The sequence below is a fragment of the Ambystoma mexicanum genome, chromosome 3p (assembly GCF_040938575.1).
Source record: "Ambystoma mexicanum isolate Mex_15411 chromosome 3p, UKY_AmexF1_1, whole genome shotgun sequence".
NCBI lineage: Eukaryota > Metazoa > Chordata > Amphibia > Caudata > Ambystomatidae > Ambystoma > Ambystoma mexicanum.
The window spans coordinates 979,578,851-979,650,939 of NC_090925.1; positions in this window are offsets into that span (position 1 = coordinate 979,578,851).

A 72,089-nucleotide genomic window follows, 5' to 3' on the forward strand; every position below is an offset into this window, starting at 1 on the left:
ATGCAGAAATACGTTTAATGTGATTTGTAATGAAGAGAAAATATGCTAAAAATGATTTTAATTCCCTATAGGATATTCAGGGTAGGTGACAGCTACTTCGAATTAGTTCAGGTCAACACTAGCAATGATTTATGAGGGATTATCAGGTTGAAAACGAATGTCAGCAATGGAAGCAAAAGACAGCTATTTTTGACAGGTGAAGAAGTTTGAGTCAAATTGCAATTCGCTGCACTTTTTCCGAGTGCGTCGAGCGTGATTACAGAAAAACTATAAGGAGTAGAGTTTAGGGCTTGTTGGAAAGCTGTGGATCTTAGCTTTAAAATGAAAGTTAAATCTTGTTCATAGTACGTATGGTTCAAAAGATACGAACGATTTAGTGAAGGTAGATTCTCAGAAATAAAGTAAGATTCAAATGACAAATGACACTTTCACAGGTTCGAAATCACAGAATGGACACCCGATTTCTATGCAGTTCTAAATAGGTGGAAATGGGTTGAATTAGATTATTTTAAACTAAGAGATTGGTTTTGCACAGCTCTGGCTGGATACTCACTCCTAATTTTGGAAGGAATGGGCCTTGTCACAGATCTGGTAAACAGGTTTAGCTGCGGTTCTCTCTGCTCTGCTGGTCTGGATCTCTGGTTCTGGCAAAAGTTCTTGGCACAGCAGAGCGGTCTGGTCTGGTCTGGTCTGGTCTGGTCGGTCGAGATACAGCTCTGCTTTCTGGGTCTGGCACAGGGTTCTAGGCCAGAATCAAACAGCTCGCCCGGCTATTGAATAGTTTGGTTAGGTTGCATGATTCTGATGCCTCTGAAGGATTCAGCTTGTGGACTGGGCCTCTCTGCTACAAGTTCTGAAGTCTGGATTCTAAGTTCTGGTTCTGGAGTCTTCTGGATTTGAAGTCTGGATTCTAAGTTCTGGTTCTGGAGTCTTCTGGCAAAGCACTTCGCAGGAAATCAGCTTGAAGTGGAAAGTGCATGTCTCCACCTGGGTCTCAGTGGCTCTTTTTATGTCTTTTGAAAGTGGGAGGGAAGGCTGACTTTCTATGCCCAACCCTCTGAGGATTCTGATAGGCTATAGGATTCTCTGTCACCTGACTGGGGAACAGAGTTGTGAGTCATCCAGTGCTACCAATTTACAATCTATTGAAGAAACGCCCCTTTGCTTTTACTTAGAAAATGGATTTTGCATAACTAACAGGCTTTCCCAGATACACACGTCATTGAAATTACATGTACACATCACAGATTGCTTAAGGTACCATTTGGTTCAAGGCACATGTTTCTACGAGCTTGGGTTTAGAAACAACAACATTTTGCACTTTTTAGTGACTTTCGCCATATTGGTTTTTCCTCAAAATTTACACAGACCTGCACCCTCTCCCTGAGCATATTAATATAAAGTATCATGTCTCTAGCATACACCCAGTGTCTGCAAGATTAATAAATCACAGGGTTCGGTCTCAGAACATCACACAGAGTTGAGCTTAGTCTCAAATTGTAGGTACATTTTTCATATAGAGAATCTCCAAATTGTACATTTCTGTATAGGAGATACAATATTTTATAAGCAAATTAATAAACATACATTTGCCCTTAATGGACTTCACATCTGAGTCTGGGTCCGCCCCCAGGAGCTTGGCTTGACTCAGAGATACAATGTCTTCCTTCCCCCAGAGCAACTGTTGACAATTACACCTCAAATCAGCATATCCTATTCAGCTGAAGAGTCTATTGTGTTGACTGAGGTCAGCAGAGCAGGGTGCCACTCTGCATCTGGTTAACAGAAACCTATGATCTCCTTGTGCTGTTGCTGGTAAGGGCAGGTGTGAATTCTTCCCATGGACAGAGGCCTCTTGAACTTTTAATTAGATCAGACTGCCTTCTGATGTGGGGCCTGGGAACCGTAGGTGTTAAGAATTCTCACTAACCAGCAAGGCTTTGAAGTTTCCAGCTAACTCAGGTTCCTTGTCAGATCCTGAAAGACAGGCCTCCTGTCAGAGTTTAGACCGCTAGCGCCAGTTAGTGTCGAGCGCCGGTACTGCACCCCTTTTTGGGAGCTGTCTTGAATTAATACATTTCAGATTTTGAAAAGCACCATATTTCTTTGCACTGGTTTTTGCTCTGTGTGTAGCCAAAGGATAGGTCCTGGCAATGATCTCTTGTATTAACATTAACAGAGGCAAAAATGGATGGCAACCTATTTTTCAATGTTTTCCCTGTGCATTTTCTGGGGAGTTCTGGCCATCATGATGTTTTCAATGCAGTAATGCACAGTTCTGTGGTAGGGCTTGGATGCATGGGTAAAAACATCCCACACAAACCACAAATACTTCTCAAATGTATACTTCTTTAAAGGAGAAATTATCTCAGGAAATTCATTCGCCCAATGTATAAGGCATGTTTGTTTGAGCATATATCGATAGATCAATTATTTTTCCAATGCATTTTATCTTTGATTTTCAGACATTTGCACATTCCAACCAGCATGGCTCGGAAACAGCCATCTGGCTAATAAACTAATACGTTGATCAAGCACCCTAAGTTTAACTGCTTTGGTGGCAATAAATCATAAGACATGCTGCTCTTGCTGACATCAGCAAATGCAAACTTCAATTGTATGCCCCTACTCACCACGCCAGCGCATGTCTCATACATATGTCCTCTATGCTCAACATATTGACCTGTCTCCATGGAAATCGTGCGATGGCTCCTTTTAACCTTATAAATATCAACAAACCTTTTCTGATCAGACAACATAGGAGTTTCTCATTCCTTCGTATCCGTCCATTTAATTCCGGTCCTCCAAGACTCCCTTTTGCTCTGTTCAATTACTAACTACATTGCATACAATACACAAAGGTGCGTACATTATTTCTAATGACTTTTCTCTCCAAGCCCTTTGCCTTTAAAAAATTATAACATAATTGACACACAACTTTGCTAAACCAGTTACAAATAGTAGAAGTAGATCAGTTGTTTGTTTTTATGTGCAAATTATTACTTTCCATCTTTGGGCCTATTGCTGTTGCCTTTGCACTATGTGTCTTTATAACATGTCTGTGTCTTCTCCTCTCACTTTTCTTATGAATACAATTTTAGAATGAGCCATTAACAAAGTTTATTTTAAAAATTAAATATTCATTTTTTTCTCCCACAGGTTTTTTTTTCAACTTCAATCCTCAAGCATTATGAGTGTTATTGAAGCGTTCCTGCATGAACTGGAGTACATTGATGAGGAAAAGCATCAGAGGGAAAGCCAGCAAAAACATGACATCCTTCCCAAGATCCTGATACTCGTCGCATTGAAGGCATTTCCACTTCATGTGCATGCCTTAGATGTGAAGTAATGCACATGTTGGCGGAGAACAATTGCTGCCAAGAAAAGTACATAGCCGAAGAAGAACCTTCACCATAATGCATTTTCCAGCAGCAAAACATCAGGGCAGCCTGCATTAAACGATCAGTGTAGAGAATGATGATGGTGATAATGCACAAACAGATAGCAACTATTCGCCCTTGTGTTCCTAGCAATAAGTATTGTGTCTATTCCTTTTATATGCGCCAACCTTGCCGTTTTACCTTATATGTTTGTTTCCAATTCTAATGAGATTTCATGGGTTCACACTCTACATAAACAATTTTACAAAATCTTAATTCCAATTGTGCTCGCCATGTGAGAGTCTTAGTAAAGACACAATAATTTGAGTTGATGCTTGAAGTATGTGTTATTGATTCATACCAGGCCTACACATGTTTCACTTGCAGCTTGTACCCATTTACAACTCTAAGGGGTCTTCCGTCTATAGACAATTGGCCACATGGTCACCCCAGACCTGGTATCCCTATACCCCCCTATGAACAACCTGTCCCACTGAAACAACCTGTACATGTGTCCTGCGACAAGGGGCTGGATCTATTCCACTCACTTCATCTTTATCCACCCCCCTTATCAAAGGCATTTCTCACTTGTGCCAAGCGCTCGCAATAGCGGGTTGGTGGACACGTACTGGGTGCCAAATACTATGAACAACTCAAATTAGTCTGCTGTCTAAGGACCAATGGCAAAATGTCCACCCCAGAGCCAGTGCCTCAATACTCCCCTTTAAAGACCACTCTCTGCAATCAACCTATGCATGTCACTGTTGTCAAGTGCCTGGATCTATTTCCTCTCACTTCAGGCTTTACCCCCGCCGACCCGCCACTCCCTTATCGAAGGAAGTTCCCACCTAGACCCTGCACTCACAATGGTCGTTGGTATGAACACGTTCTTTTGCAAAATGATACATCATCAATCCTACACCTACCGCAAAGTTTAAACATACTCAAATAGGGCTATGTTAAGATAGCATATCATGTGCCTACAAAAAAAAATAATAACACACAAGTTAAGGGCAGTCTTTTCACATGGCAAATTACCAAACACACCCACTTTTCAAAGTATTCATAAACAACTTCAAATCCTTAGCAAGAACATATCTCTGCAGTCTACTATTGATATTATCATGCACGGCTACTTATCTTCATTGCAGAATCTCCACTTACTTTTTCCAAATCATTGGTGATTTGACTCTTGTTTATTCAAATTGTTCATTATCAACTAAGTTCATTTATAGTGCTTTACTACAGACTGTAGACATATGAGCGGGTGGATGGATAGCTTGGTGGGTGAGAGATGTTTACGAGCATGTTGACAATGGCTAAAGGTTTTGTATTTGGGAGTTAATAATTGTTTTATAAATCATATGCATACTTTTTGATTATTATCTTTTTTTATTAGATCTTCAGGAACATAAGACAATGCCTTCCTGTATTGTTTTGGGTTGTCCTAGTTTCAGCCATGCTAAGTCTCCTAGTACAGTGGCACCCTTTTTCCAGAACGAATTTTTTTGTATACGATCATTGTTGCTCAACTGTGGCTTCCCAGTTTCCGAACTTGATAGCAGAGCCAAGGATGCCTTGGAGGACGTGAGTGGAGATCATTCTCCGTCTGCAGCATGGACTTCTCGGAAGATATGAAAACGTAATTGTGTTTTAATTTGTCAAAACTAGCACCTTTGACGGTCTGCTGGACAACAAATAGGCGTCCAGATATAGGAAATTACTACCTCTGCTAGTTGAAGGTGATTATATAGACAAACGTCGGTTTGCAATTCTTGTTTTCTTTATGATGTTTTTCCCACTATTTTTTCTGCTGATACATTATGATCATTTCAATGTATGTATGCCAAAATTGTCAGTCGGTATGGCTTTTGTGTGATATTTCATGATTTATGTGTTGCATTTTGTGAAATTAGTGTACCTATTGTTTTGTGTGTTTTACTTTATATGTGCAACATTCAAGATTTTAAACATATATGTGTTCACGACTCAATTATTTTCTATCAGATGAAAATATTTTGAGCATACATATTGATTATGGTTTTGATAGGTGTCATGGTCTAATACGTACAGTTAAAGAGTGGGCATATCTACCAAAATGACTAACAGAAATACTTAAATAGTGATTTATCCCATGTGATATATTTCTCACCATTAGTTTAGTCTTAATTTATTATGCAGTGAACTTTAATTTACCTTTATTTGTGCAATGTGATCATCAAATTAAAATAGTGTAATTGTAATGATTGTATTCATAATTGTTGGCACTGATGGTTTTAGTTCTTAGTTCTTAAAGTATCACTGATATGTTTTTTTCATTATCATGCACATGAGGAAACATTAGTGCAATATCTTTCCAGCATTCCCTAGGACACTGGTGGTAGGCAAAAGTTATGTATTTAAATGCTTTGGAATCTATTTGATAATCAAAGGTAAACATATTGAAAGATGTATCTGTAGTCCCTTTTCTAGTGAAAATAGTTCCCTAATCCTTACTTTGAGTACGTTTTTATAACACTATTGCTTTATAATATATTTATTTTGTAATGTATTACACTTTTGGTATTGTGATTTGTAATTATATTAAAAGGTTAAACAGTGAAATTGTGAGGTGTCAGTTTCCGTAGCTATAATAGATCAGTATGTTCCCAAAATTCATAACGTAACTATTCATCACAAGTTATATATTCAAGTTAAATGTATGAAATAACATTTTTTAAAACGTTCTTTATTGTTTTTCATAACAAATGCAAACATTGTCACCAACTTCATAACCCCACATAACTCCCCGCCCCCTACCCTCCCCTTCGGTTTGACACATTGGCCCTCATTACGACCCTGGCGGAAAGGGGTTTACGCCGGTGTAAACCATGGCGCCCCTTTCCGCCTGAGTACGAGTTCCCGTAGCGCCATGGTGATTTTTACGGCTGCTTTTTGCAGGCGGTAAAATCCATGGCGCTAAGGGACCTTGTTGTTAATTACGCCACCGTAATTTACGGTGGCGTAATTAACGCCTTCCCAACTCCCATTATGCCCTATGGGGCAAAAATGGGAATGGGGAAGGGTAAATGGGGATTGGGGACTTACCGCCCCGCCAAGGTCGGAATGGGGCGGTAAGTCCGCCAACCACCATGGCGGAGTTGGCAGCTTAGCGCAATGGACCATGGTGCAAATAGCACCATGGATCTCCGCCAAGGTCGTAATGAGGGCCATTGACATGTTATACATTATCCTTATACGACTGGCTCAGTATAGCTGTTCTGTCAAGTTCAGCAAGATCGTGGGCCATGCTAGCACAAATTTTCTTCCCTCGGATATGATTACCGCCCTTAGTTGTGAACTGAGGCTTTGTAGGTTCTCACTTCCGTCAGGCCTTTACCAAGCACCTCGCCCCTCTCTGTTTCCGTGAATTGTCCCCCTCTATTCAATCCTGGTCTTATTTATGGTTCCTACCCCGCCTGTGTGGTGTGTTCCCAATCTGAGTAGTACTGTCGAAAAGGTGGCCAGTAATCAATTGATCGGCTACTGCCTGGTAATGTTGGTGCGTATCAGGTTTCTTTTTGTTCACATGTGTGCATGTACTCCATCCATCTAGTGAACACTGGCACACTGCGTTTCCCCCACGTGTTGCCTATAAGATATCTTGCCATTACAGAGGCCATCTCCAGTAACTTCCGCTCCCCCACGACTGCCCCCCTTAAGCAGTGCTAGGAGCCACAATGCTGGTGTATAATCCCACTTTGTTACCAACATCTCTGATATTGCTTGCTCGATTCTCCTCCAGAAAGGCAGTATTCGTGGGCACACCCATGCTACATGGTAGAAATTGGCAGCTTCTACGTTGCATCTCTTACATGCTGAGGTTCTTTTGGGGTATATTCTATGCAGCTTGTCCGGGAATAGTACATTTGGTGAAGAAATGTATAATGGGTTAACCTGAATCGATTGTGCTTGGACAGGTTGCGTGTTTGCATGCAAATACGTTTCCAGTGCTTATTGCTTATTATCTTCCCAAGATTGTTCTCCCAATTGGTCCTATACCTCTGTTCCTGAGTTATACTCTTACCCCTAGCCAGCTTGTATATAGAGGATACCAGTTTCAGGGACAATAATGGTTTAATCACATATTGCAAAACAGGGTGAATGTCTGGCGCTTGGGGGAACTCAGGCCGCTTAGATCTGAGTGCTTCCATAATCCTCTAGTACATAAACAGGGTGTCTGCCGTCCATTCTCCCCCTTGTTCATAGGGTTTCCCTGGGTATGTAGTTCCCGTCCAGTACCAAGTTCCCTAGTGTTTGGATCCCCAGTCTTTGGAAGTGGATCTGAAAAGATCTCTCATGTGTGAGTGGTATCCTGTGTATATTGTGTAATGGGAGATCAGGGGAGAAAGCTGCCACTGCTCCGGTCACCTGTGCTATACGTTCCCATCCCTGCATGTCACGATTGTGGGCTGGACCTCCTTCCATGGTGCCTGCAAACGTGTGCCCCACAGCATCCCTACTATGTCATCTGGGGATGCTGTCTCCTTGGCCAGGAGGGACTGTGGGTAGTCGGGAGGGCAGGGGCCACATCCTGCTATATATTTTAACTGAGCCGTTCGGTAGTATAAGTATATATCTAGATATTCTAAGCTGCCCTGTTCGTATGCCTGTGTAAGTATTTTTTGCCTGTCCAAGCCAGTCTTATCATTAGGCTTTGACTTCGAGTCCAGAAGTTTTGGGGTGGCCAAATGGGTACAGTATTAAAAATATAGAGTCATTTGGGCAGTATGGCAATTTTTGTAAGTAGGGGGCACCATCGGAAATCCTGGCCGGAGTCGGCCGGGATTACCGCCGGGGTCAGTTGTAGTATCTCCGATTTATTCCAGTTGATTCTGAGCCCTGAGAGTTCCCCGAATTTGCCTATTTCTTGCATTAATGGTGGGAGGTTTAATCTTGGATGTTTTACCTATAACAAGATGTTGTCCGCATATAATAATATCATATTAAGCTGTTTCTGTAATCACACTCCTCAGTGAGCATGTAGTTCCCTGATGTGGCAGGCTAGCAGTTCCAACACTAAAGGGAACACTATCGATGAGACTGGGCAGCCCTTCCGTGTTCCCCTCAATGGGTGGATGCATTCCAATGCTATCCCATTCATATATACCGCCGCTCTTGGAGCGGTGTATAAAAGTCTGATCCACTGTATGAATTTCAACCCCAGCCCTGAGTGCCAGAGCACTTCAAAGAGAAAAGGCCATTCAACAGAGTCAAAGGCCTTTTCATCGTCTAATGTGGCTATCGCTATGAGGACATCTGGATCTACGTTATGGATGAGTTTGAATACTCTCCGGAGGTTATGTTGCGTGTATCGGCCAGGGATAAAACCGGCTTGATCCGGGAGGACCTGTTCCACCATGTGTTGTAGTAATCTCACCGCCACTATTTTCAAGAGGATTTTCTTATCAATATTAAGCAATGATAGTGGGCGGTATAATTTACATTTCTGGGCGTCTTTCTCGGTTATTAGTTCTGTTCTTGTGGGCTCTGGGAGGGATCCGGTTGCAAGTGCATTCTCATACATGTCCCGTAGGTTAGGGAGTAGGATATCGACATATGCTTTATAAAATTTGGCAGTTATGCCATCATTTCCCAGGCCTTGCCATTTGGAAGGGAAAGGATCGCCCTACAGGTCTCCTCATTCGTTATTGGTCTATTCAGATCCCCCTTGCTCCGGGTCCAGCCACCCCAACCCCACTTCATCTAGGTACTGCATCATCGTATCGTGCCCGTTAGTGGTATTGGATGCGTACAGTTGCTCATAATAACCCTGAAAAACCAAGTTGATCCATGCCAGATCCTTAAGGAGCTGCCCTGAGCTGTCCTCTACTGCTATGATGTGAGTTATTTGTATTTCTTGTTTTATGGCCCACGCTAGTGTCATACTAGGCTGGTCACCTTCTTCGGACCTTGCTGCTGCTATCGGGTCTCCTTTAAACCTGTCCTCCCTATTTGTTAGTTGGCATAGTTCTTCTCTTTGCTTCCTTAGGGATTCTCATATATACTCTGAGTCAAGATACCCTGTTGGTTCTCCAGGCCCTTAATTGTTTCTTCCAGTTTGTTCATGGATCCCCGTAGGGCTTTCAATACCCCCCTCTTTGGACATACAGCCTCTCACATACACTTTAAAGGCCTCCCAGACAATGCATGGGTTTGGACCCGAATCTACATTTACAGTGAAATTTGTCTGTATGTCTTGGCTAATTTCCTCACGGAATGCCCCATCCTCTAAGGCAGTGGCTTTAAACCTCCACCATAACTGTTTAGGGGGGCCCGTCGGACCGGTCAGGCATACCACGACGGGAGAGTGGTTAGAGAGGGTACGGGGCAGTATTTCTGCCTCTGTTACACTTCTCGCGAGAGTGGAGTTAGCCATTATGTTTTCTATTCTAGACGAGCTGCCATGGACGCCAGAGAAATAAGTATATTCTCTCTTATGTGTGTGCTTTTCCCTCCATACATCATGTAGGTCATGGTACTGTGCTATGACTGGCCATGTCTGTGCAGCCCGGTGTGAAGTAAGCTGTGCTGCTGAGGATCTATCGTGTTCCAGTGTGAGTGCCATGTTAAAGTCCCCTACCCAGATAGTACCCAGGGAATGTTTGTATATGTTTGGCGCATTTGTGGAAGAAGTTAGTGGAGTCACTATTCAGTGCGTATACATTAATTAGCAGGATTTTCAGCCCCCAAATTCCCCCAGCTAGTATTATACAACTCCCTTCTTTATCATCTATTTGCTCATGCAATCTGAACTCTAGGGAATTGTGTATGTAGATTGCGACCCATCTTGAATGTGTAGTATATGAGGAGCCATACCTGTGTATGCCCCATCTAGGCAGACAGGGGGTGGGTGCCCCACGAGCCAGATGTGTTTCTTGTATGCATAGGATAATAACTTTATGGTTTTTGCTATAATTTGCAATTAGACTGACCTTTTTATAATTAGTGAGACCTCTTACATTCCAGGACACTATTGATAGCGGGTTATCCTGTCTGCCGCTTATGATAGGCATGCCTTCTGTATGTATATTGGGTTATTTTCAGCTTTACAATGTTATCCATCAGATGAACCTTATATTGGATCCTTTGTGTCTGTGCCAATGAGTGAAACCCCCTGGGGCCCCTATCATCAGGCCCATGTGAACTACCCTTTGTCCCCACCCCCTTGCCCACCCACCTCCACCCGTGCCAGAAAAAACAAGCTATCAGCTTCCTACATCCCCCCGGCCCCGTAATGTCCCAACAAAAACATGGTCCAACAGTTCCGCTGTATGAGCGGGAATGGGGCACTGAGGGCTGCCCTTGCACTCCGTGTGCTGACGGCCATTGTCTGGTAAACCATGCCCCCTGTCAGTGTCCCAGGGGGCCCACACTGTTAGGCCCATTGGCTGTTTACTGAATTGCGGTTATTGTAAAGGATATAGTAGTGGCATTAGGGTGCGCATGTCAGTGTTCCTCCAGTATCTGGAATGTTCATGGTGAATCATTCGGCTGCTTCTGGAGAATTAAAGAACATCATTGTGCCGTTGTGCTATACTCAAAGTTTTGCCGGGTATTAAACATTCTTTTTCCTCAGTATATTCTTTACAGCTTGGAAGGTCTTACGTTGTTGTTGTACCAAGGAGCTGAATGCCGGGAAGAGCCTGAATGTGGATAAACCCCATTTCAGTTCTTTTTTTGTCCCTCACGGCTCGGTGTATGGTGTCCCTGTCTCTGTAGCAGAAGATTCTGGTGATAATGGGACGTTCAGGTGCTCCTGGTGGATGTCTCGCCGCCAGTGATCTCCATGTGCATTCTACTATATACATATTTGACGGAGGCGGTTCTTCAGTGTATCAACTAGTAGCTGTTAAACAAATGTTTCCATATTTTCTATCTGCGTTGTTTCTGGAACCCCCAGGACGCAGATGTTGTTCCATCTGGAATGTCCCTCTAAGTCATCGTTCTTTGTTATGACTTTCTTTACCATTTGTTGTAGGTCAGCTACCTCGCGTGTCAAAGTGGCTACTTTGTCCTCACCTGCCTCAATTCTCTGTTCAGCTTCCAACATACCCCTGCAAAGTTTGTCAGTTTGTATTGCCGAGATATCTACCTTACATGTGAGGGCATCAATCTTTGCCCCCCAGATTGTTGGTGCTACCTTTCAGTGTCAGCAATGTCTGGTTCAAAGTCGCCACATCTACCTGTGATGTCGCTTGGTTCTGTTAGGAGGGGGTGGTTGGCTGCGCTTGGTCGGCAGGTGCAAATTGTTCAAAACTCACTTGTTTTGTAGGGTTGACCATTTTAGTATTGAGTCTGAGTCTTCGCGAAGGATAATGCCCTGCCTCGATGGTGTGCCATTATCAGGGGCGTCACTGCTGTCGGCGGAGCCCGGGAGTTAATAAGGGGTGTTCCAGCAGGGTCGTTGAGAGCGTGATCCGTGAGTTTGTGGGTTTGCCCCTATGAAGTACAGTGGCGGGGTCAGGCGGACCCAGTGATGGTCTGAATTTGCCGGTCTGCATTTAGATCTTGTAGTCCAGCCCTTGTATATGGACATTTATCAAGATCTCCCTCCACCTCTTGTCCTGTCTGGCCCATGCGACCCCCAGTCACTCTTTCCCTCTTTTCTAGGCATGCAGCCATGTTCCGGTGCTTAAAACTTTGCAAATCTGTCTTTCGTGCTTGCGGCAGTCACCACCTCAACCCTGGCATGCTAGGATGGGGTTCTGCAGTCGGCATATGTGGGGATTACGCTACTTGGTGGCCTCCTAGTCCCCCATCCTCCGTGTTGCTGCTGCACACATGGCAAGAGCACTGATTCTTCTTACAGGCGGGGGGTGGGCTGCTGGTTGATCCCCTTCATCGGTTTGCTGGCCATTATTATATACAGCAGGGCAGGGGGCCGTACTGGTGTGTTGTTGTGGGGGTCCTCCACTGTCCCCAAGGTGAGGTGATCAGGGCTGTGCTATGACCCCTGCTTTTGTTGGTAGGGGGGAGCTCACCTCTTTATTCGAGTCTACAGTCTGGGACCCACTTTCTCTCCACTTCCCCGCCTGGCTGCCGACTGCTGATTTTCAGGCTGTTTAACTCCGCGGCTCAGCGAGGTTCGGCACACAGGCCTCTCGCCAACACCTTCTCTTGCCCTCATCTCTGCAACTCCCTCATGTGCCGGTGGTGGGGACGCATGTTGTCTCACCCCGCTGTGGCTTACTTGTGAAGTGAGTGTCTGTTTTCTCACTGGTCCTGGCACATCTGGACTTGGAGCGTGCCCTCCTCCACACACACCGCCTGCCCAATGTATGAAATAATATTACACTTGTAATTACTTTCACCTTAAATATTTTTCATGCATTGGGATGTACAAGGATTTAACCACTCATGCAGTTGACCATCATAAAACACAGGAGCAAGGGTAAAAAAGGTTAAATTAAAGGTTGTTTACAACTTATTGTAACTGTTCTGTTAGAGATGGTGGATGAACTTGGCACACAAAGATTGACTGGTTCAAAAGGCACTAGAAAAACTGGGGTAAATACGAATCAGTATACGAAAGGTTTTTCAAAGTGCTTATTTTGAAATGTGTTTGGTGTGATCAAATTGTAAGGTTGATATTCACAAGTTTTGTAAATGGGAAATAATGAATGCTTTTCTTACAATCTTTTAAAGGCCTTGGATGAAGAATAGGAACTCTCAGACCACACCACTAATAAATGTTTACAATTGTCAAACCGATGTCACTTGGGAGCAACAATTGAGGAGGTTGCAGATGATCACCCCAAGGTTCAGAATCAGATGTGCAGTTGCCAGAATTTTAAATGAATCTCACCAACGAGCCATGGAAAACAATAATGGGTCACTGTTACTGCAGAGAACATACAACAGAACTGACAAACAACACAGGAGATGTTTCTTCATTAGTTGCCAATCCCCTCACACAATCTATGCCATTGAAACTATTGCTGTCATACAAAGATATAATATTCCCTGTTTCCCAATAAAGTCTGAAAATCTACAAACATTACAGATTGAAATCACTGATGCATCTTGTGAATTCATTGATGACAATGTGCTTGACTCAGACTACACAATGGGTGGTGTGTAAGAAATAGCCACCACCATACAATCTGAATCCACTATATGGCAGGTGATTGGTATTGAGGAAACCTAAATACATTGTTTTTGACAGCTACCAGTTTCAGATTATAAAAATTATTGAATACAACTTTGGTAAAAGAGGAAGGATTTATGGGGAGCCATTGGTGAAGGCTTCTTGAGAAGTCAAAGGCGCCAAACTGAAGATCAAGGGGAGCTCTACGCATAACCATTCAACAATGTCCTGGTCTGCTCAACCCATTCTTGGCAAAATACGAGCAGGAAATGTAATTAGTTCTTGTACTCTGTTATTAAGTGGACCCATGTTTACAAAGATCTCAAGTTTTTGTACATTTTCAGAGTTTTTGCGTTCATTGCTAAGACTTCAAATGACAAATATCAGAGACAGTACTTGTTCCCAGCTGTATGTCAAGCCTGGAATCTCGAGTAGATAGCGATTGACTATTCTCTTTCTGGCAAAATGCTCAGACTTGCTGCTGATGGACAGTGTGACTGTCCTGGTTTTTCAGAGAAGTACTGTGCTTATCACTTCCAGGACATGGACACCCATAAAATAGTAAGCTTGGTCATGGTGCAAGTGTCAGAATGTTCAAACTTTGTTACCACTGAGAAATATGGTTTCATTAAATCCATTGAATTCTGCAATCAAGGGGATTGCAAATAAAATGTCTATGGACAGGTATGTGAGAGTAGCAAAGGTCATGCGAGAGCAGTTCCAGAACATAAGGCATCAATTTGATGTATGGCATGCCAGAAAATCAACAGCCAGAAACATTAATGCTGCTGGTAAAAAGGTTCAGAAGAAATTCCAAAATGGTCACAGTCCATCTGTAGTCATCTATGATGGTGTTAAAAAACCTGTGAAGTTCAAATCCTAGTTGGCAAGTGGAGTTTACTGGTCCTTCATTCTTCAAACAAACACTCAAAATAGTACAACGAGCATTATCATGTGTGTGAATGTAGACGAGCAGAAGCACAAGAAGAAATGTTGGTGCACGGCTCCCCTGCTCACACTGCCCATCACAAGATTGTGTGTGCGACAAAGTGTTTACCAAAGATTTGAAGGGCCTCATTGAATTTTGCCAAACAGGGGATTTGCAGGCGTTCCAAAATATTTGCTAAAGCCCAGGCCTAAATGGTTGCATTTCGGCATAGACAGTATGGAGGCCCGAACAATGCTTGATGTGCTTGCTCACAATGAGAGTACTGATGGGTAACAAGCAGGAACTGCTGGTGATTTTTGTATGCTTCGTTACACCATGCCAGAAAAAAACAATGGGGGGCTAAGTCAGTATTAGTGAAGCTGCAATTTGACTTTGTGAATGATCTAACTGTGACTGTGCTGACAATGCAAAAACATGGACTGACAACAGAACATCTCCTCATGGGACATTCTATCCTGAAGAACATTGCCAATGTGGTTCGACCACCAAAGTCTGAAATTGTGGCAACATTGACAACAATATTGAAATTAAGTTGTGTGGTCTTTAAAAGTTCTAAAACTGTTTATTTAAGAAACAAATCATTTTTGTATATCTTATTGCTAAGAATAATTATCAATTAATTTACATGCACATATTTTTTAAAGGATAAATGAATAAGAAAATCTGCATGTTTATGAATGATATGTCAATGCCCAATTGTTTAAAGAACTTCCAATTTGTGTCTGTTTTGCCACAATTTCAGACTTTGGTGGTTGAACCACATTGGCAATGTTCATGTCTCTTTGTCTCTCTTTGTATAATTGTATATAGATTTATTTAACTCATTTATATTTTATTAATGTTTATCACTGTTAAATTGTTGTAAATGTAAAAAAAAAACAGGTAACTTACCCCTGATAACAGTCTTTCGACTGGATGTTCATCCCATGTATTCATCATCTTTGACACTTGTCCAGCTTCAGCTGCTTCTGAAAACATTGTGGGCGAGGGCACTATGCATCGATGGCATCGAGTTGATGTCCCTCGAATGTCTCTGTCTAGGGTGATGTCATTGAAGGCATATTTAGCATGCGCAGTGCTCAGGTCTGTTTTTCCTCCTCTTGCAGCAGAGATACCCATAAATACAGGTGTGACCTTACTTAGCCTTGTTGGAATGGAAGATGTAATAGCATGGGAAATTCTACTGAGGGGTAGGTTGGGAGGGCGATGAGGAAAACGTGGGAGGAACAACCAGTCAAAAGAACGTTAACCAGGGTAAGTAACTTGCTCCTCGAATGGATTGTGTCCTCCCATGTATTCCTCATCTTTGACAGACTCCCAAAGCAGTATTATGTTTCAAGGAGGGAGTAGAATTACAATTTATACATTTTCATGGACAGAGTGAAGTATTGCCTTGCAAAAGGCACCGTCCTGATCATGGGAAGAATCCAGGCAATAATGTTTAGTAAATTTGTGGATGGAAGACCACGTTGCCACTTCACAAATATTTCTAATAGAAACGCCCCTTTGAAGGGCTGTAGATGTAGCCATGCACCTGGTGGAATGAGCTCTTAAACCTTCAGGAGGGTCTTTTCCAGCCAGCCTGTTGCATTCTGATATTGCTAGAATTATCCACCTAGATAATATCTGTTCGGTAACAGCCTGACCTAGTTTGTGCCCTGTATAGCCAATGAAAAGCTGATCATCAACTTGTAACTTGGACATTCTCGAAATATAAAAGCTTAGTGCTCTTCTAGGATCTAACTATGAAGTCTTTCATCCTCATTACCATGGTAAGGTGGGGGATAAAAGGAAGGTAGAACAATTCTCTGATCTAAATGAAAATCTGAACTGATTTTGGGCAAAAAAGAAGGTTTGACCTTCAAAACAACCCTATCTTTGTGGAAGATGGTAAAGGGTGGCTTGGATGACAGTGCCTTCAACTCGCTCACTCTACGGGCTGATGTAACTGATACCAATAGAATGGTTTTTAAGGTTAATAACCTTAGAGGTCATGTGTGTAGGGATTTAAAGGATGCACACATTAGGAATTTGAAAAGAAAATGTAGGTCCCAAACCAGAACCTGCAAAGGAGATAGAGGGAACACATTAGTGAGCCCTTTCAGAAATTAAGTCACCAGTGAGATTTTGAAATAGGAACATTCCTCTGACCAGCACTTATAAATGGACAACACCGCCAAGTAGCCTTTAATGGTACCAATCAGGAGCCCCAGATTAGCCAACAATAGAAGGAAGGATACACAGAAAATGATCTGCAACCCCAGAAGACAACATTTCTCAATGGGTAGACAGAAAAATAACTGGCTTTCAGTCAAGGACAGAATACCACTTAAAACAGCCTTCCTTACACACAATTGCCTTAACAACTCAGCGCCCCAATAAATTACGGATACATTTATCAAGAATAATTCCACACAACCTATGAGGACATCTAAGTCCTTCTGCCTAAGAGCCCTCAGATACAAATGAAAAAAGAAGGCAGCAGCAGCTTTCCCGTTCTGACTGCCCAATTCTGGAACTCTTCACCTACAACTTTAAGAGCAGACCAATCCTTTTACAATTTCAGGAAAAACACCAAACACGTTCTTATTATATAACTTGTTATTTAATGCAACCTGTAAATGTATGTATTGCAACCAAGAAACTGAAAATATCTTGTAATGCACCCAGATACCTCCGGGTTTGGAGCACTGTATAAATAGACATACAAACAAACAAACATTATTTTCCCTCCACCAGTTGCAGAACTTATTGCAACAGAAACGGTACAAAGATTTTGTTGCTGGCCTTCTGGTCAAAAGCAACACCTCCATAATGTCATTCGGGAGGTCCCAATCCTTGTATCTCAGCCTTTCAGAAACCAAGCGTGAAGGCTGAGAGTGCTGACCTCTGGATGTAGAACCTGACCCTCAACTCGCGAGAGAAGGTCCTCTCTATGTGGAAGATGCATCGGAGGACAGGTGGACATGTGGAGAAGGTTTGGGTACCACTTGCTCCTGGTCCAATCCGGGGCTATAAGGATCATGTGTTTCCCAAACCTTCTCAACCTTCTGATCACATGAGGAATGACAGGGACTGGAGGAAACACGTACAGGAGTGGAAACTCCCAGTCCACTTCCAATGCGTCTCCTAGAGCTCCTCTTTTGGGAAATTCACTGGAGTAATACCATTTGCCCTTCCGGTTGACCTCGGTCCAAAACAGATCTACCTCAGGGGTTCCCCAAAGGGTGAAGATCTCTTGAAGGACTTCCTGAGCTAGTTCCCATAAATGGGAGACTGTGCTCTGCCTGCTCAGAGCGTCCACCGCTGTGTTCTCCTCTCCATCTAGGTGAACTGCCGATAGAGAGATTAATTCTTGAATTGCCCAGTGCCAGAGCTGCATTGCCTCTCTGCACAGAGGTTGAGACCCTACAACTCCTCTATTATTGAGGTAGTACATGGCCACTGTGTTGTCCATGATTATCAGTATATTCTTTCCCCGCACAGAGGGCAGGAAGGCCTTCAGCGTACTCTGATTGCCCTCAGCTCCAAAAGATTGATATGTAGTTTGGACTCCAATGGAGACCAATGACCTCTGATTGTCAGATCATTGGCATGTGCTCTCCACCCCGTGAGTGAGGCATCCATCACTACTGTTATCTCCGGTCACGGTTTCCAAAAGGGTTCTCCCTTCAGAATATTTTCCTCACAGGTCCATCACAGAAGATCCTGTGACACCCTGGATGGAATATGAAGCCGGTCCGACATCTTTCCTGAAAATTGGGACCATTGTGTTCTTAGAGCCCATTGGAGGGATCTCATTCTCAGGCAGGCTTCTGGCACCAGAAAAATCCAGGATGCCATGAGGCCGAGCAACCTAAAAAAATCAAAGGCCGGAAGACTCTGGGCACTCTGAAATTTGGTAAACATCTGAAGAATGTCTTGAGCCCTCATATCGGATGGCGGGCTCCTTCCCAAGGATGTATTTAGCACTGCTCCGATGTACTGGAGCTTTTGTGAAGGTGTAATTTGTGACGTCTTGTAATTGAGAGAGAAGCCCAATCTGTGAAGACAGTGGCAGGTGCCTTTGAGATGATCTAGGATTTGTTCGGGAGAACGCGCCCTGATCAGCCAATCGTCCAGTAAGGGGTAGGCATGAATCCCCCTCTCCTGAGATTCGTTGTCACTACCGCCATCAGTTTGGTGAAAACCCTTCGGTGGAGGTCAGCCCAAATGACAGAACTCGAAATTGATAATGAGAACTGCCAACTGCGAACCTCAGGTATTTTCTGTGCTTGAGATGGCTTGGAAAATCAAAATAACCATCCTGAATATCCAATGACAACAACTAATCCTGGAGTTGGAGGGCTTGAAAGATGTGAGAAAGTATGACCATCTTGAACTTGTCCTTCCTGGGGAACCTGTTCAAGCATCTCAAGTCCAAGATGGGTCTCAGTCCTCCGTCCTATTTGGGTATAAAAAAAATAAGGGGTTTAACATCCCTTGCTCCTCTCCGCTACAGGCACTGGTTCTATACCACCTTTCTCTAGCAGGGTTAAAATTTCCTGCACAAAGAGCGGATCTGCAATCCTCAAAGAGCAGTTCCCCAGTGGATTGTTTTGGTGTCTTCTTATAAAAGGAAGGCAGCAACCGTGGGCTATGGTTTCCAAAAGCCCAAGCATCTGAAGTAATGCCCCGCCATTCTTCCAGATGCTGAGACAGTCTGCCCCCAACTGGTAAACTGTGACTCAAGATCTCAGCGTGGTTTTGTGGTGGCTGCTGCAGAGGCCGATGGTAAGGAGGCTGCTGCTTGAGCTGTCATTGCACTTCTACCTTGTTCACCATGTAGAAATCTTCTCTGGCTTCTTTGACTGGCCATTCCTCTCGCCCTTCCAACTGAGGAGTAGTAGTGAAAAGATCTACCCCTCCAAGGTTGGCAATTAGGACAAAAAGGCTGAGGTTGCCTAATAGTGGTGCCTAAAGATTTGGCCGCCGCATTTGAGGTCTGCAACTTCTCAAGGCTCTCGTCAGCCTTGTTGCCAAAAAGATGAGACCAGATCTATCAAAAGGCATGTTGATAAGCCTAGATTGCACATCAGCTGCAAAACCCGACTTTCTCAACCATGCAAATCTGAGCTTAACAGTGCTGGTAGCCATGGATCTGCTGATGCTATCCACAGAATCCAATCCTGATTGCACATGGCCTCTTTGCCGTCCTTAACAATAGCAAAGAAGCCGTCCCTTTCATCTACTTCAGGAATATGCTTTGCCACCATGAGATACAGTCCCATAGAATATACGAAAACTTTGCAAGGGCACAAGTGGAGTTGGCAGATTTTAGTGCCATGCTCCCTGCAGAAAATACTTTCCTCGCCCATCCATCTATGTGCTTGTTGATATTTTCTTCATCAGCGCTGATTTTGGAAGGGCGATTGGCACTGAAGGCATCGCTGGCAACTGTGGTGCAGCTGGCGTCAAAGGCTTTGGCATGCATATCGATGTCTGTGTCGAGGGCCTAGCAGGGATGGGGTTGATTTTATTGTAGGATAAATTACCCTTTCAGGGGAAAATGTCAGACAACGAAGTCGATTAAGGCAACCTTCGGTGCCTTCTCTTCAAATTAGATTGCTTGATCCTCTTCCTCTGAGGAGAGTTGGCTCTCGACTCGTTGGTCGAAGGCCCCCGCGTGTCGGGTAGGTGATTTCTTAGGGATTTTTCCTACCTTAAGTTTCCCCTTCTGTTCCCTCGAGGCTTTTCCCGTCATGAATTGGCATTTGGAACAGCCAGAGGTATCGTTGCCCCTTCCAAGGCACCACAAACAGATACGTTGCAGGTCAGTGAGTGACATTTTTGATTCCGCAATCCTGGCATTTCTTGAAACCGTACTTCAGCGTCGACAGTGTCGATGATGAAGACATAATTATCGAGGTTTTTGTAACAGATGTCACAAGATGAGGCGCATGCAAAATAAGGGAAGCCTGATTATTGTCTATGGCCCTCCAGGCAAATTAAAGTAATAGGAGAAGGGTGGGCCGACTAGACCAGAGATGACAGCTATATATTGTTTAAATCATAATAGCATTATGTTTATTTGTATAAATACAGTCACAGATATGTAAAGAAATTTTCATTAACAGATTCAGCTCAATTTACCAAAAAACACACATCCCTCCATGTACCATTCATTCATTCACAACTTTCGCACACAGTTATCATGTTCAAATATGTTGGGACAAACTGCTGATAGATCATTGATATTACAAAAATATAGTCAAACAAATGTCAATATAGCACTCTGTTATTTTACAATGTGACCCTCTGTCTACATTCGGGGGTTTAGAAAACTGTTGGTGACATACGTTTCGGTTGAGTTCTCTCAGTAAGGGTGGGGGTCCCCTTCTCCGGTGATTTAGGTCAACATTCTTCAGGACGGAGAGCATTCGCTGATTCCGCGTTGCCTCTTCATAACACAAAAAGTGGCGGGTGGGAATGGCTAAAGAGCCTCAATTCTAGAAAAGTAAAAAATAAAAGACTATATTGTCAACTCTGTTTATTTAAAAGAACCTTTTCATGGTAAACAAACAACTGTATTATTCAGTTGTGTGGAACCGACTCATCTCCTCTCGAGTACATGGGGCTGGGGAACGGTTGATTGGAATAAATCCTGGCGTGTGTGCTCCCGCTTGTGGCGCCTCACGTCATGTGTAATGTCCTGTAATATAGTGTAGGGACATAAGCCTCAATGTGATGTCTAGCAATTCAAATTACCTCATAAACTGCCATGAGTTGCTCGTACTTACAGTTAAACTTGTTATTCATATATGACCATCGCTGTAAATTGCGTGGCCAGACAGATGCAGCCCAATTCTATAAATTAATAATTAGGCACCTGCAGAGGAGGAAACAAACAACAAAGAGGGGGGACGTCACTATCTGTGTGGTCTTGTCCTCGAATGTTACTAAATGCGGCGGAAAGTAAAGAAAAATGCTTACTTAAAATGGTCGCCAGGTGATTTGGGTATCTCAGTTACTGTTGATCAATAGATGCATGAGTGCACATAATTGGGCTGAAAAAGAATGAGGGGCAGTGTCAGTTGAGAGGTTGCTCGAGCAGCAACAGCATTCAAGACATCTGGAAGCCGAGTTGCTTACATCCGACGGAGGTGCGATCTACGAAAATCAGCTTGCGCAAAGGAAAACGACTTGCGCCGGCTTCAGCATTCCAACAGTTAAACCTGCGTCTTCTATTCAGGCAGTGTTGTTTCCATTGCTGAGCAACGTGAGCCTGTGTCTGCATGGCATGCCGGTCCGGGTCTCATGTCTATTCAGAATTATGGGAGATGAAGTCCTACTGTGGTTTTTTACCATAAATTCTGTAATTGCTATTAATAGTTCATGGTACATGATGCATAGAGTGCCTTGTGCTCTGTGGGTAAAGTGATCTGGATGGAGAGACTTATGTGGAATAAGTCTATCCTATAATCTGTGTAAATCTCGAAAGACCATTCAGAAATGCATTTAATTCTACTGATTATACACAATGTGTGTCTCATGGTGTACCGTGCATGCTAGATATGCTTGATAGTTACTTACCTCATCATGCACTGGAGTGGCTTGTCAACATACATCACTATTGAAATGTGGTCCGGGTGGTGAACAAGCCTCTTCGGACTGGGTGCTCGCTAAATGTTGAACATATCTCTTTCGGTTCTCTTGGGTGGGACACCTCTGTCAGGTGACTCGCGACTCCGTTATTTTATTTGCTATTTAATATATTCCATTCAATCAAAATATTCAGACCGTGTTTGACTGAGTCTAAGGAATAAATCCAACTTTGTTCTAGCCAGTGTTAAGCACTTGCAATGTCGCCGCCTATGGTTTGTGTGTGTAAGGTTTGGAGTACAAAACACTTCATATCAGTGTCTTTGTGGTTCTTTTTGTTAAAATGATCCACCAAAGGTTTGTCCGGTGTGCGATTCCGGATGCAGGACCGGTGCTCCCCAATCCTCACCCTAACTTCTCTTGTAGTTTTGCCCACGTATAGTAAATGGCAAGGGCATGTTATGACATAAATGGTGTTTTTCGTTCGACAATTAGTGTGGCTTTTCATTGTCCATGTCTTGGCCCCATATTGAAAAGTATGTTTTATTTCAGTCAGAGGACACACGCTGCAGTTGCCACATTTATAATGTCCAATGATCGGAGGGAGGCCCCACTGATTCAGGACAGTGAGTCCTTTCGATTTTTCACGATACGTATGGACCAATATTTGCCATAGATTGCAACTGCGTTTGAAGGCAAACATGGGTTTTTTGGACAATGGTTGCATCGCTGGTTAAATCCCACCTTGAAAGTGTCAATGTTCGCTTCAGGCGTTGCAACCCGGGAATTGTGCAACCATTCGACTCTTAAATTTAACACCAAAGCCATACGTATTAGCCCTGATTGATAAAGGCAAAGAAGGTGCCGAAACACGTATCTCACAAAAGGGCATATAAAATGCACTTTCTCAAAATATAATTTGTTTGAAGCATTTTTTTGGCACTGCCAACTATGTGAAGCAGGCTTTGCCTTCTTTCAATTGAGCATTTGAAAAGGAGCAAGGGGTAGTCTATGTACCTTCAAATGGCAGACGACAACTAGATAGGCGCAGGGCACCCAATGTTAATATCCCAAGACCCCATTAGTATACTATACATAATTTGTGAGGCCTTATTAGAATACCAAGGTATCTATACTCAGTCACTCTTTCCAACATCACTCCCCCCAACCAGCAATTTTGAGTGCCCTTTTTGTGTGACCTCTTTCTGCATACCATAATCTTGGTCTTGTTTGTGTTTGGACTGAGACCAGTATTAATTGCAAAACTATGAAGCGCATATAATGATCTTTGGAGGCCTATCTTGGTGCGGTCTAAAATGACAACATCATCCTCTTAGGGAAATTAAACACCTCCTTCAGCCTGTGAACTAACTGGGAGATGTACAAATTGAACAGCAGGGGGGCCAAAGAGAACCACTGTTTCAATCTTTTACCCGTAGGGAAGGGCGCTGATAGGTCTCCATACTGAGACAGTCTGATTCTAACCTCAGTTCCGCTGTAAAGTGCTTTAATAAAGAATAAAAGAGAGGGTTCTATCTGCTAATTTTCAAGCATCTCCCAAAGTGTACCCCTATCCACACTGACAAATGTGGATAAAAAGTCAACAAAGTAGATATAGAGAGATGTCCAAGGATAGGAGTACATGTCGGACATTAACGTCAACAGAGTCCAAATTGAATGGGTAGTGGCACACCCCTTCTTAAACCCTGTTTGTTGGTAATGGAGTAGTCCATTCTCCTCCACCAAGGGCATGAGAAATTCTAATGAGGTTAGCAAAAATGCTCGAACTACAGTTTAACATGGCCAATAACCTTTAGTTAGCTGGCGTATCCCGGGCCCTTTTTTATGAAATGGAATTAAGATTGCAGTATTCCACATTCTTGGCATCGTTCCTGTCTCACATATATGTTTAAATAGATGCTATAAGATATGTGCCCACAGCACCACATCAGCCTTCAGCACCAGGTTTGATAGACCATACGGCTCGACCACACTAGAGGCCTTTGCTTTATTAAAACATGCCTCTAGGTCTGCGTCCTTTATATGTCTGCCCACTAAGATGTTTGTCATGGGTATATCTTTCCCTGGTCTCTCTTGCCCACCCATATAGTTCATTTCGATAAAATCAGCCCAGTTGTCCTCTGTCACCACTACCAATTTCAGTGGTTTCTCAGGGTTTCTTTCTAGTCCACGCAGCCAATGCCAAAATGTCCTTGTGTCATTTATTCTGATTAACTTATTAACGTATCTCCAACGCTCGTCATTTTCCAAGAAGCTGTGATTCCTAAGCCAATTCTTATAAGCTGCCCTCAGTATGCCTTGTTCTTTCTTCTTATCTTCCTCTGACCCTAGATGATGTCTGGTTATTTTTCGGGCAGCAGAGTTTATCTCTTGCTTTTATTTGCAGTGGCACTATCATATGGATGCATCTTACTCTGATGGTCCTTCAATTTAACCACGCATCTGCGCACCAGCGGGCCAAACAGAGAGCACGTTACTTAGATCTTTATTACAGCATGTGAGCATATTCACTTCACTCAGCCCACTATTTATCAGCAAGTGGTTGATCTGCTAAATCCTGCCCGCTGACCATCAGAGTCTATTTCCCCCGGGGTTCACCTCCGGATTACCGCTCAATCTTTCTCTGGTAGTCGCTAGTTTAGTGCAATACTTCATAATCATCATCACATGATCAATTGTCCTCATGTTTCTCCTTACTAGTATGGGTTTATACTCTGCTAGATGGTTATTTGTGAATATAAAATCAATCCTACTGTTATATAGCCCATTTGTCCAAGTCATCTGATTTACTTCTTCCCCTTGGGCTTGTGGGTATAACTCAAATTCCGGCTGTGCCTCCAGCCATTTCCCAGCCCTCCCATTCTGCCCCCTTTTCCTAAGGGGGCCAGCATCAACCCCACATTCATACCCACAGTCCACATCGAAATCTCCAGTTAGAATTATAATTCCATTTGGAAAGAGTGCTATCCATGCCCTATGCGTCTCCACAGTGGTATCATTTATTTCCACCACATGTATACCTCCCAGGGGGGCATACATCATTGCCAGTAGGGCTGGTGTGTCACCCACTCCTATACTCCTTATTTGGGCAGCTAGAAAGTTGGAATGGGGCAGGCCAGGGCAGATCTCAGAAAGGTTAGTGGCTGTTTTCCCACCAATACATAGACCCCCTTTGGGTCTTCATTTCCCTGGTTCCTCGGCCAGGCTGAATATTAATGAATAGCCATCTAGGTCAAACGTATCACAAAGCCGTGTCTCTTGTAGACAGAAACATCCAACACTCATCAGTATCTCCATGGTTAGTGTATTGGCTAAGAAAGAGCTGTGGCCCCCTAGAGTTCCAGGAAAGAATTGGCATGGCACTGGTTGTTACCGCTTCACCTCGTCATTGTAAGGCTTGTGGGATCTCAGCCCAATATCCGGGCAATCTTAGCTGCTCTGAGGAAGAGCTTCTCCCTCCAGGTCCACTCTGGGCTTTCCTGGATTGAGACTTTCCCCTGCCCGGGCCACCTGCAACACTTGGGAGAAACACCAAAATTTCAAAGCCCACCTTGCTTAGAGCCCTCACATTTTTACAAATAAGTTCCACCACCAGGGATGACACAAAAGCCACCAACCAATTATCACCTCTGTCCAATTTCTGTAGTTCCAATTTAATAATGTCATTTGACAAAATCAATCCTAAATGCGGGATCATATGGACCAATTCAAGTAACCGCGATCAATTTAGGAATGGGCTCTGTGATGTAGTATTTGTTTCCATTAATTTAATATGTACTATGTCTGCACACCAGACAGGGTCAATTTCTTCTTGTCCCAGGGCCTCAACTCTGGGCTTAGTTATTTTACCCCGTCAGCCGAGGTTAGTTGTTTAGCTGGGATCGCCAGTTGGGAGAGTTGTTGGATGGGCTTTTCATTCATTTCTCCGGTAGGACCTGAGGCTGGATATGGCTGTAGCAGTTTTGCTACGGGCTCATTCCGTCTATTTGGTTGGGCCCTTTCACTTGATGCCACTTTAGTTTCCTGAGTTCCTGTGACCCATGTATCTATTTGGGTACAGAGCAGCACCTGTTTTAACTCTCCATCCTCCCCGTTTTTTTCACTCTTACCTGCAAGTGCAAAAAAGAACGTTTTTATTTTGGGCTGGGCGGGGTGGTTCATACAGCCTGACAAATCTTTACATTTCTTTTTGGGGTAGCTCTATTTTTCCTGCGGATTTATTTGCCTCTGCGCTTTCTTGCTCGCTTAGCCCGAGTCTTCATCTTTCTTTAGTTTACCCTGCATCCACAGTAAACCTCCCACTCAGTCTTTACACGTGGCAGGTAATGCAAAGCTATCAGCACCTTACTGTGTCACCGTGGCGTAGATCAATCAGCAGCCAGGAAGGGTTCTTCTTCCTCTGTCCCCTGGTCCCATGGACCACAGACCACTTGCACCCACTTTCGCATGTGCTCCACGGTGGAAAGGTGCTTTTGTAGTCTGTGTGCCTCCTTCCTCGATATGTCAGAAGCCCCGGTATCATTTATTTAAAGGGCCAGTAACGTGGATATACAGCAGTTGAAACTAGCAAGCACAAAGTCCAAAAAAGCAGTCTTCCAATGTGCACAGGTACTCACAAGTACCACAGACCACTTGCACCCACTTCCAGTAATTTAAATTACTGAGATATTTGAGCTCAAGTAACTCTCCATGATATTCCTTGGTATCGGTTTACTATTAGAGAGAAACTAGGTGCAGCTTCCACTGTAAACTCTACCAAACAGTGGGACACATCATACAACTGTCAGACAAATTCAATGTGGCAGGATTGCAGTCTCCACTCAGCAGTCAGAGCTGCTTATCTAATCTAAGAAGTGCGTTAAGGTCTTGTTTGTATTTAAGGAACATTGGGCTTCATTATAAGGTTGCCAGTATCCTGGCGGTAGATCCGCCAGGATACCGGCAAATGTCATTACCGTTTCTGGCACTCAGTCTGGCGGCATTACCGCCGGATTGCGTTGCTTTAAGATGCTTTAATAACAAGCATTGGCAATGCCAACAGTTTGGGATTTTGTGTAGGCATGGACCATTGATGGTAGCAGGTGCAAAATGGTGCGAGTACCTGGGCATCAATAGCAGTTCTTGGCAAAAGCTTAATACTTATAAACAAACCAAAAATGTTGGTTGTGCCATTGCTTGTTCTTAACAGCACTTCAGTGAAGGACATGCAGAGTGCTTATAAATCAATACACCAATAGCGAGTTTACAACTCCAATTAAATAATTAATGCTCAGAAGACTGATTTGAGAAAACACTGGTAGGCAAAGTGTGATGGTAAGGCTTGGTGAAAGCGAGCTCAAAGAGTTCCAATGAGGACATATTTTGGGCAGGGAGGGGTAAGAACTGGGTGGGAATGGCCATACGGATTATCATGGCCATGGGCAGCCAATGAATGCTTCACATAACCAAAAACACCTTCAGGCTGCGTGTCCCTCCCCATGTGCCATTCCTCCCTACTTGTACTCTAATGCAATACTTTTGGCGCTAATAGCCCAAAACTATAAAAGGCATGTGTTTGTTGGGCAGGCATATGTATCTGCAAGGTTCCTAGTCTTTGCATCTAATGCCAAACATTCGAATGCCATACCACAGAAAAAAATGCATCGAAAAACTAGAGATACGGCACAAGTGGAAACCCCACTGGGTTGTAGAATTTAAAGGAGTGTTAATTGCCTTAACGTTTGGGGCCTACTGCTATACTGTCGGTTTAACTTTTCAGACCCAAGAAACAATCAAGGCCTGAACATTGTCCAGATATAACAAGAAAACCTGCAAGATAAATCTTTCGCAGAAGTAGCAGTTGATCCCCTACTAACAAGGCCTGGCCCCTGAACACAGGGTCACTTGTGCACACATGGTTGTGTTCCACACCCTGGATATATGCCGCTAGAAATCTTTTGCTGTTTGTAGAGGTTTGTTTTTGCGCTTTTGTTGTTCCCTAGATTATTATGAAGTGGGTTGTATCTGAAACAAAACTCGCAGTGTATTTTATTGAAAATGCAACCTGGTATGTGCATTTAAGCAAATGGGAGGAGAGAAAATTGAAAATATATTTTTTTAACTAACATTACTTTCATGTGTTTTAACAGCAGAATAAGACAGTGTAATGCGCTAAGAAAAAAAAGAAAAATAAGACGTACAAAGCAGAGATGAAATGTTTAAAGAAATGCACTGAATGACATCTGGTTCTTGTTAACGTCAGTGATCCTGGGTCCTACTTTTTGTCTTCTGCACGCTTTCTTCCTACTTCATGTCTGTGCGCTTTCTTTTGCAATGATGAGCTGCGTGTGCATCCGGTTATCACAGTGTTACAGTCGTGGGCCTCATTCACAAAGGGGTCGATTCATGGAGCAAACGTGCGCCGAAAATCCCAGCGCAAGCAGGCGCAAGGAGGCGCAAGCGCGAAAAACACAGCGCACGCGCACGTGTGCGATTCAAGTAAGATGCTGTGCGTATTTCCCGCTGTCCGTGCGGCCAATCCTGCCATGGCGCATGCAGGCACACATGGCGTGCGCTACGCGCACAGCAAAAGCGCACATAGCGCGGCGCACACAACCAAAGTGGGCGCAACAGTGGGCGTAACACGCGGAATGGGGAACAACGTGTGAAAAAGAAGGCGTAACTGGGGAAGTACTGCAGGGAACTACACAGAACGCCCACACGCACGCGAACAACCGTATTCATGGATTTGAACACGGGAAACCCGCACACGGCAAAAGACGCACACAGGCGTCAACGCGTCCGCCACACGAAGGCAGGCGGAAGCGTCCCCGCGCACAGTATAAAAGTGCGCGCAAACAACAAACACGTAGATACAGCTACGATAAATGCCCCATTTGTCGCAGCACTGATCGTGGGACACCGCAGGAGGAGGAGAATAGCCAGGGCACGCATTTTCGCACCACGGACAAGCCTTTTTGGGATGCCTGACGACCAGGTCTATGGCAGGTATAGGTTACCACCGCACATCATCCTAGACCTGGTCAGGGAGTGGGAAGATGACCTTACATCCCCCACCCTTTGCTCCCAAGCATTGAGCCCCTTGGAGAAGGTGCTCAATGTCCTGCATTTTTTGGCCACTGGGTCATTTCAGCGGACTACTGCCATAGTGGGGGGGGGGGGTCTCACAGGCCACGCAGTCACGCTGCCTACACCAGGTACTGGCAATCATGACAGCGCGCCCCTCAGTCCGCAGGCACATATACATGCCCAGAACACCCGCAGAAAGGCAGGCCGTTGTCCTGGATTTTTTCAGTGTGGCACACTTCCCCAAAGTGCTTGGTGCCATAGATTGCACCCATGTGGCCCTACGTCCACCTAGGGCCACTGAGCACATCTACCGAAACCGCAAGCACTGGCATTCCATCAATGTACAGGTGGTATGCGATGCAAAGGGAATCATCACCTCTGTCTATGCAAACTACCCTGGCTCCACCCATGACAGTTTCATATACAGAATGTCCGCCCTGAGCCGGGCCCTGGAAGCTGGGCAGCATGGCGACACCTGGCTCCTAGGTTAGTACAAATGCCCTTGGTGATGCATGCATGTCACACACACACACAAATAAACAAACCGCAATAATCACAACCATTTACACCTCCCCAGGGGACAGTGCCTACCCTCTGAGCAACCACATGATGACGCCAATCCGGAACCCCACCACACCACCCCAGGTAAGATACAACGCCGCCCATATTGCATCCAGGGCCATAATGGAGCGCAGATTCGGAGTGCTCAAGTCACGTTTCCGCTCCCTTGACCGCTCTGGCGGGCAGCTACTCTATGCACCACCAGTTGTATGCAGGATCATTGTGGCAGCATGTGTCCTGCACAATGTTGCAACACGGCAGGGTGTCCCGGTGGACATGGTGGTGCCCCCACATCCCCAACCACAGGCACAGGCACTGCCCATGGGAGGGGACAGGGCACGTGGCGAGGAAGCCCGGACCCAGCTTGTGGTCACATTTTTCACCTAAACTCCCACCCCTGCGGAGTGCACACAGGCCTGGCACATACCAGGTGACAATCGATGATGACAAAGAGACAGTCAACTGTCACAACCCTACCACCCTGAGATAGTTGCCATGGAAGTGCCACATTGTCTGCATCCCTAGCTACTTAAACACAAGCTATCCTGTGTGACCAAAAGGCACACATATGACACGACATGATATGGCCTATACACAAGTATTTCAAGGTGCGATGAGGCAGGGAGGGGGGAACAAGGGAAGACAGACAACGGTACTACTAGGCCAGGTGTCATTTAGATTGTGAAGTGCAGGGGTAGGGGGAAGGGAAAAGTGCAAGGGGAAGGGGAAGGGGGGAGTGCTGTACAGGGTAAGTAGACCAACAAACAAATACATAGGCCAGCTGGTGGCAACTGCAAAGGTAAGTGCAGACAAGTGCTGAGAAGGGGGGGCTGTAGGGATAGAGAGACAGTCCCGCAGTGCATGGGGTTGCCCCAGGGAGGCAGTGCAAGTGGAGAGTGGCTGGGCCAGGGACCGAGGTTGGTCAGAGTGGCCCAGTTGCAGATCCAGTGCAGTTCCAGTGAAGAATTTAGCAAGAGAGAGGCAGAGAGAAAGCAGAAGCAAAGAGGAAGGTCTTGAGGTGCTTCCCGAACCGGAGATGGTTCTCTTAAAGTTCCAGTGAGGCAGGAAGACTGTTCCAGAGGGAGGGCCCTGCCGCGGAGAGAGATCTACCCCCAGCTAGTTGCTTTGAGAAGCGGGTGACCCTGACATGCAAGGTGTGAATCACACACACCTGCAAAACAGGCCATGGCCATCACTGTTATGTCACTCAAACCCTCCCAAACCACAACATGACATGCCAAGCAATACCCATACACCAACACAGTAACAATAAGGTACACATTGCCATGTCCAAAATGTACAGTGTCATCAGACAATGATGCCTGACCTGGAATCAGATGAAATGACTGACCAACAACCTCCCACCCAAAATAAGTCATTTCCAAATGCATTACAAGAGTTGTAGACGTAACATAACAATGAATGCCTGTCTACATGCACATTGTGCATTGCAAAATCAACACTGCAGCTTCTGTGTGCTGTGTCCTACTCCTGCAACACACTGCTCAGCGCACAGCACAGTGAACAGCCATTGTGTGTGATGCACACCCTGAGCATCACATCTAAGTGACAGACCACATCAAAAAGCAAATTAGGCATGTACAGGATCCATAATTGGTGACAGAACATGTACTGCAGGGACACAGTGGGCACCAGAAGGCAAACAGTGTACACGTGGATATGCAAGGGTGGTTGTACATGTAGTGCATCAGAGTGCAAGTGTGTGGGTCAGCGAGGACATGCACTCAACATATGCATGTGCAATCAAGTGACCATCAGTGTTCTCTACACATCACATGTGAACATTCACCATGTGTACACCCCAGCATGTCAAACCACAACTATCCCCTCGCACCTGAAAGGTAAACACAACACATGAACAGGCATTGATCAGCAGAACCAACATGTACATAGGATACCACCATTACAATGTCAGGGTTCCCATCACACTGCAGGGCAAGGCAACTATCAACAACACCCCCCCCTCCCTCACAAATGACCATGACCCACTGAACAACTGCACCTCGGTCATGGAGCCTTCAACCCTCAATTCCACCTGGCCACAGGATCACCTTTCCCCTTCGTCACCATCTCCCACCTTGTGTGTAAAAAGGTGCCTGCACCCTCAGAATCCACACTAATTTCCAAAATCACAAAATCCAAGCCAGAAAAACGAACCAGAACACCCTCCAGTAGATGACTTGACATAGCAGTACCTCACAAAGGCCAAGTACTACCACAATGATGCAACAACCAAGGTAGCACAGTAAAACAATGTGACAACAGGATGTGAACCATGTGTGGTACATACCATAGAATGATGCACCATGAATGGATGTGTACAGTCACAGGTCCCGTGTACAGGCGCGGGAGTGTCACGAAACAACCACCCCCACCGTGTCCCGGGTCCCTGCAAGGTCAAACTCACACAGGCCCCTGAGACCCTGGTGGGGAAGGAGGGTCAGGGATATGCAGTCGGGACAGGTGTTGGCACACTGGATAACTGGAATGAGTGGCAGGAGAGGGGAGGAGGAATGACAAATGAAAGTAGGGAATGCACGAAAATGTACTACCTGCATGAACACATACACAATCCAAACAAACTTGGACATCATTGTCATGGCCTTCTGTAGTTCAGGCTTAGGAGTGGCACGAACCAACCACCCCCTCTAGGGTTTTGGCGCCTGCAAGTTTGGGGCTTACACAGGCATCCGCAACCCCAGCGAGGAAAGAGGGTTAGGGAACGTTGCTTGGATAGGTACAGGAAGCAGGAACACCGGGTAGAGGGTACAGGGTTCAAAATAGCATAGGATTCCTGGTGATTAGGGAGAAAAAAACATACCAAATTGAATTACACATTCATCCATGCATTAGTGCACCCCCCAGCAAGCCTATGCAGAGCAGTTTGAAAGAAAAACAACAAGACACTTAGCTCTGGTTTTGAGTGCTGGCCTCCTGCCTGCGCACTCTCAGGTCCGGTTACAGGAGCACTGCAATGCTGCAAAGAGAGCCACAGTCAACGACCTGTACGTGCCCATTACACAAAAACACACCACCAAACATGCCCCAGAGCAACAAACTACTCTACAAAGAGACAATCTGGTGTAGATGCTTCGTACCCATATATAACATTACCCCTGTGATGGGTCATACACAGTCAATGCAGTAAGTCAGCCGCCAGTGGGTGCGTGGCAAATGGAACACCAATGTGTCACAATTCACACAACATGCAATGTTCCCTTGGTAAGCAGACATACCCATATAGCAAGCCATGACTTCAGAGCAAGTTGTGTACCACCATGACCGAAACAAAGTTGGCAGTGCATTTATCAAAATGTACATGGAAATGAAATGCACTGCACCCGAGTATGTCCCTTGCTGTATGTCCCTGTGAGCTGCCCATTTCCATGTCTCGGAAGGCTACATGGTTGATACAAGTGCCTCAATGGACCTTGGTGTACCGGAGGGTATGTGCCACTACCCCTGCAGGTGTCCCAGACAACCTTACAATCAACAGCCATTAGTCCACCAACACATCTGAGCTGCATTGTGTGCTTCAACACCAATATTCATCCAAGCTCACCCTCAGTGCTGTGACTAAGCCTGCATGTGCAACTCACCTGGTGCAAGCTTTGCTGTGTTGTGCCCCCCCTGTGCTGCTCACCTTGCCAGGAGTTCCTTGGAACACGTCAGCAGCTCTAGGATGTAGGTCTGCAATCCCTGTGCCTCTGCTTGTGCACACATGTGCATGTGGGCACCAACAAACGTGTCCAGAATTCCGACGTCCAATGGGCCATGTCTGCTGGCAAAGGTGCTCTGGAGGCTCATCCCCCTGCAGAAAGGGCATGAAACACATGATTAATGTTTCAAAGTCATCTGTGTGTGTCTCTTCAGGCATCTCATTACTTGACCATGTCAGAGAGTCACATCAGAAATCACACCATCAGTCCGTCTTTCACATCCAAAGTGTGGAACACTATCTACGGCATGAATTGCAACAAGCACGTGTACAGTAAAGATAAGAAACATACTACACAATGCATAGCAATGAATGTACACATTAATCATGAAACACCCCATCTAGCAAAAGCTGAACAGTGGACAATAACACCAAAATCATCCCCACTAGGGGTGTAAACACAAATCACACAGCACCAGACATGCCACAGATATGACAGTCCAAAGCCCTTGTGTAAAAGGTTGTGACACCGAACCATCCTTGCGGGCCCATGGATAAGGGAGGCAGGAGTGGCATATGTGAGTCAAGGACCACAAGCAGCAAACACATACACAAGACAAGCATGAAGGGCCCAGCTGGAACAGACAGTGGATGCCTTCAAAAGCCACAAAGCACCGCACCGTCACATGAAAGCACAATAGACAAGCAATTTTAAACTATATTAACTAATTACACTAACTATGGAAAACCTACATTACCTAATTAAACTAACTATCAAACAGAAACTTAACTAACTAAACTAAAAGAAAAATCAAAAATGGCCACATACGACCCGGGGGGGAGGGGAGGCACCCAGGAGGGGGGAGGTACAGGGTGCTGCTCAACATCCACATGCGATGATGCTGAGCCAAAAAAAAAACACCATGGGCTCAACGCCTGCACAGCCCGACCTATGTGGGAGATAGATGGTCGTCCGAGTCTGGCTCATCCTGTAAAGGAGGACGTGGCACAGTAGCCTGGCCACGCCTAGCCGCAGCTTGCCCCTCATCGGCAGCAAGTCTGCCGGACGGGTGAGCCTGGTTCTGTGTGGCGATGTGACGTAGGTCTGCATGCAGAACCTCACGTGATACACGTACTTCCTCTTGCAAGGTAGCACGTGTAACATGGAGTTCCTCCTGCAAGGCCTGGCTGGACAACCGCTGCATTCCCGGCAAGCTTGTAGCTCAGCCAAGATGGTACGCTCAAGCTGTGCAAATCTCTCCTCTGCCCGCTGCCTCTGGGACATCATAAGGACACCCAGAGTGGATTTGAGGGAAGCATACTCCTCCCTCAGGGCATCCATGTGCGCCTCTGCGTGAGCAGCAATTGCTTGACGCAGAGACGACATTTCAGACTGGCGTGCCCTGTCTGAGGCCGCCATGCCCAGCCTGAGCGAGCGGGCCGTGGACCGTGCCGCCTGCTGCTGGAGAAGCACCTGCCGAGCAGGGGGAAGCACAGATCGGGCCACACGCTCCATGCTCACAGCAATGTTCTCCATTGCTGCCCCCTGCCATTCGGAATTGGCAGTCATGTCTTGCTCCCACTCAGTATACTGCAGTTGCGCGCGGCGACCGCGTTGCCGGGCTTGACCCCTGCGGGACCCAAGGACCGGGGGTCCTCGCTGTGTTGGCACCGCCCGCGGCTGCACGACTACATGCCCCCGTCGACGTGATGTCCCAGGCACATCAGTGACTGGTGTGGAGGGTGACCCTGCATCCCGATACACCACGGGCGGAGGAACCAAGACTGTCTGATCCCTCAGTGCAGGTGTCGCGGACAGAGGAGTGTCCACATCAGAATCACTCACCCCTGACACATGGACTTGATGCTCATCCAACTCAACATGGACGTCAGAGTCGTCATCAAGGCTGGACTCATAGGCAGCCAGAGACAAGATGGACTGTAGCACTTGGGGGTTTTCATGGCCTACCACCCCACGACCCCCACTAGTGCTGGGTTGATGTAGTGGTAACAACCCTGTGTCTGGCATGACAACACCATCCTCTGCCTCCATTGCGTCATCACCTGAAAAATAGAGAGAAAAAAGGTCACTACACATGTCAGAAGCACACAACACACACACACACACCGACAGCAAACGCATCAGGCAGACATGTGACACACAACATATAACCTGGCATGCATGCTGGGTCAACTTTGAATTGCTTCTGTGATCAGACCTGTTGAAAGGTGGCAGTTTCCATGGAAGTGGGTCTATGCAGTGCAGAAAATGTGTACGCCACTCACTACCTACATGTACAAGGAATCCATGGTGTGTGCCAGGAAATGTGAAGGCAGTGCAATGTCAAATTCAGACATCACGTGCATTGTGCATTCAATGTGTACCATATCTAGAAGCCAAGCACCGCTCCACCCCAGTACCAAAGCAGGGATGCCTAACATGGTATCAAAAGGCTGACCATACACCTGTGTATTGACAGGCAGTGTTGACTGGCATCAACAGCTTAATGTGATTCAAGTGACAACACTGCAAATGATGCTGGGACAGTAAGCAGGACACATGATGAAAACTCTGGATGCCGCCCATGTGTGAAGAAGACACAACAACAGTTGGACAGAGACATTGGCCATTGAACAGGCTGTGGCCTGTGAGCCACACAGATTGTCAGACCCTAAACATGTGTGCAACGCAGAACTGAGCCACAGTTGACATGGGAAGGCTGATGAGATGCCAGGCAATGTATGTAACCAAGGACTTGTATTACAGTGATCATCCAGTCAAGGACACATAGGGGCATGCGTGCAATGCACATGGAGCATGAATGGGCACTCATGTCCCTGCGGGACATCTGACCTATGCACAGTACAAGTGAGATACCCTGCATCAAGTACTAAGGCTGTACCACACGGCATATGTCTGGCAGATTCTACGCTGGAAGTTAGCATCTACACAGGACGCATGAACAAGAAAGTACATATTGGCAAGATTGAAGCAGACCAGTGCAAAGGTGGAACTGGGGTACAGAGTGGCGGAGGAGGGGCAAGGGAGCATGCCTACATGGAGTCCCCGCATGCAGGCAGAGGAGACATGCATCACGGAAGCATTGCATTACTTACACATCAGAACCATGTACACGTCACATGTAGTGGCAATCATGCACAACACATCCCACAAGTGAAACACACACGTCCTCAACAAACACGCATCAACACTCACTGGGCTGGGCATCAAAGTCCAGCATCTATCCCACTCCTTCGACCAATTCAGGTGGTATGAACTCCGCAACGAGTGCCTCATGCAGAGTGAGCACTTCCTCCTCTGGTGGAGGCCCACCGCTAGTCACCAGAGTCAAGTTGTAATTAGAGGCATGCTTAGCCTTAGTGCTGCGTTTGATGTCATTCCAACGCTGTTTGCACTCTTGCGCCGTGCGCACCTCATGGCCGAATGAACTGACATGTTCCGCAACATGCTTCAGTGGGTGTCACGTTGGGCAGCCGTAGTCTGACTATTGGCACCCACTAGCATGTCACGGCTGTGGCTCCGCACGTAGTCCTCGAGGAAGTCCAGTTCCTGCTTGCAGAAAGGCTTCTTCCTCGATGTGCAGGAGGTCGTGGCTGTGTGTGGGGATGCAGCCTGTGCTGCAGGTACAAACTTCCTCCTCTTGGACTGTGGCGCAGACCCTGGCTGGCTAATGCCGCCCTGACCAGTATGGCCAGTGGGTTCGGTGGATTGAGCCGAAGGAGTGGCAGGTGGAGGGACGACAAAGGCCTGACTTGTGTCAGTGGCAGCTGGGTGCCCTCTAATGGACCCTGCGCAGCAACATCAGCTGTGGCAGGGTCATTGACCGCAACAGTCTTGGTTGGCAGACTCACAACCGGGGTGTTGTTGGGTGCATCTGCCCCTGCACTTGCCAACACCCGGCTGTTCGGGGCAGCAGATGACAACGCTGCCCCAGGGACACGTGTCTTGGTCTGAGCAGCCTGGCCTGCCCCTATGGTTTCCCTCCTGGCCTGTTGGAGATCTACCAAGGGCTCCTCAAGTGCCAACGCAGCCTGCGCTGGCAGACCCTGAGACTGGGTGGCGGTGTCCACTGCTGCACCTGCAACTACCACTACCCTTGGGCCCGTGGCAGTCGATGGAACAGACTGCCGGGTCACACGGGCGCCAGTGCCAGATGCAGAAGCTGCATCCCCCAGAACCACAGGGGGTTGTGGCATGACTGCACTGACACATGGCACAACATTGTGCTCAAGTGGCGCACCCCTGCCTCTTCCCCCTCTGTCGCCGCCCTGGACACCCTGGAGTCCCCCTACTCCCTGGTCACCACGGCCACATCCCCGACCACGCCCGCCACGAGGAGTATGCCCAGCTGAGGCGCCCCTAACCTTTGGTGGCCTCCCAACCATGGCACAGATGTAGTAGTGCCAGCACAGATGGAGTGGTGCCAATGGGAGGTGTACACCACAATTGACCTGGGCAATTGGGGTGAAGGGGGTGGGAAGCAAGATGTTAACACCCCCCCTGCACCTGCAAGGCTGTATGTGACCCCGGTGATGTAGTGACGGGTCACGCAACGCTCAGGCACCCCAAAACTGCAGTAAAACCATGCACGCAACCCTGCAGCCTACGTGCGTGGATTCAACCTCACGCAGTACACGGTGGCACCCAGTAACACGAATAACGCGTACGCGTGGGACACGCAGGCTACTATGACATCGAAAATTGGTGCGATACACAGGGGCACCCGCAGTGGGAAAAAGAGTGTGTGTGACTCACCGTCTGACGAGCGCGATGCAGAAAAACACGCGTAGCCAATACCCCCGCCAAAAGAAGAGATACGTCCTTGATAGCTGTGAAGTTGTGATGGCGCGCGAAACAACAGTAAGCAACAACACACGTCGGTCTCCACGAAAGGCAGGTACAGCGAACAGCTGGGCCCGCTCACCTTTAACCCGTGCTGAGGGAAATGCCTGCGCGCGTCACGTCACTTACGCGCATGGGCCCTTTCCTCGGATTACACACGGACGTGCAGTATTTCACGCGCGCTGAAATTCCCATGCACGCCTGCGCGAGTCACGTCACAGGGGCGCTTGCGCTTGAGGGGCCTTCTGTCCAATGAAATTGCGTATGCGTGCAGACACGCTTACGCGCTAAGGGCCTTTCCTCGAATTACACGCTGACGTGCAGAATTTTCACGTGCCAAATCACTCCGTATCAAGCTGGCCACGCGTAAGCACATGGAAGACCACGCTCCTGCCCAGAAGGCCGAATTACTGCCCCCCAGAGCCCCGAGCACGCTCCCACCTGCCATCTGCTGCTGCCTGACTGCCTGCTGCCCACGTGCCCTGCCATTTGCTGCCTGCACATCAGCCAGAGGTGCTGTTGCTGTGACCACCCCTGCTGGAACCGAAGACTCCCGACTCGGATTCCATCGCTCCACAGCCCAGCCCCAGGACCCAGTTGCCCACCCACTCCTGCCTCTGGGGTTGTCATGTCGGGCACTGCAACATCTGGCACCACTGACAACCCCCGGCCAGAGAGGCAGAGGGGCACCAGCTTCAGTGCCAGGAAAGTTGGTGTCCTGGTGGAGCAAGTCCTGGGGCAGTATGATGCCCTCTTCGGAAGTTCCCACGCTGACAAGGAAGGACGGACTCGGATCTGGACGGACATCGTGACTGCCATCAACGCGGAGGGGGTGGCAGTCCGCGACTTCCAACATGTCAAGAAGCGCTGGGAGGACTTCAGGTCCAGGACCCTGAACAAGGCCTGGTGCCTCTTGAAGGCAGCGGATGCTAAGGGGCACCGGGGCCACTTGTCGGAAGATCAGATGAGGGTCCTGGAACACATATCCCCAGCGCTCCACGTCCAGGTCCTTGAGAGGCAGACCCGTCTGGAGTCAAGCGGTAAGTGTACATGCGTCCTGATTGTGAGCTGTGCGTGTGGTGATGTTTCAGTAGTGTGCAGGTTGCACATCTGTTTGTATGGGGTCGAGTATGGGTGGGGGTGTACAGGGCCGTGAGGCTAACACATGTGAGGGCTGTAATGTGTGAGACATGGATGGTGCTTGTGTGTGTAGGCTTGCATGCCAAATGCAGTTGTGTGGGCACACATGTTTGGATGAATGTGTTTGTAAGTAGACATTTTCGTGATGTCACGCATGTATGTTGTTTTCAGCTGCATGTCTCAGCACTGTGTACATGTGCATTTGTGTGTATTTGACAAGGGTGCAACAGTGATGCAACATGGATGCATGTGACAGCGGGATGTGGAAGCCTGATTGGCAGATGTGACATGGATGCCCATCTGAACACTGCGACACTTGGCAGAGGTGTACACATGCATGCAAGTGTGGTGGTGTGTGTACATGTGTAGTGCACTTCCTGTGTTGCATGTGATGTCTGGCTCAGCTTTGCCTGCTCATGCTGTTGAATGTGTATGGATGGTGCTGGCATTTGCAATATGGCTGTGGTATGGCTCATGTGTGCGAGTTGAAATGACATGTGTGTTGGGGATTGTGATGGCATGTCTGAGGTTTGCCAATGCCACTCATGTACAACTGTCATGTGTGTATGTGTCCATTGTACAGTGCCCTGATGCCTGTGTTTTATTTCTCCCTGTCTGCAGCGTCAACTGATGAAGAGGGCGGAGTAGGTGCTGTGGAGCAAAGCGGCGGGGATCCCACCGCCAGCCGGAGACGCAAGGCCCGGCACCCCTCCCAGGTTGTGATCTCGTCGGGGAGTGAGGAGTCCGGTAACGCGTCCCAGGCCGCAGCTGCCGGGGGGAGGTCCAAGAGGCAGAGGTTGGAGTTGGACTCCTCGGCAGCATAAGGGGCAGCTGGGACCCCACAGGGTCCAATGGGGGAAGATGGCACAGAGTCATCCAGGTTGGTGGGGGAGTAGGGCGTGCAAGCAACAGAGACAGGGTCTGGAGGTGGGAATTCCACTGGTGCTAGTGGTGCAGTGCAGCACCAGGGACAGGAGGCAGCACAGGCCGCCGCGGAGGTGCCTGTGTGCAATCCTGTCCCTGATCCTGTCCCTGCATCATCTTGCACCAGCAGGGATGCCTACGTCCAGACCCGTTTTCAAGTAGGGGATGAGCTCACAACAACTGGCCTTCCTCTGCCTGCGGACGTGGCTATCCGGGTCCGGGTTGAACCTGCCCTGACTGGTGTGGCGTTGCGTCAACGGGCCATGCGAGGTGACCTGCAGTCTTTTCATGAGGAGACTGCACGTCATCTCGAATGGCTCGTTGACCGCGTCGGCCTACTGGGACAGCTCACCCAGGCCGAATTCCTCCGTTTGATGGGGCTTGCTACGACCCCCTCCTCAACTGAACCCCCTATGCGCCAGTCGTCCTCCGTGCCATCTTCCCACCCATCAGTCACCTGGGTGTCCTGTGGAGCTGCCTCTGGCGGTGCGGCCAGGCTGGTGGAGGAGGCATCCCTGCCACAGTCGGGAGTCGGACGTCCAGCAGGGGTGGCCACATCAACGACTGCACCCCAGCCAGCGGAGGATGTGCAGGCAGAAGGAGGCAGTGCACGGGCAGAGGCGCAGCAGCAGCAGCAATGTGGTGGGAGCCATGAAGGCTCGGGGCCTTCGACATTGGAGGGACAGGCATCGGCCGGAGGGCAGGAGGACCCAGGACCGAAAGTGTCTTCCGTGTGGCAGCGGTTGGCCACGCCATAGATGCGGAGCGGCAGCGGGCGGAAGAGGCACGGCTCACGATGGTCAGGGCAGAGAACTCCATGCGGAGGGCCCTGAGGCGGGCCAAGTGCCTCGTGGCAATCCGCAGGGGGTTGGAGGTGGACACGTCGAAGTCCCTGCGGACCATCGGGGCCATGGTGGAGGACCGCCTCCGGGACATTGAGTAGGAGTTCGATGATGCCCTGGCCCGGGGCATCCAAAAGTGAGCCGTCGGACTAGCCCGCTGCCCTTGTACATAGTTCTGTAGTTAGTGTTAGGTTTTGCATTTTTTTGGACCTTTTGGACAATGGGCCACATTTTTGTATATAGTTTTTTTTTTATTAGGTAGTGTTATTAGATAGGTTTCATTTCTTCTGTTGGGATCATGGACCATGGCTTGTTCATCTGTACATAGTTGACTGTTGGATTTTCTTTTTTTTTTACAATTTACCCATGGAGCAATGGCTTTCAATTATAATTTTCCATTAGATTTTCTTTTGTGGACTCTGACTTTGGACACCATTCCTTTGGATTATGATTTTTGGTTTTGCATTTTTCACAGACATGCTTCTTTTTATTTTTTTACATTCCCATTTCTGTTTGTTTATTTTTGATTCAATTTATGTTTCCTTTAATACATATTTTTTGTTCAAACTTCAATGTGTAGTATCATCTCATTGGTTTCATGCATATCATGATATGGGTTTTGAGATTCACTGACACCCATTGGGTGTATGTGAGGGACATGTGTTTGTTTCCAAACTTGCAATTGGGGTTCTATCATGTTCTTGCCATTTCAAAGTGGGTGGATGCAATACTCGGGTGGGTGTTTTGCATTTGGAGGCTGACCATAGGGACCAGGGATCTAGATTGTGATGACATGTTGGCTGGGGAACATGAGTTGTGGTCTGGTGGACGGTGCCCCACAGTGCTGGGGGTGGGGGTGATGGGAGACATGATTGGGAGCCTGGTGGAGGGTGCACCACAGTGCTGGGGGGTGGGGGTGCAGGGGAACATGAGTTGGACATGAGTGGGGGCCTGCTGGCAGGTGCCCCACAGTGCTGGGCGCGTGGGGGTGCAGGGGAACATGAGTTGGACATGAGTGGGGGCCTGGTGGAGGGTGCACCACAGTGCTGGGGGGTGGGGGTGCAGGGGAACATGAGTTGGACATGAGTGGGGGCCTGCTGGCAGGTGCCCCAGAGTGCTGGGGGGTGGGGGTGCAGGGGAACATGAGTTGGGGCCTGGTGGAGGGTGCCCCACAGTGCTGGGGGGTGGGGGTACAGGGGAACATGAGTTGGGGCCTGGTGGAGGGTGCACCACGGTGCTGGGGGGTGGGGGTGATGGGAGACATGAGTGGGGGCCTGGTGGAGGGTGCACCACAGTGCTGGGGGGTGGGGGTGCAGGGGACCATGAGTTGGACATGAGTGGGGGCCTGGTGGAGGGTGCACCACAGTGCTGGGGGGTGCGGGTGATGGAAGACATGAGTGGGGGCCTGGTGGAGGGTGCACCTCAGTGCTGGGGGGTGGGGGTGCAGGGGCACATGAGTTGGACATGAGTGGGGGCCTGCAGGCAGGTGCCCCACAGTGCTGGGGGGTGGGGGTGCAGGGGAACATGAGTTGGGCATGAGTGGGGGCCTGGTGGAGGGTGCACCACAGTGCTGGGGGGTGGGGATGCAGGGGAACATGTGTTGGACATGAGTGGGGGCCTGCTGGCAGGTGCCCCACAGTGCTGGGGGGTGGGGGTGCAGGGGAACATGAGTTGGGGCCTGGTGGAGGGTGCCCCACAGTGCTGGGGGATGGGGGTGATGGGAGACATGAGTGGGGGCCTGGTGGAGGGTGCACCACAGTGCTGGGGGTTGGGGGTGCAGGGGAACATGAGTTGGACATGAGTGGGGGCCTGCTGGCAGGTGCCCCACAGTGCTGTGGGGTGGGGGTGCAGGGGAACATGAGTTGGGGCCTGGTGGAGGGGGCACCACAGTGCTGGGGGGTGGGGGTGATGGGAGACATGAGTGGGGGCCTGGTAGAGGGTGCACCACAGTGCTGGGGGGGTGGGGGTGCAGGGGAACATGAGTTGGACATGAGTGGGGGCCTGGTGGAGGGTGCACCAGAGTGCTGGGGGTGGGGGTGCAGGGGAACATGAGTTGGACATGAGTGGGGGCCTGCTGGCAGGTACCCCACAGTGCTGGGGGGTGGGGGTGCAGGGGAACATGAGTTGGGGCCTGGTGGAGGGTGCCCCACAGTGCTGGGGGGTGGGGGTGCAGGGGAACATGAGTTGGGGCCTGGTGGAGGGTGCCCCACAGTGCTGGGGGTGGGGGTGATGGGAGACATGAGTGGGAGCCTGGTGGAGGGTGCACCACAGTGCTGGGGGGTGGGGGTGCAGGGGGACATGAGTGGGTGTGCAGGCTAGTCCCCCGTGGTGTGGGCTGCCTGCAGGGGCCGTGGAGGTTGTGGAGCAAACATCTGGGAGGACCCACACGGCCAATTCACGTGTAGTACTCCACGGAACCCCTGAAATACACGTACCCTGCTGATATCGCGTGTGAAACTTCACGCGCACCCCAAGATACACGTACCCAGGACATTCGGGTATGGAACTTCCAGTGCACCCCTGAAATACACGTACCCTGCTTGTGTCGCGTGTGAAACTTCCCACGCACCCCAAGATACACGTACCCAGGACATTTGCGTGTGGAACTTCCAGCGCACCCCTGAAATACACGTACCCTGCTGATGTCGCGTGTGAAACTTCCCGCGCACCCCAAGATACACGTACCCAGGACATTCACGTGTGGAACTTCCAGCGCACCCCTGAAATACACGTACCCTGCTGATATTGCGTGTGAAACCTCCCGCGCACCCCAAGATACACTTACCCAGGACATTCGCGTGTGGAACTTCCAGCGCACCCCTGGAATACACGTACCCTGCTGATATCGCGTGTGAAACTTCCCGCGCACCCCAAGATACACGTAGCCAGGACATTCGCGTGTGGAACTTCCGGCGCACCCCAGCAATACACGTACCCTGCTGATATTGCGTGTGAAACTTCCCGCGCACCCCAAAATACACGTACCCAGGACATTCGCGTGTGGAACTTCCCGCGCACCCCTGATATACACGTACCCTGCTGAATTCACGTGTGAAACTTCCCGCGCACCCCTGATGTACATGTACCCTGATTGAATCACGTGTGGAACTTCCAGCGCACCCCTGAAATACATGTACCCAGCTGAAATGACGTGAGGTACTTCCCGCGCACCCCAGTGATACACGTAGCCCGCTTGCCGTGCTGGTACAGGGTTAGCGCAGCCCTTTGCGCTGTATTGGGGATTTTGATGGCTTTTCCCTGCGCAAGGTGCGTTCTTGGGGGCGTAACTGGGGCTGCTGCAGGGTCGCTACGCCACTGTGCGCCACGGCTGGTTTTGGTGACTGGAATCCATGAATACGCTGTGCGAGGAAATTTATTTTGGCGCACGCGGATAGCGCAGGGATTCGCACGCGCACACTGTGCGCCAGCCGCGTGCGCCACTTGTGCGCTGAATTCTATGAATTACCCTGAAAGTGTTTTCCAATGGGATTGAACCATTAGAAAAAGCTTCCTTAATTACTTGTGAGGCTTGCCCACCACTGTTCCAGGCCCCCAACACAGCGCACGCTAAGTTTCAACACATCAGCAAAGCATTATTTATTATGGCTCTCTCCCCCCCAAACTAATCCACCCCCTGCTCGTTCAGGTCCGCATGAGCCTAGAGATCAGGCCCATGGCAGCAGTGCCGTGTGAATGCTAGTAACGTGACCTGTTCCACAAGGAGGCGTGATCCCACATGGGGCCAGAGGCATTACTAACGGCGCGCGTCCTGGTATGCACGGTCTCATTTCATTTGACAGCTCACTAGAGCCCCATGATTTATGCTTAGTTATATTGAGATTCGCTCGACCTCCCTCGCAGCACCTCACATATATATTTTCTTGGGTGTGGGTCTTCGATTAACCCTGAACGTGTCACCAATACCATAGGCTTCTGAAAAAAACAATTATTTACCCAATAACACTGCTCAGCATCTTATGTCCCAATGCCCGAGATTCAAAATGTATAGACCTACACCGAAAATGGCGTTGTCTGCTAATCATTTCATCTGTAAACACTTTGTTACTGCTATTGTGATATATTTACTGTAAGGTTCCATGGAAAGTTGATTACAGGACACTTCTTAAAAAGATATTGTATTGATGTATTAGAACTGCATTTCAGATACCATGCCAGAGACAGGAAGATGGCACGTCCACTGTGTTTCTTTCAGATTGATCCAAATTGCTTCATTAATTATTGAGCAGTCTGCCATCAAGCTACAGCCTCTCAGGCCTTTAATATACCATCGACCCTCCCCTGTTTTGCACCAATAAGCCTTTCTTTATTCTAGAGGACTTATTTGTTTGTATGTTTTTAAAAAGCAGTGCAATTTTACTTTATTTACTGTACAAGAAATACTTTTTTTTTTTTTTTTAATAATGTGTTAAATCGTATGGAGTAATAAAAGGAAAAATAGTAAACAAAAAAACAGCATTACAAAAACCAATGATGTGCAGACACTAACTGAAAAAAACACATTTTACAACAAAAAGTGACCACTTGTGCAGATAAGATGATGGCTCGTACAAGTGCCCCCAATGAGTTAATCCCTAATTTAGAACGGGTCAATTTTGAAGATTGATGAATTATAAATGAGATGTAGTGCTCATTATAGTCTCTCCATGGCATTGGAAGTGAATTATTTGCTAACTCTTTCTCCGTTTCTGTGGACATTGTAGGGGCAGAACATTTAGGCCCCTCGTGAAGTCAGTTGTGCAGAAGAGAGGAACAGAGGAATAAAGGTCCTTGTAGGCCTCGTGTGTTCCTGTCTCCTTCCACACAGTTTATCCGGAACTTAATTGAATATGCAGAGAATGGCAAATATTCAATAAGCAGCCAACTACTCAAACAAACAATAGTCCACTGCCGACCACACATGCAGTTCCGTTGCCAAACAAGCATTGACAAAGACCAATGGTTCTGGATAATAACACATATGATATGCAGTGTGCAGGTTTCCTGACTGATTATGTTGTGTATGAGCATCTCTGCCACTTTCTCCCCCATGCTCTGAAGTGGCCGGTACTGCAAGTTGGCAAACTTCAAATACATAAATATAATAATATTAATAATACCTTGTTTTTTCTAGAGTACTTTCTTCATTCGGTTGCACTCCCCATGTGACCGGAATAGCGTAACTTCAGAGGCTCCCCCAGGGCAGCTTTGCCCGGACAGCCGGCTAAGGGTACCTCCCGAGGACACCTCCATCGCCTGTTTGTCTGTTCACTCTGGGTGTTGCAGCCACGCCTCTAAAGCTATCTGCAGCAACTTCCAGGTAAGAGACAACCATTTGGTTGCAAATCCAGTACTCTATTTGTAACTCTTGAACTGAATTAGGTGCATTTGGAGTAAAGCCAGTGCTTTTAAATGTGGGTGATTTTTAGTATGCTCAGAGAAACAAAGCTTCACCCCACTGATGAGGCCCAACAAGGCTGAAACGCGTGTATGGGGTTGCTTTTGGTACTCTCGTTCAGAGAGGAATTGCCATAGCATTTCGGTGCTGGACTGCCCATGTGGGCGGACAAAGACTGATATGCAAATGGATATTTCCCATCTGTGAAAGGTACAGTGAGCAAAAAGCTTGTGCTGCAAACTCTCATCTCAGAACAGGTTATCATGCCATGTTCTTTCTGGAGAGGAGCGCCTGCTACCTTCTTTGAAATGATTTGTAGTATAGCCACTTATTGAATTGAGGTGCATATTTGAGTATAGCCAGTGTGTTCAAATGTAGGTGGATAGTTCAGTACAGTCGCTGTATTCAATTTAGGTGCATAGTTGAGTATAGCCAGCGTGTTTTAAAGGTAGGTGCATTTGGAGTATAGGCACAGTATTGAATGTGAGTGAGTATTTGGGTATACCCAGAGTTTAAAATGTAGATGCATGTTTTAGTATAGCCACTGTATTGAATGTAGTGGCATCTCTTAATATAAACACTGTATAAAAGATAATAGCTGCATTTTTGTAGAATAACCACTGCTTCAAACTTAGATGCTTCCCTGAGTATAGCTCTGAAGAAAATGTTAACTGCATTTTTGAGTATAGCCACTGTGTTGATTACAGCTGCAACCCTGAGTATAGCCACAATATACAAATCAGCTGCATATTTGTGTCTAGCCACTGTGTTGATTTTAGCTGTATCCCCGAGTATAGCCATATATATATATATATATATATATATATATGTATATATATATATATATATATATCACTACAAAAAAAAACTTTGTTGAGGGGACGTTATGGTTAAGTTGCTCTACGAAAAACCTGTGCACTTCACTAAAAAAAAAAAAAAGTTCGCCCTACCCATTAAGGTTCAAATTAAAACCGAAAAACCCCTGAAATTCGCCAGTTATGGCAGACTGAACCCCCATACATGCCATCACCACTGTGCACTGCTAACAGTCACACCCAGAACATGAAAGATGTATCTCAAATGTAACTGATGACATCACTGACCACATCACATGTTTAGCCCCTTTGTTTTCGTTCGCTGCTCTCTATATATATGTACATTCAGTAAAAAAACTTTGTTAAAGGGATGTTATACTTCACAGTGAAAACAAAAAACACTGCACATTCCCCTATTATGGTAAGATCAGCAACCATAACTCGTAGCATCTACGTGCATTGCTAAGACTAACACCCAGGACATCAAAGACGACATCACAAACATCATTGATGACATCATGCAACACAATATAAGCAAGAGTGCATACCAATGAATCTGGATTATTAACCCCCATTCCTCCACAAAGAGTGGGGGATGAATGTCATAAGCAATCGAGATTTTACAGCAGTAACCCGTGCTACCAAGAAAGAGGATTTTTTGTCTTCAAGCGGAACGCCTCTGGCGTTCCCGGCTGATGAAAACAAATCATTATTCAAGATGGCTCCCATAGAAAGGGAAGACGGGTGTTGGATAGGATACAAACCCTTCTTCGCTTTCAATTGCAGGCTACAGAAAGCAAAAATGAAACTGTGTGACCATAAAGGCAGCACCACATTTGTGTTCCTTGAGAAATGTATGGTTATAAGCAACACCTTTACCAGAAAGGCAGACCCTGGTTTACATGGTGACCTCATTGCAATGTTTTGTCCCTTCCAGTAATGGCCAGTAGCCACATCCCAACATTGTGTCCACTAACCATACATAGAGGCTACCCCTCAGAGACGGAAGCTGTATTGTTGATTTGTTATGTACATGAGTACACTTGTTAAATATCAAAACACTATCACATGCACAACATACATCTTTTTGGGTGTTGTCAATGACGTTACATACATGTGTTGTACATGTAGTATTTTTTTTCTCTAAACATGTGCTTAAAAAACGCAAAGGAGTAGTGTACTTACGTTTACATAAAATCTGAAACAAACTCTGTAATGGGAAGCGCAATGACGTTAGAAATACTGGAAACAACACCATTACCACTCACTGTTCGACACATAATTTCGTAAATGGCACAGGTCGAAAGGTGTGAAGATATGTATTATATTACAAACATTTCTGTGCACCAAACACTTTCAGTGCACCCTACCTCATTTTCCCACTTTTAAGAAGATAGTAATTATTCTGAACTAATGTTGGTTAATAGGGCATCTGGGTGACAGTAATTTGTCTGACAGTGACAGAAATTGACATGATGGCACTAAAGCATATGAGATGGGCCTGACCCTCCCGTAGCCAAAGCAAGTGGGGTATGCAGTACCTTTCTCCATAACTTTCCTTGGCAGCTTAAACAAATGCATCCATATTGACGTACGTGCCGTGATGTAGCACCTACAAAAGAACACATTACAACATGCAACGTAGCATGCCACATTGTGAAAGCAGAGAGTACATTTGTTAAAAAAACACTGACATTTAAAAATGAGTACAGTAGTTTTATTTCACAATAAACTGAGTGAAATCATCGCCCTACGCAATTAGTAAAGTAGTTGTGTTGCACAATTAACTGTGCAAAATGATTGCCCTATGCACATTTCCATACAAGTAATAAGTTTCAGTCGTTCATCGACAATGAAAATGGTAATGGGCATGTTGGTTTCTTTCACACACAGAAAGTAAGCGTTGTCGCCACAGTAGTCATTTTCCTCCCACATTGATGTGCAATACGATGTCAACCGCTGTGATCTACACCACCAGAAAGGATGGAATGTTACTTCTTATTGCTACAGCAGCGTAAGGACATAGAGGTCCAACACGATCATCCCACTGAATTATGCCGCACAGACAACCGGTAATGAACACTTGCATTGGACGGTTAAAAAAGCCGTCACTCGGCAGCTGTAATCCGTGACAATCACAATAGGGAAGGAAGTATCTGAGGGAAAAAGCGTAAATAAAACGTATATCAATACGCAACCTCTGCACAAAACAAAGTTGTAACACATACTTTTATTACTAAATAATAATTTAATTTGGGGAAATGTACTGAAACCCTACAAACAGCGACAATGTGCAATGTCCATAATGGGAAAAAAAAATTCAACGGCATGTAAACCTTGTAATGCATTCGGAAAAAATATTTTTTCCCCCCAAAGTAAAAATGTAATGTCAATTCGGTATATAGGCGGGAAAAATACACTTACATGATGTTGACTGGCTCCATTGTGTTAGCTGCAGTCAGACAGTAGTGTAACTAATATTTCATGGTTGGTGCAAACGTTTTTGAAGCATAACCTTATCAAACGATATGTTTTTCTAACTGTTACTCCCTCCATTCTTTCTGCTCTTTCTCTGGACCTCAAGGTTAAAAAACAACTGGCCCTTATGGCTGTCGACAAATATGCAGCCGTACTGAGCTAGTATTTCAAACAGAAAATGAAGTGGCCTTCACTGCGAATGCAAATACATTCTCATTTTGCAAAAACTTATCAGCGGCTATTCATGAGAACCGCTACTCCAGTACACACGCGGAACTGTGTGTGTATGAAATAGAGCAGGTGGCTGCCTCAGTTTCCCGCCAGTCTGACCGCAGTAATGTTGTTTATGTATTGTAAAATGGACGCAGTAAATTCATTTCGTACAATGAGTAGCAAGTTTCACTGTACCGTATGACAGTGCTAACAAGAATACTTCAATGTTTCACTTTCTACGACCAAGTCTCATTAACGCTCACCCTTCGAAACAGTGTTCCATAAGTGTAACAAGTGCATTGGTGTCTTCTTCATTTAGGTATATTAGCGGCGATGTCCGCATTCAACAGAAAACAAAGTAAACATGGTGGACGTATCGAAAGATTAAGATGCACTTCACGCTGTGCCACAACCAATCGGTGAAAGCGCTACATGGTCACGGCCAGCATGCCATGGAATAGCCAATTGCAATCTTGTCCACGGAGCGAACAGGGAAGTGTGACCGTGGAGCGGACATAGATATCACTAATTTGTAGAGACATACTTTTTGATCGTTTTTAAGTGGAACTACTGGATGGATTGTCACAAAATTTAGAAAAGCACGCTTTCGCGACCAAGCCCCTGCCACTGCCGTGAATTTGGTTGAAATCCGTCCAGCGGTTTGGTCTGTAGCCTTGCGCAAAGTTTTCCCCCATTCAGTCTATGGGAAAAAGAGACGTTTTGGGATACCCCCTATAACTTTGCCCCCCCCTGGACCAAACATCTCCAAGCTTTGCAAAAATAATCCGAGTGGGCCATATACTTTTTTTGCAAAGTTTAGTGAGGATTCGTCCAATTGGAGCGGAGTTATAAGCCGCCCAAAAAGTGCTCTTCCTATGGAAACAGCAACTTAACCATAACTACACGGCCACTAGTGTGGCCGTGTAATCAGCCACATTTTGAGTATAGCCACCACTCTGATTCTAGCTGCATCTCTGAGTATAACCTCTGAATAAAAAGATAATAGCTGCATTTTTTGGTACAGTCTGTGTTTTGATTACAGGTGCAACCCCGAGTATAGCTACTCTATACATATCAGATGCATCTCTGTGTCTAGCCACTGTGTTTATTTTAGCTGCATCCCTGAGTATAGTCACTGTATATATATATCAGCTGCATTCTGAGTATAGCCCCAGCTTTGATTCTAGCTGCATCTCTGAGTATAACCTCTATATAAAAGATAACAGCTGCATTATTTAGTATAGCTTTTGCTCTGAACGTATCTGCATCTCAGTATAGTGACTGTATAAATATCAACTGATTCTTTGGTATAGCCACTGTGCTTTGAATCTGCCACATCTTTATTTCTAGTTGCTCTTCGGAATAGCCACCAGCACTGCAGCTAGCTCTAATTGGAGAGAAACTTCTGATTTATTTCTAGGAGTGCCTGATCCCCAACACTGTGGTGAACCTACTTGCCTTTCAAACCGCATTGAACCCAGCTGCATTCTGAGAGTAGTCTCTGTTTATCTCACACTATCAGGAACAAGCATGCAAAGCAGACTGCAAATCGCTCCTTTTGAAATTCATCATCAACCAAGCTCTTACCCACAGGTTTCTACTCATTTACAGACCTCCCAGCCACGACAGACACTTTGGTAATGCCTTAAGCGACTCGCCCACCCCTCACTCACCATGCTAGGAGATCTCAATATAGGTTCTGTGATTTTAACGAATACAAAAATAAAGAATGAATTTGTGCACAAACAAACTTGCCCTCCAGAATCCCCACGTTAACCCTTGTTAAAACAACAACCCAACCCCCGGCCCACAAGAGTTAACCCCTTACCCCAACTCTACATATATATATTTTTTAATGATGTATTTCTTCATTGTTTTTTATCATTTAAAATGAATTCTTTATTTTGTATTCACTAAAATCACTGGCTACCCTCAACATATGGTTTGATGCCCCTCATGACCATATGACACGACCATTCCTGGACAACCTTGAAGCTCTCAACATGACACAACTGGTATCACCCACTTGTCAACCAAAACTTGGGATCATATTTGACTCCTCTCTCTCCTTCTCTACACCCATCACAGGCCTTGCCAAGAAGTCCAACTTTCAGCTCCACCTCCTCAGGGGCATTCTACCTTTCCCCCCTTCCGCCAGAAGCTCAATGTCTCCAGAGCCCTGGGTCTCTTTAGGCTTGACTACTACAACAGCCTCTTCCTCAACCTGCCTCTTTCCTCTCTTCGCCTATTCCAACTAATCGAGAATAGGACTGAGAGACTTATCCTTGGCCTCAAGCCCAGGGACAGCGTCTCTCCAGCCCTAAAATGTCTCCAGTGGCTCCCCTGACTGCAAGGATCAAATTAAAAATCCTTTGCATCACCCACAAGGACGTCTGGGGCCTGGGACATCTCTACATCCAGCTTTCCCTCCCGAAATACCATCCAGCCAGAAGCAGAGAGTGGGAGGTAGATCCCTCTCCTCGCTGGGGCCTCCTTCTAGAACAGCCCCCCCCCCTCAGACTTGAGCACGATCTTCTCAAGTTCTGGAAACTTTTCAAGACCTTCCTTTTCTCCTCTTCCTTCCCTCTCCCCCACCCATGCTAATCGTCCCACCTGCCGCTGCAACTGGGGCCTGGTCCGCTCACAGTCATGCAGGGACCAGACCACCCCCCTACCAGTCCCTCCCGTCATCCTATGCCAGCACTTGTCTTTGGGCTCCCTTTCACAGACTATCCCAAACCCAGTCCTCCTGTCCACTGCACTACCCCCCTTTCCTCTGGCACTAGCCACCTTGACCTGAATAGCACTGGTTCCCCACTCTGCACTTCTCACTCTACCTAATCCCTTGCACCTATCACCTTGTCAGTCACTTGCACAGTAGGATTGTCACAAGGCCAATATAACCTTCTCTTTGTTCTTGTTGCTGTTTTTCTTATGATTCCCATGGCCCCAACCCCTTATTGTCTTGTGGCACCTGGAAACACTTGGCTATAGGCACCATTCTGCAAAGGTCCAATAAATAAAATAAATAGATGCAATATTCAGTTCCACCGACCTTATCTCCACGCTCCCCTCAACCCCTCATTTGGACAGACAACACAGCCATCTTCTTCTCGCTTTCGACTCCCATTTCTCCTCCCAGCTTGACTAACATCGGGCTCTCCACTCACTTCCCGCTATGGAACAAGGTCACAGTAACTCCGGACTTGGCTGACTCTGTGCTTTCCTCCCTCCAAATCTGCCAGTCAATGGAGGTCTGCCCTCCACCACCCACTTCGTCTCATGGCTGTTTAATGACCTCAAACCTCTCACCCCCTCGAGATAGGCCTCCCACAGACAGGGAGCATCCACTAAATGGTTCACCTCTTCTCCCAAAACACTCAACCACTACCTAGAACACACAGGTTGGGCCGATCCATCTCCCCTTAATGTAGCTACCTGCGCTTATCATATTCAGGTCTAGAAGGCAGAAATCCAGAAGGCCAAAAAATCCTTTTATTGGAACAGGATCTCAAACACCAGTAACAGCAGCAGCAAACTTCACAAAATCATTGCAGAATTCACATCCCCTATCTGCACGATTCCCCTTTCTCCCAACTCCCAAGCACTCTATGATGCTGTGTTGCTCTCTTGGACCATTTCTACAACATATCAGTAGAAAGAAACTGCATCGTCAGTGTGAAACTAGCAGCACTCCAGACCCAATACCCTGAATCCCGGCCGCCCCCACAACCCACCCACCCCCTCCCTATCTTCACTCCTATCTCTCAAACTGAATTCCTGAAGCTACTTGCTAGCAACTGCCATTCCAGATCCCTTAGAGATCCATGCCCTCTCACCCTCCTCAAAGAAATCTTCTCTCAACCTGTGCATACGGCATTGCAATATACATCATTAACTCCTCCCTCACCTCAGTTGTATTCCCAGCAGCCTTCAAGACATCACACATCAAACCCCTCCTAAAAATAAACTTGGTTGCACCCTCTTTCCAGCCAACTACAGACCTATTTCTAACAACCACTTCTTGGCCAAACTAACTGACCGAACAGTCTACTCACAGCTTTGCCTCTTGGCCAAATCCAAACCCTTCCTCGACCCAGCCCAGTCAGGCTTCAGAACCCGCAGTCGAACCAAATCATCCCTAGTCTCATCTGGGATAACCTTAAAAACACTGCCGACCAGTGGTCGAAGTGAGCGGGAGTGGTCGGGAGCGGTGCTCCTCTACTTTTCTAAATTACCTTTTACAGCTCCTATACTTTTATTCTAAAAAGAAACCGTTCCGGAATTGTTTCGTTTTAAAATAAAAGTGTAGGAAGACGTTGCAGCTTGCACTTTCAGTGCACTGCACTGAACGTTCCCTTAAACAGCAGGTGAAAGTGTTTGGGGGGTGTATTGTGTGTGGGAGAGGGTGTGGCGATGGGGTTTGTGAGGAGCGGGTGCAGGCCAGCAGGGAACATAGTTCCACTACTTCTTTTCGTACACTTCGACCACTGCTGCCGACAGAGAACGCTGTACAGCACTTATTCTCTTAAACCTCTTGGCGGCCTTCCACACCATCGACTACAGCATTGTCACTGATAGACACAACTTGCTCGGCATAAGGGACACAGTGCTGAGGTGGACCTCTCCTCATTCCTCGCCAAGAGAACAGAAATTTCCCTCCATCCACATACATCTTAGCCCCCGCCATGTCTCCAACGGGGAACCACATGGTGCCTCACTATCTCCCCTTCTCTTCAACCTCTACTGAGCCCCCTCCCTTCCCTCATTTGCTTACATAACCTTACCTGCTACAACTATGCAGATGATACCGACATCATATTTAATATCCACCACCTCCTCTATGCCCCACCACGACATTGCATCCTTCCTCACAGACATCAACCACAGAATGACATCCAACCACACCCTCCTTAACCCCAGAAAAACAGGAATCATGATCTGCGGGAAGACGTATCTCTTCCCCCAACCCACCCCTTGGCTATCCTCCCCATGTTCTCCCCCTGCCACCTCCACTGCAGTAAAGAATCTGTGATGCAGCATGGATGCTGATATTACACTCTCGCATCACATTAACTCTGTATGTAAAATTTGCTATCTATGCCTCTGGATTCTCATACATGTCTTTCCATACCTCTCCTACCCTCACAGAGTCACCGCAATCATGGCCATCATCCTCTGCCACCTTGGTTACGCCAATTCTCTCTACCTAGGCGCCTCTGCATATCTACTCCGAAAACTCCAATGGGTCCAAGCTAGGCTTCGCCTTGCCTTATGCCCCAGAGAGCACATAACACCCGCCCTCCGTGTCCTCCACTGGCTCTCTATTAGGTGACGGCCCATTTTCAAAGCCAAGTGCATCATCCACCATGCCCGTAACAAGATAGGCCGGAATACCTCCAATAGAAACTCACCTATTTCCAGCACCACAGAAACCTGCAATCAGGCTGCACACTCCTCGTGTGATGCCTCCTTTCAAATAAACAGGAAAAGGGGGGTCCATGTTCTCTGTGCAAGCCACCACAATTTGGAACTCAGTTCCCCTCAGCATCCGAAGCATAGAGGATCAGTTTGCCTTCTGGAGGGGCCCTCAAGACCTGATTTTTCCCTTCTGCATCCTAACAAACCCATGCTACACATTGGGTTATTCAACCTCCTCACAGGTAGGCCAGGGCATTTATAAAGAAGCAAACAAAATGTATCGAGCAAAGGAGATAGAAACTCCAGCAGACAACATGACACAATCCACGCCACTTCTGAAAAATCAGGGTACCAGCCACAACATACGGGTACTTATCGCACTCCATGCTCTTGGAAAATAGCGAATGGCAAGGCAACCCAGCTGCACGCATCTGTTTTACGCATAACTCTTAATATACATTTCACAACACCTCTGCCATGTGTGAGAAATCAGAAGGTGTCTCAGCCGCTAGTCCCCGCATATGTCTCTCTCAGGTGGCCAGAGCACGACCATCTCCTTTGTATCCAGGCCCTGGGGGTGGACCAGTGTGGGAGGATCACCTGGGTGAGGGGTCTTTGGAATTAGGAGTGGGACACCAGATGGCGAGACGCAGCATCCCCCTCCCTATAACACCTTTACCCCATCCTACCCAATAGGATATTTAGAAACTCAACAACCCCCTTTTTCTTGCATGAACACTTTCATACAGAAACCCCAACCTTGCATACTCTCCAGACGATCTCACAGCACCCATCCACATGCCAGCTCAGCTCGATATGGGTAGCTAGTAGGGACTTGGCCACCCCTAAACTCCTTCGTATTGGCCAGAATGGACACATGCATTCTAAACTCCTCTGATGAATTTCTCAAACGTTGGACTTTGGCCCGCTGAGAGCGTTCACCTGCAGCACTTTGAGACCGTACCAAATGGGAAAAGGCGCTATATAAATGACAAATTACATTACATGAGTTGCTTAAATGGGCACTCCTTCACACAGCACATTTGCTAGAATGAACTTTGTCTCTAGTCAGGAACCTCTCAAGAATACATATCCCACAATGCACTCTGCCTAACCCAGAGCACAGGAACCAGAAGAATGAACATTTCAGGATACACTCTGGATTACAGATTTTCCTGTCATAGAATGCACTCTGCATTGTTTACTACAGGTTCCTACACAATAGGCATCCCCATCAGATATTGCCAGCGGGCTACGGGTTCCAGAATTCCAGTGCCGGCTCGTCCATAATGGTTGAGGAGGCAATGACCACGGTATGCTTGCCCATTATGGGGGAGCCAAGCGAGCCCAGTGTAAACAATGACAAAACCCTCAGTTACTTCCTGCATCCTATGGAATGCTCTGGAACCAGCTTAAACTGTAAAAGGGTAAAGTGGGTTTCCTTTGACAGTTTCTGTTCCCCAAGCGTGCATGTTAAATGGACCATGCAAGGCCAGCAGCGTTTTGCTTCCCAAGCCTTGCATTGACCATTGCGGATGCAGGCTGGGGAATTATATTTCTGAATGTGCATAGGCGACACTACTGTGCCTCTCTGCACAATTATACAGTCTGAGGCGGTGCGTCTGATGCACTTCAGCTTCTGTATGCATGTGCTGGGAATGGGAAGCACTCTTTGCTGCCTGGTTCCTGCTTGTGTGGCACGGGAGCCAGAGGGCTTTCAATGTGTTCCTTCCGAGACGCCACGTGGTGAGGATCTAACCAGATCGGGCTGAAGGTAAGAAGAGAATGTATTTTTAATGCATGCATCTGTGAATGAATGTGTGAGTGGTTGATGCATGGGTGGGTGCTTGTTCCTCCCTGAATTAAGGCAAGGGAAGCATTAATCTCCCTGATTACAAGCAAGAGTAACTGGGCCGAGGAAATCCCCAGCACTCAAAAACGGAAGGGTCCAACAATGTGACAAAAGTGCACTGTTTATTGAAAGCTTCCATAACAGGAATCAAATTAATGCACAATGAGCAATTCTCTGATACGTTCTCCTTGTTCTCAGGCTCATCACAGTCTTTTAAGGCCCTGTGATGTTACAATATACAAGATACATTGCCAAAAACCTAAGGGAACTGTAATAATTGCGGATTCAGAACAAGTTAGGTAACTGACAGGTTATCTCAATGACTCACCGATACTCCTCTTCCTCTCTCTCTTTCTCTCCCTCTCTCTGGATCGGATATCTTCCAACAGGGGGATGAGTATGAAAGCCTCCCTAAACCCTTTTTCCTATCTCTAGAAGACTAGAGGAGAGAAAAGGTCTCAGGGAAACCCTCTGGGGAAGAAAACCCTGTGTCAGCGACTGCAGGATCGATGTCGTCTGTGCAGCGAAGATTCAGGTGAAGACTGGTGGAAAGCGGTCTTGACGGAGAAAGAAGAAGAGAGTTTGGTAAGTATATGAGAGTAAGTGAGTGATAGAAATTTAAGGTAAGTATTGCTTAAGTTACCCTTTAAAAGGATTAGAAGGTATATCACACTGGAAGCGGAGACTTCTGGTAATCACGAGATGGAGTACAGAAATTCGTTAGCACAGTACAGGGTATAGAGTGAGCAAGAAGTGTAAAGGTGAGGGGTCTTTACCTGGCAAGTTGTGGGAGAGGATCTTGGGTGTACAATAGCAATAGCAGGTGTTGAACGAGCGGGTCTGCAGACCAAACTCGGAATCCCTAGATATTGAATAAGGGAAAGAAATGTGTCAACTAATGGTTGCTGTTGAATCAGGGGGTGTCTGTTTACATCTATCCTTCCTACCGATGAACCCTAACAGTCTGTGCGCTGGATTCCTCGACAGAGCCGATGATCAGGTGTGTGTGAGAGGGGGCTGGAGTCTCTGTGGTCGGAGAGGAGTCAAGCAGAGATGCAGAGTCTGAAAGCCGGAAAGAATGAGGGACAAATTTAGGTGCTATAAAGTTTTGGATGCAGGAAAGACGTATTGGAAAGGTATCCCTCGATACGAACTTACGTAGCGTTGTCTGTGAAGAGTAGCAACGCATCCGTGCGTTGTCAGCAGGGACAGATAAACTGAATCTCGGGTAGGAGGGTGGAGCTTCCTTGGTGCTGGGTTGTACATTGTCTAGACCCACACCGTCTGTTCCGGCGGCCATCTTGGAAGGAAAAATGGCCGAAGTTCGTCATCCATGGGACCAACAATGCCACAAAGACCAACGTCTCCGAATGGCGTGATAGGAACACAGGATTTCTTAGTGAGGTAAACTACATACGAAGGAAATACTGGGTTAGTTACCCTATTGGCTAGGCCATATCTGGTGGCTCCTCCTGTGACCAACTCCTAAATGTTGCAACTACAGGTATGTGAGGTTAGTGTGCTGTGATTGGGCCTTGCAACTAAGTGTAAGCTAGTGTGGAAGATGGATAGGGATTGGTCAGCAAGGGTCTTCTCACACTTGGCACCTTGGAAGGGTACCAGAGAATGAGCAACTTTTCAAGGTGGTAGGAACAGCCACAGAGGTGCTGCTTGTACCTAACAAGTTAACATCTCCAATCCTCCAAGCCTTGAGACAGAACATTAAGCTTTCATGCTGGTATCATTTTCCCTTCAGTTGAATGGGAATGATGGTCTATGTCTGGCTCTAACGAATAGGCTCTGTCTTGCAGGTTTCAAGTCACGTAATTTAACTCTTCACTTTTTAGTTCTACTTGTATTTCTGCTCTCCCTCCCCACTTCTCTTTAGCGACCCTACCAGCTGATAAGGCTGCCTCTACCTTCTCTTCTACTCTTGATTCAGTTTACCCCATATCGCCCTCCGTCCCACTCGTAAACCTTCTCAACCATGACCCTCACTTCATCTTTGCTTAATGTAACATTTTCTCTGTTGTCTTGAAAGATGCTGGTTCAAGACCAAATCCACAGTGGATTACTCTTCTTACTTTAACTATCATGCTCTTTATGATGACTGTTGGCTCTCTGCTTAACGCTCATATTTTTTCTGATCTCCTACATACTCAGTCCGCCTGTCCTAGGCGTTTGTTTCAAATTCTCTCTAGTCTTCTATCCCCTCCCACTCCTGACCCTTCTGCTAGTTTGACTCTTTTAGCCTCTGACTTCATTCAATTTGTCACCTCTAAAGTAGCATCCCTTCATTCTGACATTGAAGCTTCCATCTTACCCGTTTCTACAACTTCCTTCACTCCTGCTTACTCTGCCTCTATTGCCTGTTTCCAACCAATATCTAATGCTGACACTTCTTTTCTATTGTCTAAAGCTCACACCACTGTTTCACCCACCGACCCAATTCCTTCTGCACTCATTCTCAAATTCTACCCTTCTTTGGTATCTTACCTCACTTCTTTCTTTAATATCTGTCTCTCAACATTAACTTTTCCCTCATCATTTAAACATGCCTCCACTATCCCAATTTTAAAAAGCTTACTGCCGACCCATGACTTGCCTCAAATTTCATCCTATCTCCCTGAACTACTTGAATGGATGGATTACTCCCAAGTCTCAATTTTTGTTTCTAATTCCTTTATCCTTCCAAAGTTCCGGTCAGGCTTTCGCCCTTGTCACTCTACTGAAACGTCTCTTCTCTCTGTTTTGAATTCACTACTCACTGCATGCTATTCTAAACATTGATCTCTTCTTATTCTCTTGGACTTGCCCGCTGCGTTTGACAACGTTGACCACTCCCTTCTATTGAAGTCCCTTTCCTCCTTTGGTTGCACAGGTTTGGTCCTTTTCCTGGTTTCAATAATACGTGTCTCAAACAACCTTCTCTGTTTCATGGGCTGGCAAATTATCTATATCCTTCTTACTCGCTCATGGAGTACTACAAGGGTCAGTTCTAAGCTGTTTTCTGTTTTCACTCTACACTTCCCGCTTGCTGCCGTTATTTCTTCCTTTGGTCTCATGCACCACTTTTATGCTGATGATACTGAGCTTTTTCTTTCCTTTTCTTCCTTTTCTTCCTCTTTCTGCTTGTCTTTCAGCAATTAAATCAATCTTGGATGTCTTCTCACTAACTCACACTTAATGCTGGGAAAACAGAAGTTGTCTTTGTCCCTGCTACCCCTCTTCCCCTTCTCTCCGTCCATCCTTTTTTTCCTTCCTCCATCCCAGCTTCCAATCTCTTTTACGGCTCACTATCTGGGGCTCTATCTTGACTCTAGTCTATCATTCTCTCACCACAATTCTTGCTGTTTTCTTCTACACATTATCTGTAAAGCCCACCCATTTCTCACCTTTCAAGCTTCAAAACTATTGATTTCTTCTTTGATTTTCTCCTGACTCTTCTACTGCTCCTCTGCTCTCTTTGGGCTTCCAACTTCTCATCTTGCCCCTCTTTAAATCTGTTTTTAACTTGGGGCGTGGCATGGAGCGCCGTTGATGTGGTCGCTTCTTTGATGGCCTCCGTGGGGTGCCCGCAGCCACGACGAATTGGGGCCAATATTAGGCTGGCACGATGGACCATAACATGACCAAGGCTTGCTGAAAGCCTGCTGCAGCGGTGGCTGCGCTCCGGGAGGCTTCCGAAGTCCTGCCGCGGAGATATGAGGCTTTAATCTCTCACCCGCACCTTCCTTCAAGATGGCGAACAGGGGCCCAGAAGATCGCAGAAGCCGGGGAGCGGCGTAGAAAGGGGGAGGAGCTCCTGCTCTCGGGAGATCTCTACTGCAATCTCCCCCACTACAGCGGCCCGCACATACAACGTCCCTCGCCGGGGATTGCCTTGCTTTCCTCCCCCTTGCCCGGCTTGTGGGCCACATTTCAGCATGGCCGAAGCACGCAGGCCCTCCCCCTGGCTCCGGCTGCAGGGTAGCGACGGCGGTCCGCCCTTCCGGATGGGCAGAAAGTGACCGGGAAGACCCCATTTCAGACATGGCTTGCTGTGCCGAGAACAGACGAAGAAGCCCCGGCCTGGAGAGAAGATGAGCCGGGGGAGGGGGGTAAAATCTGATTCCCCCGCTCTCCCCCTCCTGCAACTCCGACAAGCTTCCGAGAGAGACAACCTACAGTGTGAAAACAAGCTAAGAGTTACACATCGAGTCCTGAACGAGCCTGGTGAGCTCCCACCAGCAAACAGGAGGGGATAACCAGACATGACCCTTACCTACCGGTCACACGCAGTGATCCTCCATCTTCCTGGGGCACCCCGGCCCACCTTCTGCAACCCCCTGTCTACCCGTTGTGTCTCTCTGGCCCCCAGTATCGCAGCAATCCTCCCCTCGACTCCAAGATACACAGGAGCCAGGAGCTCCACGTCGCCTGGGGGAACGTGATGTCTAAACAAACCAAATCCGTCAAAACCACAGACATTGCAACAATGCTGATGTCGACAGATTAAGCTAAAAAACAGGAACCCCATGGTTCCACCTCTATAGAAGCCCCAGAAGACAAAGGTACCCTCGCCACGAAAAATGATATCAAGGCCTTCATGGCGGACATTAAATCAGAATTCAGGTCATGCATGTTGGAACTATCTACCAAATTGGAAATCACTGACCAGAGGGCAACAGACTCCGAACAGAGGCTTGGAGAAATAGAGGATCGGACACAGGACCATGCGTCTACCCTGGCGGAGGTTCAGCGCTCAGTCAAACTCCTCCATGATAAATGCGAAATATTAGAATTCAAACAAGAAGATCTAGAAAACAGGGCCCGACGCAACAACCTGTCCATCCGAGGGGTCCCAACCTCGGTTCTGGACAGAAACGTGGCGGAATACGTGGGCGACCTGTTCCAAGCTCTCCTACCGGATTTCGAAAAGGCACAACTCCTCCTGGACCGCACTCACAGGATGCGCCCTCGCCAGGGAGTGGAAGCGGACTCCCCACCAGATGTCATCACCAGAGTTCACTTCTTCACGACAAAGGAAGCCATTTCTGCAATCAGACGCTCTCGTGATATAATAACTTTTCAGAGCTCCCCCATCCAAATCTACCAAGATTTATCCGTCCTCACCCTTCAGAAAAGACGATCCCTTTGATCCCTGGCTCTCTTTTTACAAGACCTACAAATTCGTTATCGCTGGCCCTTCAGTTTTCCTATAAAGGCACCCAACGAAGAATCAGCCACCTGGAAGACGTCGAAAAGATCATGAACCCGACACCCTCTGAAGTGCGGTCACCCATGAATTCTGAGAGGGCCTCGGACTCCGACCTTCGAAAATCGCCCAAGGCAAACTCCTGGTCCAGATTCCCGAGGTTCAGAAGAAAGAAATAGCCATACCTAAAGGAATACCATCGTCCTTAAGAAATGAAAGTAGTCCCCAACTGTCGGGGCAGCGGGCCTCACCCACGGCTTATGCCCGCTTCCGAGGAACAACCCATCTAAGTACTTGGAAGGTGATACCTACAAGTTTGGCCATGTTGGCTATGAACAGTTATGTGGCCATGTTGGCCAGGGGGGGGTGCTGGACACACAAACCTGCACCCCCTTCAGTTAAATCTCCGCCTCCCTGTTGGAGGCCAGAGCAAAAATCTCAATGGCAGGGAACACGCATCCGCAATACCCACGAGTTGCTGGCTGACCCAACCCCGTTCCCCATGCCCCCTCCAGACATAGCGACTCCCTCAGCTCGCACCCCAGATCACTCCATCCTGAATTTCATCTCACTGAATGTTCGAGGTCTAAACTCCCCAGCCAAAACCAAGTCAATATTGCAAAAACTTCAAAATTAAGGGGCCGCGGTAGCCATGCTGCAGGAAACACACTACCAGCTGATTTTGGACGTCTATGCTCCCGTCTCTTCCAGAAACAATTTATTGCATCTGGGAACTCTAAAAAAGGGGGCACGACCATTCTCTTCGGGAAGGGGGTGACCCCCCAGATTCTCGACACAAAGCTTTGCCCGGCCGGTTTGTTGCGGTGAAATGCCTACTACTTGGGGAACTATACTCCTTTGTGTCGATATATGCTCCCAACTCGGCTCAAGCTGCCTTCTACGACTCCCTATGCACCACTCTCCCCTCTTTTCTAGAAGGCCAAGTTATCATCGGCGGCGACTTCAATGGAGTGCCGGACCCTACGATAGACAAATCCCACCCCCCATCATGCAGAGACTTCACCCTAGCTTTGGCACTTCTACGACTATTCAGGACCCTGGAAGTGGTGGACGCGTGGAGGGTTCTTCACCCTGCCGAAAAAGATTTTTATTTCTACTCCCACGTCCACAGAACATTCTCTAGGATTGATCTCCTTTTGGTCTCCCCTCTAATTCTCTCATTCACCAACGAGGTCTCCATAGGCCCACGGATTCTATCGGACCATGGCCCAGTGTCCTTGGAAATCCGAACCCAGGACCCTCCTCACCCGGCCTGACGCAGATGGACACTCTATGATCCAATACTCAACGAAATGCCGCTTAGGGACTCGATTGCCACCACAATCAAGAATTTCTTTCTGGAAAACCCCGTAAAGAACACATCACCTGCCACCACTTGGGACGCCATGAAAGCGGTGGTGAGGGGGGAATTAATAGTGCGGGGAGTTGCCTTCCACAAAGCCAGACGTCAAACCCGCTTGGCCCTCGAAGACGACCTCCGGAAAGCAGAGCAAATTCATAAAGAAAAAGGATGGTCCCCAAGAACTCAACGAGCAATTCGCACGGCACAGAAAAAGGTTGAGGCCCACTACGCCGAACATACAGCACACCAAATGGCAAAGGCCAAGCAATGTTACTATGCCAAAAACAATAAAGCAAATAAACTACTGGTGGCCAAACTAGCCAAAGCAAAACGAAACAACACAATTATTGGACTCCGGGACACGCATAGTTCAATCCAATACTCAGAACAGGACAAACAACTCCTGGCAGCTGAACATCTGAAGCAGATAATGACTGCTCCACCACGGGATGTGGGCGAACAAAGGGAATACCTTCGCAAAGCAGTCGTCCCTCGTATCCCAGACTCTACACGAGACCTCCTGGACGCACCAATCTCCACTGAGGAGGTAGATGAAGCCATAAAAGCACTTAAATCTTGTGCGCCAGGCCCGGATGGCTATACAACCAGGTTCTACAGGGTTTTCAAGCACCAACTACTCGCCCCATGGGCCCAGCTGTTCAACTCCTTTAGAGAGATTGGCGTGATAACCCCTTCCATGCAAGAGTCAACCACCGTCTTGCTCCCCAAACCTGGAGGCAACCCGAGATGCCCAGCCTCTTATAGACCTATCGCCCTCCTCATCATTGATGCTGATATCTACTCTAAAGTTCTGGCGACTGGGCTAGCCCACACCCCCCCAGATATCATCCAGCCCGACCAGTGTGGCTTTCTGAAGAACCAATCTACAGCAGACAATATTCGCAGAGCTTTGAACCTAGTGGATTTAGCCACACATGGAGGAAAAGGGATGGTGCTTATGGCATTGGACGCAACCAAGGCGTTTGACAAGGTTGATTGGACATTTATGAGGCTTACCCTGGAGTCCTTCGGATTTGGGCTGGAATTTCGCAAGAAGATACTAGCCAACTATAAAGCATCCAGAACCTTGCTGAGAATAAATGGCAATCTCTCGGCCCCTATCACGCTGACCTGCGGAACAAAACAGGGATGTCCACTGTCCCCACTTCTATTTGCCTTGATCATGGAGCCCTTCGCCCAACGGATCAGAATGAACCACTCCATTAAGGGGCTCCAGGTAGGCCCCACACACCATAAACTGGCCCTCTTCGTGGACGACGTCCTTCTGACCTTCACTGACCCCCGCAGCTCATTGGCACACGCCCTGACCGAACTAAGCAACTACGGTAAGGTTACGGGCTTCATTATTAACTTCAATAAATCAGCAGCGCTGGGAATAAAGATTTCACTGGGAGAGCGAGAAGACCTCATCTCAATGTGCCTGTTCCAGTGGAAAATGAAGGCTATCAACTACCTAGGGTCCATATTCTGGCCAAACTGACAGATGTCTACCGCAGGAACTTCCCTCCGCTCTTCCAAGAACTGGAGACCGACCTGAAACACTAGGCATCCCAGGAGATCTCCCTGATGGGCAGGATCACAGCCTGCAAGATGACCCTGCTCCCAAGATTTTTGTATGCATGTTCCGCCCTCCTGGTGATGATCCTGACCCCTGCACTTCGGAATTTACAGAAGAAAATGCTGCAATTCATCTGGAGGGGGAAAAAAGCCAGAATACCAAAATAGACTTGATGATGGGGAACGCAAAACTTGGCGGCCTGGGGGTCCCAGACCTCCAGAAGTACCAAATAGCAGCCCAACTAGCGTGCACCCAAGCATGGCAAATGACCAATAATTGTCCTAGATGGGTAGACATGGAACAATCGCGCCTAGCTCTTCCCCTACGCTTTCTTCCCTACATCCCACCGGCAACCAGACGACCATGGCAGGAGCTATTATTGACCACCAGGCATACTATCGCCATATGGGATAAAACACTGAAGCTGAAGAAGATCCAAAGGGGACTTAACCCCTCATCTCCGGTCTTTCTGAACCCGGCTTTTACCCCGGGGACAGCTCTCAAAAACTTCAAAAACTGGATTGCGGGCGGATTAGAATCTATAGGGCAACTCTTCGAGGGAGGACAACCACTCTCTTACGAACAATGTAAAGAAAGGTTCCACCTGCAAGAGATGGACAGGTTCACTTACCTCCAATTACGGCACTGGTGCTCCCACCCACAGACACGCCGAGCAGCAACCCGCCCTCCCACACCCATAGAACTTACGCTCAAAGACCCTCCACTCCGAGGTAAGATCTCCACATTATATAAGCTCCTCCAAAAGGACTTTCTCACCTCCAAATCCCGGGCCATGGCACAATGGGAGGCAGACTTGGGATACCCTATAGAGGACCAAGCCTGGGTAAATATCTGGACTCGCACCCAATCAGCATCCACCTGTGTTATGAATAGAGAATGCGCCCACAAAATTTTTACTACGCTGGTACTATCCCCCCTTAAGACTGCACCACATGAATCATTCGGTGGACCCGGCCTGTTGGAGATGATGCAGCCACGTGGGATCCTTCTTCCACATGTGGTGGACCTGTCCCAAGGTCCGGAACTTTTGGAAAGAATGCCTGGAGTCATTGCAGAACTCACACACATTACGCTCCCATTAGAGCCCGAACCTATTCTCTTGGGATTTATCCGCGCACAGGCCCCAAAGCTAAACTGTTGTCCTACTGCCTGTTGGTGGGTAGAATAGTGGTGGCCCGCACAAGGAAATTGGCGGGGGGTCCACTCCTGCCCTTGTGGTGGGTGAAGCTATGGGATATGCTCATCGCAGAAAAGGTGGCCGCGGCCAGAGCAGGTCTTCTCCACCACTTCCAGAACATTTGGAACCCGGACCTCGAATTTGATCGAGACTTCCCAGCATTAGCATACAAACCCCAGCTGGCCAGAAGGGTCCTAAAGAGCTGGCCCACCCCACAGGAACAAGAAGAAGGAGACTTGACTGCGGGATGAACTCGGGGAGGGGGGAGGAAATAATATTCCTGTGTAATAATGCATACTAAATGTTGATTTCAAGTGATTGTAATGCTTCCCTGCCTTGTTCAAAAATAAACATATTTTTTTTAAAAAATCTGTTTTTAACTCATATATCTGTCTCATTTGTTTTCTTTCCTTCAGAGATTCCATCTCATCTTCTCTCGCTAGTCTTGGCTGGTTATCTTTTCACTCTCAACTCAAATTTAAGATTTTATGCCTCTTCAAGTCCCTCTATGGGCTTGCTCCTGACTATCATTTAGTCTTGTTATCCTTCTATACCCCCTGTCATTCTCTGCGCTCCTCTTCCCAGTTTCTCTTGGTAGCACCTTGCCCTCCATGCGCTCAGTATCACTCACTTTCATACCTTCATTCTTTTAGCTCCTCTACACTGGAACACCCTTCCTTACTCTCTTCGTTTCTATTTCCGTCTATTCTCTATTCCGTAAGTCATTGAAATCTGATTTACCGTTATTGCTCTCTGTGCAGCAAAGGCGCCATATAAAATATAAATAAATACAAATACAGATATGTGTGCAGGGACCACACACTCAATTGTCCTGCTTGCATTTATGTGGATTTTTGCCTTTTACTCTTGCAGGTGTCATATCTCTTCTATTAACTTAAAACGTTCCCTCCCTCTGTGTACTTGGCAAAGCTGTGCTCATTAGCTGCAGTGACAGCCTGGTATGTGCATCTCAGCAAAGACAGCGTATCAGGCCTCTCTGTGTATCGCTGGATCCATTCCAGTGTCTTCCATTTATTTCAATGCGTCCTCTAGCTCAATGAGTCATAAGCATGTTTTTTGTGTCTAAGAGCAGTGTGGTCTAAGCGTCTGAGTAACTTTGTTTAGGAATGCGTGTGTGCTTCATGGCATACACATCTATGCCGTAGTCGTGATGTAATCAGCTTTCTTCATGGTTACAGTCAGTCGACTTGCTACATTGATTGCAAAAGTATTTCTTCAATGACATCATCAGGATAGGGTCTAAATGACTGTCTGAGTGAGTAATGTTTCTCACATCTGCGATACATTGATGATAGGGAGGAGGGGGCCAGGAATGATGTACACCTTTAATTTCTGCGGCATCCAGATGAGGGCGCGACTTGTGCAACGAGTGCCACATTTAGGTCTTCTTCTTCAGCGCGTATTGAGGAGTGGGTGTGTGGTGTGAACTTGCGTGTTTGTGCCCAGGATGCTAATTTTGGGTGAGGGAGTTTCGGGGAGCATACAAGCATCATGCATGATATGTTTTACTATGTTGCTAAACTGGCTCTTGGGCAAGCCAGTCTGGCCATTTTTTAGTGTGGCATGACATTTTTTTTATTAACATCTCTGGTAAAACAAGCATGATGAATTTCATTACTTAGCAAGACTGGCATTTCGGTGTGGCAAGTCTATTTCATTTGAGTGGCATTTTTTATTGGGCATTTATGAAAAAACAAGCATGACATGTGCTCTTACGTGTCTATACTGCCCATTTGGTGCAGCCAATCTAGCTATTTCTTACTTGGCATGGCATTTTGTTACTCGCCATCTGTTTAATGTATGCATTATTAGAGGGCTTTAAGCCCAGGGGTAAACCGCAAGCATGATGCGCATCATGTGGCTAGACTGGCATTTTTACTGGGCATCTGTGATAAAGTAAGCATGAGACAGAGTTCAAAGATCAGTGGAGCTGGGAGCTACTTAGCTCCTGCTTGTAGCCTGGTTAGCTTGACACCAACCATTACCAGGAGCTACATTTGGCTTCCCACAACAACTGATGCATAACACACACAGAGACTAGAGGGGGCTAAGTGGTTTATTGTCTGCTGGAGATTGAGTCTGTTTTTTGTGCTCATACCTGGAGGAGGACTCATATCTGCCTTTACTGCCAGCAAGCCTTCATAAACACCAGAGGTGCGTGGAGAGCGGCGCAGAGGACAAGTGGGGGATAAGTGGTCTGTTGTGGTCTTTTGGAGACCGGTAGGGCACTGACAGTTTCATGGATGCCCCCCCTTTATTTCCATGTAAGACAATCCATGCTTTCCAATGAAATTGAAAGCTAAGCTTGTAAAGAAACATATTGCCAGTTTACTACTAACGTTAAGACAGACTCTTTTTCGTCTGCTTACTTTCAGAAAATAGGCCGGTGACCTCACCTAAATTTAAAGTAATGGTCAACAAGAGGTCAACAAGACCAGGACTTATAATTTAATAAAGGGCAAACCTTATTGAAAAGTGCAACAAGCAGGGTCCGACACGGGTATTATGAAGGCCACAGCCGTGTGGGTGAGAAGGGGAGAAGTAGTAACTCTGACTACCCAAAAGCCCACTGACGATGCAAAATAATGGTCTTCTTCCAGCCTCAGTGGAGGGCAACAGAGGAGGCAGCAAAAATCGGGGAGACATGAAAAAGCAATTAAATGGGGTGGCTACTTTGGACAATATTAGCCGCCCCTGCTCTGACATTGATAACATTGATGACAACTCATTACTGGATCTTTGTTACTCCTTGAAAGAAGCCACACTGCTGCATACTCTAACAAATACTCCAAATGAGGCACAAATCTCTATAACTGTGCTGGTGCTGATGAACTCGACTTTACCAGCTGCTCAAGGGAAATCCCAATGAATGTCTGCGACTCCGATGTATACCCAGAGCTAGGCGATGATTGCAGCACGGGAGAGACAGTGCAATCTAATCACATGACTAACATCAATATTAGAGATACAAGCTCTAGCTCTAACCTAAGCCTTAGAGTACTGCAGTTTGTTGTATGCATTTTTTTTAAATTATGTGGCACAATTCACAAAGACTTAAAGCTTCAGGGCAAATCTATACTGTTTCTAACAAGCCTCTTAAAGGAAAAAAACAACTACTGACTCAAAAGACTGAGCCCAAAGTAATAAGAAAAAGTCTGAACCAGTAGCGTCCCAAGGCGTTGCCACCACAGGTGGGAGTTTGGAGGAAGAACCTGCTGTAGTGGAAAACGAGCACGAGTCAATTATCTTCCTGAAGCGAAAAGAGAGGCGTTTAGCTAAACACCAAAAACGATATGGGGAGACCTTAGCCACTCTCCTAAATCCCTCTCTGAGCGACCACCCTAATGACCTGTTAAATTCAACAATTGCTTCAGATCGAAAAAAAAATCCAGAAAGAGAGAAATCCAATGGTAAACAAGGCTTCAAAAGAATGCTGGAACACTAACAAGCTGGCTTGTCAAGGAAAGTCGAGCAGAATATGTAGGATTTTGGGGTAAGACCCTAATTTGACTTCCTGTGACTCTTCTCTCGCGAGCTTGAACAGAACCACCATTGAAACATCTAGTCACAGACAAAGGGACGCACCACAGCGATTGGCACAGGCATGTCTATCTGACAAGCCCCATGTCTATCTGACAAGCGGAACTCAAACAAGCACAAGGGATCTACAAAAGGTTTAGACAAAGGTCCTCACGATTGGAATAGAACCACCAGACTAAGCGAAGAGGAGAATAAACTGCAAGGAGTTATTAAAACTGCTCTGCAAAATCCCCACGTTAAGAGTATTAAACACAAGTGATTCTGACTTTTTGGAACCCCTGGACCACAAAAATGGAAACAGTTCAAGCATCTACAGTTTTGTCCCTGAAACTGCACACTGGATGCATCTATATCCCGCCACTTTTACAAATGTAGGATATGTGGTAGACACTGAAGTGTATATCCCCCAACCACTGTCTGCTGAGAAACGTGCAAGAGCTGACTAAAAGATGTGTGCAAGAAATGCAGCAGCAAAGGTGACGTCCCAGCTGCAATTCAGAACGAAAACACACGTGGCTGAGAGTGTTTAAAAAACCTCCTGACTATGCAGGGAACAGAAAACAAATGAACCTGCCAGATTTCTAGCTGGAAAACCAGGACACCAGGGGTCACTCGCACTTACTAGCTAAAAATGGTTCCCTAGATAGATACTCTCTTAAATGTTGATGTGGTCACAGGAAACCTGGTTGGCCTCCCTCATACACATTGATGGTTTCCAATTATACCAAGAGGTTGCAAAGAAAGGCCCTTAAGGATGTGCTTATGGGGGCCTTAATATTGGTGGAATCATCTGATTTATTGTCAAAACACAGCAATAGAAATGTGTTAGCTGTGGTGATCACACTAAATGAGGGAGAAGCCCACAAAAGTAGGCCAGTACAGACCGGGTATGCTCCACCTGGCGGTTCAATTATTGATGATATCTTTGACTACATATTTATAGTCTGTACCGAATGTGTATGGGAGTCGAACCATGAAGTAATATTGGTAGGGAAGACTTAAATGCTTGTTGTAAAGATGATGATACATGTTCCTTCTTTGATAATGTTAGTTGAACGAGTTTGATGTTACAAACAGCATCTAACAGTCAAGGCAAACAATGGTTGTCCTTCCTGAAAGAGTGGGAGTTGACCCTCCAAAACGGTAGAACAAAAGAGTACTGTCCAGAGAAGGCCAACTGGAGAAATGGTAGTAGTTGGGCCACCCTGGACTACTTTTTTGGCAGTAACACACTTCTAGAAAATGTTATCGTTTGTATTATTCTGCCTAGTGAATACAGCGACCACCCGATCTTATCCCTGACTATGGGAATAGACATTAGTAAAACTAAGACAGTCTACAATGGAGGGCTAGAGGTAAATTACACTGGAAACGGTATCTAATGGTCAGGTGAAAATATTAAAAAAAGGCCGTTACTGCAATGTATCATGCCGGCCTGTACAAACTCTCTACACTTAGCCACTCAGTGCCAACAAAATAGAAGAGTGGCTAACACAGGTTGTCAATGGGGCGGGGACACTTAAAGGTAGGCCTCTTGCAGTCACTGATAAAGAACACATGAATGTATTTGATGTAGTAATCCAGGACATCAAGCGCAACCTCAGAAGCGAATTAAGGAAGCTGAGAAACACCACTGGTCTAATGAGTGATAAAATGAGGAGAATAAAGATAGACAAACATGGTTACCAAATTTGGCTAAGGCGCTGGAATATGTCCATAAAGAATGCCCAGTGGCAGTGCATGCTAGGAGTACTAAGGAGCCAAATACATGCTCACTATGTCAACAGTGAAGGGAAAAAGCCAAGCTCATAGTAAACCCAATCAAATATGAAGACTGGATAAACCACATAAGTAAAAAGAAAGATGTATCTGAGCAATT